This window comes from Scyliorhinus torazame, chromosome 15 (genome assembly GCF_047496885.1).
Source record: "Scyliorhinus torazame isolate Kashiwa2021f chromosome 15, sScyTor2.1, whole genome shotgun sequence".
In the NCBI taxonomy this organism is placed as follows: domain Eukaryota; kingdom Metazoa; phylum Chordata; class Chondrichthyes; order Carcharhiniformes; family Scyliorhinidae; genus Scyliorhinus; species Scyliorhinus torazame.
Window position 1 is genome coordinate 189075976 of NC_092721.1, and position 72089 is coordinate 189148064.

Sequence of the window (72089 nt, forward strand, 5' to 3'; positions counted from 1 at the left end):
CAAGGAATATTGGTGATTATGGGTGATTTTAATCTCCACATAGTTTGGGCAAATCATTAGGCACAATGCCGTAGAGGAGGAATTCCTGGAGTGTATACAGGATGGTTTTCTTGACCAATATGTGAAGGAATCAACTGGAGAGCAGGCCATCTTAGACTGGGTACTGTGCAATGATAAGGGAATCATTGCCAATCTGGCGGTGCGAGACCCCTTGGGGATGAGTGATCATAACATGATAGAATTGTTTTATCAAGATGGAGAGTGAAGTAGTTGATTCGTAAACTACAAGTTGAATGTCAATAAAGGAAACTATGAAGATATGCGGCATGAGTTGGCCTTGATAGATTGGGGAGAGTTACTCAAAGGGATGACAGTGGATAGGCAATGGCAAACATTCAAGGAACGCAGGGGGAACTGCAGCAACTGTTCATTCCTGTCTGGTACAAAAGCAAAATAGATAAGAGGGCCAATCCATGGCTTACAAAGAAAATTAGAAACAGTATCTGATCCAAGGACGAAGCATACAGATTGACCAAGAAAAAGAATAGGTCTGAGGATTGGGAGCAGTTTAGAATTCAGCAAAGAAGGACCAAGGGATTGATTAAGAAGGGGAAAGTACAATACGAAAGGAAGCTTGCAGGGAACATAAAGACTGACACTGAGAGATTCTATAGATATGTGAAGCGAAAGAGATTGGTAAAGACAAATGTAGGCCTCTACAGACTGAAACAGGGGAATGCATAATAAGGGACAAAGAAAGGGCTGAGCAATTGAATACATACTTTGGTTCTGTTTTTACAAAAGAGGACACAAATCAGAACCCAGAAATGTTGGATAATGAAATGTTCAGTGAGAGGGAAGAACTGAGGAAGATCAATATTAGTAGATAAATGGTGCTGGGAAAATTGTTGGGATTGGAGGCGGATAAATCCCCAGGGCCTGATAATCTGCATCCCAGAGTGCTTAAGAGGTCGCTCTCGGAATAGTGGGTGCATTGGTGGTCATCTTCTGGGAATCTACAGACTCTGGAACAGTCCCTGCAGATTGGAGGGTAGCTAATGTCACTCCAATATTCAAAAAGGGAGATAGAGAAAAAACAGGGAATTATGGAGCAGTAAGCCTGACATCGGTAGTGGGCAAAATTCTTGAATCCATTATGTACATATTGGTGCTAATGACATAGGCAGGAAGGGGCATGAGGTCCTGCAGCAGGAGTTCAGGGAGCTAAGCAGAAAGTTAAAAGACAGGACATCTAGGGTTGTAATCTCGGGATTATTCCCTGTGCCACGTGCCACTGAGGCTAGAAATAGGAAGATAGAGCAGCTAAACACGTGGCTAAACAGCTGGTGTAGGAGGGAGGGTTTCCGTTATCTGGACCAGTGGAAGCTCTTCCGCGGCAGGTGTGACCTGTATATGAAGGATGGGTTGCATCTAAACTGGAGAGGCATAAATACCCTGGCCGCGAGGTTTGCTAGTGTCACACGGGAGGGTTTAAACTAGTATGGCAGGGGGGTGGGTACCGGAGCAATAGGTCAGAAGGTGTAAGCATTGAGGGAGAACTAGGAAATAGGGTCAGTATGGCTCTGAGGAAGAGCAGACAGGGAGATGTTGCTGAAAACAGCAGGTCTGGTGGCCTGAAGTGCATATGTTTTAATACAAGAAGTATTACAGCAGATGAATTTAGAGCTTGGATTAGTACTTGGAACTATGATGTTGCCATTACAGAGACCTGGTTGAGGGAAGGACAGGATTGGCAGCTAAACGTTCCAGGATTTAGATGTTTCAGGCGGGATAGAGGGGGATGTAAAAGGGGTGGTTAGGGAGAATATCACAGCTGTACTACGGGAGGACACCTCAGAGGGCAGCGAGGCTATATGGGTAGAGATCAGGAATAAGAAGGGTGCAGTCACAATGTTGGAAGTTTACTACAGGCCTCCCAACAGCCAGCGGGAGATAGAGGAGCAGATAGGTAGACAGATTTTGGAAACGAGTAAAAACAACAGGGTTGTTGTGATGGGAGACTTCAACTTCCCCAATATTGACTGGGACTCACTTAGTGCTAGAGGCCTGGACGGGGCAGAGTTTGTAAGGAGCATCCAGGAGGGCTTATTAAAACAATATGTGGACAGTCCAACTAAGGAAGGGGCTGCACTGGACCTGGTATTGGGGAATGAGCCCGGCCAGGTGGTAGAAGTTTCAATAGGGGAGCATTTCGGGAACAGTGACCACAATTCAGTAAGTTTCAAAGTGCTGGTGGAAAAGGATAAGAGTGGTCCTGGGGTGAATGTGCTAAATTGGGGGAAGGCTAATTATAACAATATTAAGCGGGAACTGAAGAACCTAGATTGGGGGATAGAATGTTTGAGGGTAAATCAACATCTGACATGTGGGAGGCTTTCAAATGTCAGTTGAAAGGAATTCAGGACCGGCATGTTCCTGTGTGGAAGAAGGATAAATACAGCAAATTTCAGGAACTTTGGATAATGAGAGATATTGCAGGCTCATCAAAAAGAAAAAGGAGGCATTTGTCAGGGCTAGAAGGCTGGGAACAGACGAAGCCTGTGTGGAATATAAGGAAAGTAGGAAGGAACTTAAGCAAGGAGTCAGGAGGGCTAGAAGAGGTCACGAAAAGTCATTGGCAAATAGGGTTAAGGAAATATCAAGGCTTTTTACACATACATAAAAAGCAAGAAGGAAGACACGGAAAGGGTTGGCCCACTGAAGGATAGGCAAGGGAATCTATGTGTGGAGCCAGAGGAAATGGGCGAGGTACTAAATGAATACTTTGCATCAGTATTCACCAAAGAGAAGGAATTGGTGGATGTTGAGTCTGGAGAAGGGTGTGCAGATAGCCTGGGTCACATTGAGATCCAAAAAGACGAGGTGTTGGGCGTCTTGAAAAATATTATGGTAGATAAGTCCCCAGGGCCGGATGGGGTCCACCCCAGAATACTGAAGGAGGCTAGAGAGGAAATTGCTGAGGCCTTGACAGAAATCGTTGGATCCTCACTGTCATTCAGATGATGTCCCGGAGGACTGGAGAATAGCCAATGTTGTTCCTCTGTTTAAGAAGGGTAGCAAGGATAATCCAGGGAACTACAGGCCGGTGAGCCTTACATCAGTGGTAGGGAAATTACTGGAGCGAATTCGTCGAGACAGGATCTACTCCCATTTGGAAGCAAATGGACGTATTAGTGAGAGGCAGCATGGTTTTGTGAAGGGGAGGTCGTGTCTCATTAACGTATAGACTAATAGAGTTTTTTGAATTGGTCACAAAGATGATTGATGCAGGTAGGGCAGTGGATGTTGTCGATACGGACTTGAGTAAGGCCTTTGACAAGGTCCCTCATCGTAGACTAGTACAAAAGGTGAAGTCACACGGGATCAGGGGTGAGCTGGCAAGGTGGATACAGAACTAGCTAGGTCATAGAAGGCAGAGAGTAGCAATGGAAGGGTGCTTTTCTAATTGGAGGGCTGTGACTAGTGGTGTTCCGCAGGGATCAGTGCTGGGACCTTTGCTGTTCGTAGTATATATAAATGATTTGGAGGCAAATGTAACTGTTCTGATTAGTAAGTTTGCAGACTGAGGCACGATCAATTGGACAAAAGACGATAGTTGAATCCAACTGAGGATTTATTGCTATCAGATGTGTGGCCTCCCACAGCAGCTGGCGAAATGGCTGCTGGCTGGAGGACACGCATATTTACACCCCGCCTCCTGGGCGGAGCCAGCAGGCAGGCACTACCAGCGAACCTGTAGTACAGGTCCTACCGTACATCACCTAATACAGGTGCAACAGTGGTTTACCACATTCACCCCTGTTAAAAATTCAGTCCGGTGGGGTGTTGGATAACTATATACAACAATGAGTTAATATTTACAAGATTTGAGCAAACAAATGTCCTTTGATGTCCGGTGGACCGGTCAGAGGTTTAGCCGGTTCGGGGCCTTGATGTTCCTCTGGGAGAGACGCAATGGTGTCGGCGATGTTGGTGCTGATCTGGTCGATGGTGACTCCAAGAGCGTGCCAAAATCCTCTTCATCAATGGGCGTAGGCAGGGGGGACATGGGTGGTCCTGGGGGGGCTGCTGTTGGGAGCAACGGGGGGGGGAGAGTGGTGCCGGGGGTGGGAGTGTGGGGGTGGGGGTGGAACCTACTGGTGCCATATCCCTGAGGGAGACAGTATCCTGGCGGCCGTCGGGGAATGCCACGTAGGCGTACTGGGGGTTTGCGTGGAGCAAGTGCACCCTCTCCACCAACGGGTCCGCCTTGTGGAGTCGGACGTGCTTACGGAGAAGCACGATTCCCAGAGCTGCGAGCCAAGTCGGGAGCGACACCCCGGATGTGGACTTCATGGGGAAGGCAAAAGACATTCATGTGGTGTATTGTTCATGGCAGTGCAGAGTAATGAGCAAATGGAGTGGAGTGCATCAGGGAGGACTTCCTGCCAGCGGGAGGCCGGGAGGTTTCTGGACCGTAGGGCCAGCTGGACGGCCCTCTATCCCGTCCCATTCTCCCTTTCTACCTGTCAGTTTCCCCGGGGGTTATAGCTTGTCATTCTGCTGGAGGCGATACCCCTGCTGAGCAGGAACTGACGCAGCTCATCACTCATGAATGAGGATCCCCTGTCACTGTGGATATAGGCGGGGAAACCGAACAGAGTGAAGATTGTATTGAGGGCTTTATGACGGTGGCAGACGTCATGTCGGGGCATGGGATGGCAAAGGGGAATCTGGAGTATTCGTCGATCCCACTGAAAAAATATGTGCGACAGTAGGTGGAGGGGGCCTTTGAAGACCACGCTGAGGCGTTCAAAGGGGCGGGAGGCCTTCACCAGGCACGCGCGGTCCGGCCGGTAGAAGTGCGGCTTGCACTCCGCACAGACCTGGCAGTCCCTGGTGATTGTCCTTACTTCCTCGAAGGAGTAGGGCAGATTTTGTGCCTTAATGAAGTGGTATAACCGTGTGACTCCTGGGTGACAAAGGCTGTCGTGCAAGGCCCGGAGTCGGTCTACCTGTGCGCTGGCACATGTACCTCGTGATAGGGAGTCTGGAGGTTCGTTGAGGAGTTTGCCGGGGCGATACATAATCTCGTAATTATAGGGGAGAGCTCGATTCTCCACCGCAAGATTTTATCATTTTTGATCTTGCCCCGCTGTGTGTTGTTGAACATGAAGGCTACCGACCGTTGGTCAGTGAGGAGAGTGAATCTCCTGCCGGCCAGGTAATGTCTCCAATGCCGCACAGCTTCAACGATAGCTTGTGCCCCTTTTTGACGGATGAGTGCCGAATTTCTGAGGCATGAAGGGTGCGGGGAAAGAATGCCACAGGCCTGCCTGCCTGATTGAGGGTGGCGGCAAGGGCGACATCTAATGTGTCGCTTTCTACTTGGAAGGGCAGTGTCTCATCTACAGCGTGCATTGTGGCCTTGGCAATATCAGCTCTGATCCGGGCGAAGGCCTGTTGGGCCTCGGCCGTCAGGGGAAACTGGGTGGACAGTATGAGTGGGTGGGCCTTGTCCGCATAGTTTGGGACCCACTGAGCATAGTACGAAAAGAACCCCAGGCAGCGTTTGAGGGTCTTGGGGCAGTGGGGGAGGGGTAGATCCATGAGGGGGCGCATGCAGTCGGGATCGGGCCCCAGAACTCCGTTCTGGACCACATAGCCGAGGATGGCTAAGCGGTTCGTGCTGAACACGCACTTCTCCTTGTTGTAAGTGAGGTTTAGGAGAGTAGCGGTGTGAAGAAATTTAGCAAGGTTGGCGTCGTGGTCCTGCTGATCATGGCCGCAGATGGTGACTTTGTTAGGTACGGAAAGGTGGCCCGCAACCCGTACCGGTTGACCATTCGGTCCATCTCCCTTTGGAAGATCGAGACCCCATTTGTGATGCCGAAGGGGACCCTAAGGAAGTGGTACAGGCGGCCGTCTGCCTCGAAGGCGGTGTATGGATGGTCCAATTTACGGATGGGGAGCTGGCGGTAGGCGGATTTCAGGTCTACCGTTGAGAAGACCCGGTACTGCACAATCTGGTTAACCATGTCAAATATGCGTGGGAGGGGCTACGCGTCGAGCTGCGTGTACCAGTTAATGGTCTGGCTGTAGTCCACGACCATTCGGTGTTTCTCTCCAGTTTTAACTACTACCACTTGAGCTCTCCAGGGGCTGTTGCTCGCCTCGATGATGCCTTCCCGAAGCAGCCGCTGGACTTTGGACCTGAGGAAGGTCTTGTCCTGGGTGCTGTACCTTCTGCTCCTGGTTTGCAATCTGGAGTTAGATTGGCAAAGAAGGAAGGTAGGTCGACCTTTAGGGTCGCGAGGCCGCACACAGTAAGGGGTGGTAAGGGCCCGCCGAATTTCAGAGTTAGGCTGTGGAGGTTGCACTGGAAGTTGAGGCCAAGGATTAGTGCAGTGCAGAGGTTAGGGAGGACGTAGAGGCGGAAGCCGCTGAATTCTACGCCCTGGACCGTGAGCGTGACCGTAGCGTACCCCCGGATCACTACGCAATGGGATCCGGAGGCCAGGGAGATTTTCTGGTTGGCAGGGTGTGTCGTGAGGGAGCAGCGTCTTACCGTATCCGCGTGTATGAAGCTTTTGGTGCTCCCGGAGTCCAGCAGGCAGGAGGTTACAAGTCCGTCGATTTTCACGCTGGTGGATGCTTTGGTCAGGTTATGCAGACGAGACTTGTAGATTGACATGGAGGCGAGTCTTGGTTGGTCGTCAGGTAATGGGGCGGCTGGTGAGCCAGGGTCCTGGAACGCTGGTGGTGCCCATGTGCTGAGGGGTGGACAAGATGGCGGCGCCCATGGAACGCACGTTGGGGGGTGGAACAAGATGGCGGCGCCCATGAAACGCACGTGTTGCATGGAGGGAAAGTTAGCGGCGCCCACTGGACTCACGTGGTCTGAGGGGGGGGGATGGCGGTGCCCATTTTCCGTGACCGAGGGGGGTGGGGGCGATAGCGGCTACTGAGCGGGCCTGGCACACCGCGGCGAAGTGGCCCTTCATCCCGCAGGCTTTACAAAGGGCAGCACAGGCCGGGCAGTGTTGGCGGGGATGCTTCTGTTGGCTACAAAAATAGCATCGGGGGCCCCCGGGATTCACTGGCTGGCGTGCAGCGCAGGCGTATTGGGTGGGCAGCGTCCCCGCTGGGGCGACTGTCTGTGGGGTCCACGAAGCGAAGGAGGGGTGGGCCGCGCGGTTGGAGGTGTAGGACTGGACATTCCGCAGGGCGACCATCATGGAGAGCGCTAACATTTTAGTCTCTGCGAGGTCGCGCGTGGATCTGACCCAATTCCAGTCACAAAAGCGTCCCGCATAAGGAGGTCTGAGTGTTCCATGGTCGTAACGGCCTGACAGTCACGGTCCCAGACGAGTGGGATTAGGGCCCGCCAGAAGTCTTCTATGGACTCACCAGGGAGTTGAGAGGGAGTGGCGAGTGCGTGCCTGGCGAAGAGCGTGTTAGTTTTCTGTGCGTAGTTGTCCTTGAGTAGAGTGTCCTGGGCGGAGCCAGCATGCAGGGACTACCGGCGAACCTGTAGTACAGGTCCGACCGTACATCACCAAATACAGGTGCAACAGTGGTTTACCACACAGACGACACAAAGGTTGGTGGAATTGCGGATAGCGATGAGGGCTGTCAGAGGATACAGCAGGATTTAGATCGTTTGGAGGCTTGGGCGGAGAGATGGCGGATGGAGTTTAATCCGGACAAATGTGAGGTAATGCATTTTGGAAGGTCTAATGCAGGTAGGGAATATACAGTGAATGGTAGAACCCTCAGGAGTATTGAATGTCAGAGAGATCTAGGTGCACAGGTCCACAGGTCACTGAAAGGGGCAACACAGGTGGAGAAGGTAGTCATACGGCATGCTTGCCTTCATTGGCCGGGGCATTGAGTATAAGAATTAGCAAGTCATGTTGCAGCTGTATAGAACCTTAGTTAGGCCACACTTGGAGTATAGTGTTCAATTCTGGTCGCCACACTACCAGAAGGATGTGGAGGCTTTAGAGAGGGTGCAGAAGAGATTTACCAGGATGTTGCCTGGTATGGAGGGCATTAGCTATGAGGAGTGGTTGAATAAACTTGGTTTGTTCTCACTGGAACGACGGAGGTTGAGGGGCAACCTGATAGAGATCTACAAAATTACGAGGGGCATAGACAGAGTGGATAGTCAGAGGCTTTTCCCCAGGGTAGATGGGTCAATTATTAGGGGGCATAGGTTTAAGGTGCAAGGGGCAAGGTTTAGAGGAGATGTACGAGGCAAGTTTTTAACACAGAGGGTAGTGGGTGCCTGGAACTCGCTGCCGGAGGATGTGGTGGAAGCAGGGACGATAGTGACATTTAAGGGGCATCTTGACAAATACATGAATAGGATGGGAATAGAGGGATACTGACCCAGGAAGTGTAGAAGATTTTAGTTTAGTCTGCAGCATGGTCGGCACGGGCTTGGAGGGCCGAAGGACCTGTTCCTGTGCTGTACTTTTCTTTGTTCTTTGTAGGACTTTATCATGAAACATTTAGAAAGCAGTGGCAGGATCAGTCAGAGTCAACATAGATTTTTGAGGGGGAAATCATGCTTGTTGGAATTCTTTGAAGATGTAACCAGTACAGATCACAAGGGAAAGCCAGTCGATGTGGTATATTTGGACTTTAAGGAGGCATTTGACAAAGTCCTGCATAAGAGATTATTGTGCAAGATTAAAGCCCATGGGATTGGGGGAAGTGTATTGAGGTGGATAGAAAACTGATTGGCAGAGTGAAAACCAAGAGTAGGAATTAATGGGTCCTTTTCAAATTGGCAGGCAGTAACTAATGGGGTGCCACAGGATTGGTGCTGGGACCCCCAGCTATTCACAATATATATAAATGATTTGGACAAGGGAACAAAATGTTACATCTCAAAGTTTGCAGATAATATCAAGTTGGGTGGGAGGGTGAACTGTGACGAGGATGTAGAGATGCTACAGCATGATCTGGACAGGCTGGGCGAATGGGCAAATCAATGGCAGATGCAGTATAATTTGGATAAGTGTGAGGTTATTCACTTTGGAAGCAAAACCGGGATGGCAGATTATCTGAACATTTGTAAAAATTGGGAGAGGGGAGTGTGCTGTGGGACCTGGGTGTCCTTGTGCATCAGTCGCTGAAGGTCAGAATGCAGGTGCAGCAAGCGGTAAAGAAGGTTAATGGTATGTTGCCCTTCATTGCGCGAGGTTTCGAGTACAGGAGCAGGGGTGTGTTGCTGTAATTATACAGGGCCTTGGTGAGGCCACACCTCAAATATTGTGTGCAGCGTTGATGAGCCTGTGACCTTAGAGGGGCAACATTTTAACCTAACCCCGTCCACGATAGTCAGCGTTACCGGTTTAATACCGCTGAGAGGACCCCAGGAGAATCCCTTGCAGAGTTTCTATCCAGTCTATGCAGGACTGCGGAGTACTGTGACTATGGCGAGACATTGTCAGAAATGTTACGCAACCTTTTGGTTTGCAGTATTAACAACGCGGCCACCCAGAGAAAGTTGTTAGCTGAGCCAACATTGACTTTTCAACAGGCCATTCAAATAGTATTGTCCCGAGAGAGTGCAGAACGGGAAGTGCAGGAGCTACAAGGAATGGAGGTGCACGCCTTGGGGCGCAACCCCTTCCGTCCAAAAGCGTCTCCCCGCAGCCCTGCCGTACCTTGGGCGAGGCGTCGTCGGGATCAACGCCAGTGGCCTCCATACGTTCCTCCCCGAAGGGAGCCTTCTCCAGAACCGATGACTGAGGAGCCATGTCAGTGTCGGACTTGTGGACCCTGACCCCATCGCAGACGCCAGTCCTGGGGGCGCCAGAGGCGCCGTCGTTCCGACAGAAACTGGGGCCAGCCCAGGGGCAGTACCTTCCATTTGGATGAACCTGCGGAGACTACTCCCGAGGACGTGGAGACGGAGGACGACTGCCTGCAGCTGCATTGTGTGGCAGCTCCCCGTGTGGCCCCCATTAAGGTGACAGTATGGGTCAATGGTCACCCGCTTGAGATGGAGTTGGACACTGGTGCAGCGGTCTCCGTGATCTCCGAGAGGACATTGGGCCCCATCAAGCAGGGTATACAGACCCTTACATTAACCGACACACAGGCCAGGCTGCCCACCTACAATGGCAACACATCCTCCAAACAGGTTCTGGAATGTTGACTGAGGTACTAGGACGGTACCCAGATGTCTACCAGCCCAGTTTGGGGAAAACAAAAGGGGCCGTAGCCCGTATCCAAGTCGAACCAGGAGCCACGCCGCGCTATTTCCGGGCGCGCCCGGTACCTTACGCCTTGCTCCAGAAGGCAGAAGGGGAGCTTACTCGTTTAGAGTCCTTGGGTATTGTCAGGTCCATCTGTTTCGCTGACTGGGCAGCGCCAATTGTACCTGCAATGAAGTCAGATGCCACAGTTCGTTTGTGCGGCGACTATAAACTTAGAGTGAATGCGGCTTCCCGGCTCGACCGATATCCAATGCCTCGCATGGAAGATCTCTACGCGAAGTTTGCAGGCGGACTCCCATTCACAAAATTAGATATGAGTCACGCCTACCTACAGTTGGAGCTGGACCCTGCCTCCCAGTCATATGTAACTATTAATACACACCGGGGCCTGTATGAATATACACGGTTGCCCTTTGGGGTATCCTCTGCCTGCGCTATCTTTCAACGCGTCATGGAGGGCATGTTGAGAGGTTTACCACATGTGGCTGTCTACTTAGCTGACGTTTTGATTACAGGGACATCGGAGCAGGAACATTTGGAAAATTTGGAGGTTGTCCTTAGACGCTTTTCAGAGGCTGGAGTCCGTTTACATCGTACAAAGTGCATCTTTCAGGCGAAGGAAGTAGTCTACCTGAATTATCGGTAGACCACAAAGGTTTGCACCCCGTCGCAGAGAAGGCGCGCGCAATTCAACAGGCCCCTGCCCCGACCGACACTTTGCATCCTCATTCTTTTCTCGGCCTCGGAAACTATTACGGGAAGTTCCTCCCCAATCTGGCAACTACGCTGGCCCCGTTGCACCTTCTGCTAAAGAAGAATCACACCTGGGTTTGGTGTCAGCTGCAAGAAACCGCTTTCCAGTGGGTAAAACAACAATTGTCGTCGTCTGGGTTACTAACCCACTATGATCCTGGAAAGTCTTTGCTCATCACCTGTGATGCATCCCCATATGGTATTGGGGCCGTCCTGTCCTACAAGATGGAGAACGGGGCCGAGCGGCCAATAGCTTTCGCCTCCCGCACATTGACTGCAGTGGAAAAGAAGTACATGCAGATCGAGAAGGAGGTCCTGGCGGTGGTCTTTGCGGTGAAACGCTTCCACCAGTATGTGTATGGCTGCCACTTCACTATTGTGCACAATGGGCATCCGGGTGTGACCAAAATGAAAATGTTGGCCCGGAGTTATGTCTGGTGGCCAGGCCTCGACACCAACATTGTGGAGGTGGCCCAAAATTGCTCCATTTGCCAGGAGCATCAGAAGCTTCCGCCGGCCGCGCCCCTACATCACTGGGAATGGCCAGGGTGAACTTGGGCACGCTTGCATGTGGATTTCGCCGGCCCTTTTCAAGGATCCATGTTCCTTCTATTAATCAATGCCCAGTCTAAATGGTTAGAGGTGCATAAGATGGTAGGCACAACATCCTGCGCAACAATCGAGAAGGTGTGTTTGTCTTTCAGTACGCATGGCCTCCCCGAGGTGCTGGTCCCGGACAATGGCACTCCGTTCACAAGTGAGGAGTTTGCGAGGTTCATGAAGATGAACGGCATGCGCCACATCCACACCGCTCCATACCACCCGGCTTCCAATGGGTTGGTGGAGTGCGTAATGGAGACATTCAAATGGGGCCTAAAGAAGCAGTCTTCCGGGTCAATGGACACGAGACTGGCTCATTTTTTGTTTTCATACAGGACCACTCCACATGCGGTGACTGGGGTAGCTCCCACGGAACTCCTAATGGGCCAGATACTTCACACCCGCCTTAGCATGGTTTTCCCGGACATTGACGCAAAAATACACCGCACTCAAGAACGGCAGGGTCATGGCCTTTCTCGGCATCGTCCGATTCGACAGTTTGTGCCCGGTGACCCAGTGTTCATCACGGAAGCGCCATTCTCCGTCTCATTACACACCACCCGATCCAGCGCCTGTGGCAAAACGAGTCCGACACCCTCCTTCGCCAGGGTCTTAGGTGGATTCCTTGGACTTAGGGGGGAGGGATGATTAGAGCTGGCCAGTATGGAACCAGCTAGAGAGGAGTGAGCAGCAAGGGAGTTACTGCTGCTGTTGTGTATATATATATATATGTAATTGTAAATAAATGCTATTTCTTTCTATTCTACAACGCGTGCTGGATTCTTCGTGGCCCTCACAAAACTATATGAATGAGTGTGTCCCCAGGCCATTCCCCTAGGTGCCCCCTGGCCCCAGCCGACCCATCAGCTGCATGGGTGCTCTGCAATGTGTGTGACGTAAAGCAAAAGAGTTTTGGATAGCCTCAAGTTGACAAAGGGTATAGTGCGTGTGAGGCCGGACATGAGTGCATTAACACTGTCAGGTCTGGATGTAATAGAGGCTTGGATGTCCTTTTTAGCAGCCGAGGAACTGAGGCAGGGGCAGAGATGAATGATGTTATGGAGGTGTAAAAGGATGCTCCTAGTGTTGGTTGCAAACTCACCCTGGGAACAATTGGTGTAAGGTGTAATTTTTTAACCCATGCCGGGCTACTCCGTGTTTTGAGAGTGAGAATTGCGAGTAATAAGGAGACAACACTAAAAATTCAAGCTAAACACAAATTCTTTACTAGATATTGCTGGGAATACTATTTAATAATACAATTCACCCATTACAATTTACCCATTACAACATATTCATTACAATACACCTGTTATAATACACCGATTACAATATACTTATATACCATTGTAATTCACCCATTACAATAGACACATTACAATATGCCAATTACAATATACTCATTACAATATACTCATTACAATTGACTCATTACAATATGCCTATTATAATACATCCAAGGGGCTGTTTAGCACAGGGCTAAATTGCTGGCTTTGAAAGCAGACTAAGGCAAGCCAGCAGCACGGTTCAATTCCCGTACCAGCCTCCCTGAACAGGCGCCGGAATGTGGCGACTAGTGTCTTTTCACAGTAACTTCATTTGAAGCCTACTTGTGACAAAAAGCGATTTTCATTTTCATTTCATTTTCATTACAATAGATTTGTTACAATATAGTCATTACAAACTTACCAATTATAATATACCCATTATACTATACCCATTACAATACATCAATTATAATACACTCATTACAATACACACATTACAGATGGGAGAGGATTAGACTGATGATCTAAAGGTCCCTGGTTCAATCCCGTGTTTTAGCATCAAGCTGCTTGCTAGCTTTGCTAGCTATCTGTCAAGGTGCCCTGCCTTTCGGGGGCGGCACGGTGGCACAGTGGATAGCACTGCTGTCTCACAGTGCCAGAGACCCGGGTTCGATTCTGACCTTCAGTGACTGTGTGGAATTTGCATTTTCTCCCCGTGTCTGCGTGGGTTTCCTCCGGGTGGTCCGGTTTCCTCCCACAGTTCAAAGATGTGCAGGGTAGTTGGATTGCTAAATTGTCCCTTGGAATTGTCGGAATAAGGCGGAGGATTGGGCCTAGGTAGGGCGGTCTTTCAAAGGGTCAGTGCAGACTCAAAAAGCCGAGTGGCCTCCTTCTGCACTGTAGGGATTCTATGATTCTATGAATACACACATTAAATACGCCCAATCGTCAGAAATGCGTTACAAGAAATCATGCATCTGATTAACAGATAAATCTCCTGACAATCAGTCTCTCCAGCAGTGGATCAAGTTACATTATCTAAGCACTGAACCACCTTTTTGCAATGATTATTACAACCATGTTTCCAAGATGGGCACGCAGTTCTTCATTGATAAACCTCACATTGCCCGATCAAAATCAGTCTTAACTTACGATTGTTCAATTCGATATAAAGGGCGGGATTCTGCGTTTTAGTGGCCGAGTGTCGACGCCGTCGTAAACATCGGAGCGTTTTACGACGGCGTCATCTGGCCGCTAGGAGCAGCGATCCCCCAACCCACAGGGGCCAGCACGCACTGGACCGCTTCATGCAGCTGTAGCTGCCGATAGTGGCGCCAGCACGGGCGGCACGGATCCGCACATGCGTGCCACGGCCGGCATGGGTCCGTGCATGCGCGTGCGTTGCCTTCTCCACGCCAGCCCCCGGGCAACATGGCGGAGCCCTACAGGGGCCCGGCACGGAGGAGCATAGCCCCCACCCCCGGAATTAGCTCACCCGCCGATCGGTTAACCCCGATCGCGGGCTTGGCCACCGTTGATACCCCCCACCAGGACGACCCCGCAGCCAGAAAGCCGAGGTCCCGCTGGGTAAGACCGAACTCGAACAACACCGTCGGGACTCGGCTGAACTTAGCGGGCATTCGGCCGAGAGTCACGCCATCGGCAGCCCAGCATCGGAGCGGCGTCGTGTTGTTCGCGCCCCCCCTGGCGATTCTCCGGCCCAACGCGGGATCAGAGAATCCCACCCAAAATGTTTTGTTCAGACCAGGATATTGGACACTCCTTGACAACGAGCAAGCATTCAAATCAAATCCTCCACCCCTGTGGCCCTTGCAAGGCATTTCATCAATCCTTCTTTCCAGGTCATAGGGCAATAAACCTATTCAGGCCTGAGGGGCGGGATTCCCTAATAATGGGGTTATGTCCCCACGCCGGCGTGAAAACGGGCGCCGACCACTCCGGCGTCAACAGTTCCCCAAAGTGAGGAATGCTCCCCTTCCTAGGGGGCTAGATTGGCGCCGGAATGGTCCCCGCAGCTCCAACCAGCGCGGAACGGCCCGCGTAAGTCTGCGCATGCGCGGAACGGCCGGCATATTTCCACGCATACCGCTATGGCCGCCGTATTTCTACGCATGTGTGGGGGTTCCCTTCTCCATGCCGGCCCCCGGGCAATATAGCGGAGCCCTACAGGGGCCCCACGCGGGGTAAAGTAGTCCCCCACGGAACCAGCCCACCCGCCGATCGGTAGGCCCTGATTGCGGGCCAGGCCACTGTGGGGGCCCCCCCTCCGGGTTGGATCCCCCCACCCCCCCCCTGCAGGACGGCCCCTGCATACTCACCTTCCAGGTCCCGCCATGCCGGACCTGAGTAACCCACGGCGGCGGGACTCGGCAAAACCCGTCGGCCACTCGACCATCGGGGCCCGGAGAATCGCCTGGGGGCGCTGCTATCAATGGCCCCCGACTGGCGCAGTGGGAATCCTGTGGGCGACCGAGAATCGGTGCCGGAGAATGGGGAAGCCGGCGTCGAGGCGGCAGGGCGCGATTCTCGCGTCCCCCCCCCCCCTCCTGGGGATTCTCCGACCCGGCGCCGCGTCGGAGAATCCCGGCCCATTTGGTCCTGACTGCTTAGAAACGGTCCTTGGAGAATTCCTGACAAAGCTTATAAATGGAACATTTCTGTACATTTCAAAAAGAGGTATCGTCGGTCAGTGTCAGCTTCTGCTCTCTTCCTCGCAGTTTTGAAAATACTTTTTTAAAGTATACCAATCTCTTAGCTTTGAATCCCAAATGTGATGGGTGGAAATTGAATGAGCGTGGCGACGACTCTGATGTCTGCCAGGAAAACTTGAGGTACCCCTGCCAATCCGATCTGTGGGAGCTCCCGAGGGAATTCCGTCACAGAATCGCAGAATTTTAACAGCTCAGAAAGAGGCCTCTTGGCCCATCATGTCTGTACTAGCTCTCCGAATGAGCAGTTCACTTGGTGTCATTCTCCTGCCTTTTCACTCTAGCCCTACACATTCCTCCTCTTCAAATTACAGTCCAGTTCCCTTTTGAATGTCCTGATTGAACCAGCCTCCACCACACCCTAAGGCATTCCAGACCTTAACCAGTCGCTGCGAGAAAAAGTGTTTCCTCATATCGCTTTTGCATTTTTGGCGAATTACTTTGAACCTGTAGCCTCTTGTTCGCAATCCTTTCACGAGCGGGAACGGTTTCTCCCTATATTCTCTGTCCAGAACCCTCATGATTTTGAATACCTCAATCCAATCTCCCCTTAGCCTTCGCTTCTTCAAAGAGAAATGTCCCAACTTTTCCAATTCATCTTCATCCCTGGGAACATTCTTGTGAATCCTTTCTGGACACTCTCCAATGCCTTGACTTCTCTCCTAACGTGGTGACCAGAACTGGATGGAATACCCGAGCTGAGACTGAACTAATGGGCGGCACTTTCCTCAAAAAATGACAAAGTGCCAGGTTCTAACTAAAAACTGATGTGTTTCTCCCAAGGAACTGAGCCAGATTTTCACTCCAGATCTGCAGACACTTTGTCAAAAAAAAGCAGTGGGGGTGCGTTTTGCGCTGTCATTCTGGCGAGGTAGCAAACCCAGCTCCACAGAGATCAGAGCGCCATTTTTAAAGGGCTTAGTGATTTTATAGTTAAAGTAAAGGCCCCCCCTCCTCCCACCGCCATGGACATTGGGACCCCTGGCAGAGAAAGAGAACACTCCCAACCCTTTAAGGCAGGGGGCTAACTCCCTCCCCCAGCAACTCAATGTTCAGGTCACCCATCGACCCACACCTTCCATCATTGCCCGCATCGGGGCATCATCCCTCCCCCCTCCCTCATCATCGCCAGCATTGGAGCATCATTCTCACCCCCTGTTGCCGCCGCCCCTTCCCCACATAATTCCTCCACCCCCCCCAATAGGGTTCCCTAGAGGCCCTGCCTCTGGACCTGCCCACTGGCACTTCCAACCTGGCACTGCCCCCTGACATTTGACACCCCCGGAAGCAGTGGCGTTAAGCAATTTAAGAATATTTAAATTCAGTTGATTTCAGCATAATCAGGTTCACACCCTCACTGGGCATAAACCTGACTACGTCGACGGCAGGGGTGCGGGGAAGATCACAAATGGAGATCTCGACATTCCCGTTATGGCACTCTCTCGGGAGTTGGCAGCCGTAATGAGATTTGCGCCTGCGGCAAATGAACCAGGAAAATCGTGGCCAATACCTTATACATGTCAAATGTAAGTTTCTTATTCTTGTACCCAATGCCCCTATTTGTAAATAAAAGCAGGAAATGCTGGATAAACTCAGCAGGTCTGGCATCATCTGTGGAGAGCGAAACAGAGAGGTAAATTTTCTGGTAGCACCCACCATGGGAACCGTCGTGGGCAGGACGGAAAATTTGACGGATCGATTCCTTGGGCAGGAATTTTCGGTCTCGGGGCGAGCCTGACTGGAACATTCCGTCCTGAATTCTCCCTCCGTGTGCCCGAACAGCCGCCGGAGTGTGGCGACTCGGGGATTTTCACAGTAACTTCATTGCAGTGTTAATGGAAGCCTACTTGTGACAATAAAGATTATTATTATTATCTATCGAGTCCGTCTGACTATTCGTCAAGAGCTCAGAGTCACTGTTTATGTAGCCTAGGACACTGTCTGATTTATTAACTGCGTTCCCGACCTGTCCTGTCACCTTCAATGACTTCTGCACACATACGCCCAGGTCCCTAATGGGCACCCTTAGCACAGAATCTCCAACATGGCTGCAAGACTACTTCGTGAAAGAGTGGCTGGGTTAGATTGGGCGTTCATTTTTTGTTGATCGGGAGATAAGAAGTCAGATTGGGCTCAGCTGTGAAGCAGAATCTTGATCAGGGGTCGGGTTGGTGACTGTGGTCGAAGATCTTGCTCAAAGACGAGTGAGGTTGCGAGCTGCAGATTTATTCACGATGAGGCAATGATTGTGGTCATAAAATGTTCTGCTCCCAGCACCAAACTACGTGTGCAATACCATTTGAATCTTGAGACCACTCACTCAGTTTAATACATTCGTGACAGAGAACAAAAGGGGGTCGCAAAATATATTTAAAATTAAAACATTAACGAATGCACAGTGGCAAACTACACTGGCCTTGAAATTCATGGTGGTTTGGATATCAGAAGTAGATGTGGGTTGGAGTGGAACTTCCAGATACCCTTGACTGGAAGATAGGTATCGGAGTAGTTTATTCAGCCTCTCAAATCTGTTCCTACATTTGAAATTCTGTTCAAAATTCCAGGCAGTGCCTTATTGTGGGATTACAGAAACTAGGGTTGTATCCCCTAAACATTAGAAGATTTAGAAGGATTTGTTTGACATTTTCCAGTATTAAGGAGAGCAGATAGGTTAGACTGAGGGAAACTGGGTGGAATTTAATGCCCTCCTCTGGAGCCACGCTTCTTGGCAGGGGAAACATTAAATCGGCCTGCCCACCTCTGTGGTGGGTATATTCATGGATGGCATTCCCACTCCGAAGCCCACCATGAGCGCCCACTTAAGCGTATCATCCTGCTGCTGCTAGTATTCACCTACCAGCGGGCAGACATTCGACTTGCTTGAAACTCAAAAAGCAAACCGTCAGGGTTACTTGTCGGCTTTTGGGGGGAGGGTCAGGGGGGATGGGGTGGGGTGGGGGCTGTCTCCCGTTGTCAGGTACTCACTGACTGATTGCGGACATAGCAACGGGAAGCGGGTGGGGGTGCACTCATGAAAGATTTCCATGCTCAGGATCCTCGATCCTGGGGAAGTACTGTTACTATCAGGACTGGGAGTATGTCATGAATGGCAGGCCACCAGGAAGCTGAGAGGAACAGATGGATCTTGTGGTACTTGTTCACAGATCCCTAAAGGCGGCAGAGCAGGTGGATAGGGTGGTTAAGAAGGCATATGGGGCACTTGCCTTTAACAGTGGTGGCATAGATTATAAGAGCTGGGAAGTTGTGTCGGAGCTGTACAGAACATTGGTTAGGCCACAGCTGGAGTACTGTGTGCAGTTCTGGCCGCCTTGCTATAGGAAGGAGGTGATTGTACTGGAGGGGGTACAGAGGAGATGTTGCCTGGGGTAGAGCATCTCAGCCATCAGGAGAGACTGGATAGGCTCTTTAGAGCAGAGAAGGCTGAGGGGGGATTTGATTGCGGTATATGGGGTTTGGAAAGGGTAACTAGGAAGCAGCTGTTTCCCTTGGTTGCAGGGTCAATCACAAGGGGGCATAGCTTGAGGGTCAGGGACAGGAGATTCCGAGGGGATTTGAGAAAACATAATTTACCCAGAGAGTGGTGAGAATCTGGAATGCACGGCCTGGGAAGGTAGTGGAGGCTGGAAACTTCACAACCTTCAAAAAGCCCTTGGATAAGCACTTGAAACATCGTCACATTCAAGGATATGGGACAAGTGCTGGCAAAGGGGATTAGCGCGAGGGGGTTGTTGTTGTCGGTGCAGACTCGATGGGCCCAATGGCCTTTTCTGCGCTGTACAACTCTATCACTACACTATTAAGTGTCTGATTTACACTTAGTTCAGCAAACTTTCTAAAAAAAAGGGTGATGCAGGGCTCTCCACAGCTCTCTCACCAGCAGACAACACCCCCGTGGCCTACATTGAATTCTGCTCCTCTATTTGTTTTTTTCTCTTCATTTTTTCACGGGGATTGGTCATCGCTGGGAATGCCAGCCTTTGTTGTCCTTGGAATGAATGGCTGCCTAGGCCATCTCAGTCAACCACATCATTGTGGGCTTGGAGTCACAGGTAGGCCAGAACAGGTAAGGGCGGTAGATTTCCTCCCCTAAAGGGGCATTAGTGAACCAGATGGGTCTGTGCGATGATTGATAGCTTGATAGTCACCGACTGGGTTTCTATTCCAGATTTATTCATTGACTTAAATTCAACCAGCAGTTGTACTGGGATTTGAATCCGTGTTCCCAGGGCATCAGCCCAGATCTCTGGATTACTTGTTCAGTAATATTACCACTGCACCACCATCTCCTCGTTTCTGCCGACTTGGAAGTCTGTGACTAGGAAGCACAGTCAAAAAATTACAGCTAGACATTTCAGGGGTGAAATGAGGAAAAGGTTACTCTTGGAAAAGATGGTAGAAGTTGGGGGCGGTAATTCATGCTGGGATCAATTGTTAATTTTAAAATTGAGATTGATAGATCATTAGCCAAAGGGATCAAAGGATATGGAGGAAACCTGATATAAAGTCTGGTCAAAGAGTAGCCAAGATCTCATTGAATGTCATGATGTGGAGATGCCACATTGGACTAGGGTGGGCACAGTAAGAAGTCTTAAAGTTCAACAGGTTTGTTTCGAGTCATTAGCTTTCAGAGCACACCTCCTTCCTCAGGTAAGTGAAGAGGTGGGTTCCAGAAACACATAGAGAGACAAAGTCAATGATGGAAGATGATACTTTGAATGCAAGTCTTTGCAGGTAATTAAGTCTTTACAGGTCCAGATGGTGCGACTGGAGAGAGGGATAATCACAGGTTAAAGAGGCGTGAATTGTCTCAAGCCAGGACATATGGTGGGATTTCGCAAGCCCAGGCCAGATAGTGGGGGGTGAATGTAGTGAGACATGAATCCAAGGTCCCATTTGAGGCCGTACTCATGCGTGCTGAACTTGGCTATCAGTTTCTGTTCGGTGATTCTGCGTTGTCGCGGCTCCTGAAGATCGCCTTGGAGCACAATTACCCGAAGATCAGAGGCTGAATGCCCTTGACTGCTGAAATGTTCCCCGACGGGAAGGGAACATTCCTGCCTGGTGATTGTCGCGCGATATCCGTTCATTCGTTGTCGCAGCGTCTGCATGGTCTCGCCAACGTACCACACCTCGAGACATCCTTTCCTGCAGCGTCTGAGATAGACAAGATTGGCCAAGTCTCATGAGTATGCACCGCGTACCTGGTGGGTGGTGTTCTCACGTGGAATGGTGGTATCCATGTCGGTGATCTAGCACAGTGTTCTTCAAAGTCGGGGGCGCGACCCGCGGGTGGGTCGTGGGCAGGTGTCGGGAGGGTCGCGGAGCTGTGGTCCGCGGCACTCCCGATCGTGCAAATCCCCGCGCAGCAGCCGGCTTTTCATAACGCCGGCTGCAAGCGGCCGCGAACATGTTTAAAAAAAAAAATTTGGCCGCATTGCGCGTGCGTGCACGATGATCAGGCAGGCGTGCGCAGTGCGGCCGCTATTCTTTTTTAACGGTTGCAGCTTTTTGTTTTACAAGTTCTGTAGTGGTTTTTATTCATTTATTCATTTAATTTTTATTTTTTTCATTTATTTTATTCATTTTATTTTTTTTTCCAAGTTCGGGGGGGGGTTTATTCATTTTTTTCATTTATTTTACTCATTTTTTCTTTACAAGTTCGGGGGGCTTTTATTTGATAAAATTTTACAGGAAAAAAATTCAGAACTTTGGACAGATGGAGACTCCATACTTTCCGACCCCGGAAGGCTTCACCTTCATCCAACAGGTTCCATTGGAGGAGCGTGTACGAGGGCCAAAGGGACCCAAAACCATTTCCTCCATTTTTGTCAGCAGCAAACAAGGTAAGAGAAAATGGTGGGTCGCGCAGGTCGGCCGGCGTGGGTCGCGAAGGTCGGCCGGCGTGGGTCACGAAGGTCGGCCAGGTTGGATCCCGAAGGTTGGCCAGTTGGTAAAAATGGGTCCCCAGAAAAAAAGTTTGAAGAACACTGATCTAGCAAGTCTTTCAGAGATTGCCATGGCAAGGTTGTGTGGTGTCGGGGTCACTGTTCTCCTGAAGGCTGGGTAGTTTGCTGCAAACAATGGTCTGTTTGAGGTTGCGCGGTTGTTTGAAGGCAAGTAGTGGGGGTGTGGGGATGACCTTGACAAGATGTTCGTCTTCATCGTTGACACTGAATATCGGGAGTCGCTGTCCTCCTCTTGCAATGTTCCAAGGTGTCTGCATTATTTTCAGCTAAGCCAGGCGGTGGGACTGTTGTAGCTCCATATTGCAGGGTGATTGAGACCACTGGGTATTCAGTGGCAGAACATTGGATTTGTTACCATGAGAATTTACAATTATCAACAGTTTCAGATTGGGATCAGTGGCTGGTTGAATTTTGAATCCTCCTGTCAGCTTTCACAAGGTCATTAGACAACAGAGCTTGGGCCAGATTCTCCGCCCCTCCTCGCCGGCAACGCGGATGTTGACCAGGCGGAGAATCTGGCTGAAATCGGGGTTCGCGCCGGGTGCCGAACCGAGAGCCTTGCTCCAGCCCTCCGCTGGTGGCGGGATCGGGGTTCGCACCCGCCACAAGGCCGGTGTCGCTCTGCAGAACCAGGAGCCAAGGTGGGTGGTCAGTGAGGTGTGCAGCAAGATGGCTGCCTTGCCGGCCGCGGTAATGGCGGTCCGTGCCTCGGCACCGCCCCAGACCTGTGTGGTGATCACCCCGACCACTCCGCCTGTTCCCCCCACCCCTGGCCCTGGAAGGCCCCCCTCACCCCCTGGTTGGGCCCGCTAATGATGTGAAAATGGTGTTAGTCAACAGTAATTCTTTCCATCGATTTTCCTGCCTCAGTCCATGCAGAGGTTGCCAGTTTTCTCTCCTGTTATATTTCTTTGTTGGCGCAAAGAGGACAGGTACGGAGGTGCCCACACTCTGGATTCTTGTAAAATATGAAGAGAGGTTTATTAAGAGATTCAATACAGTCAAGATGATCATCTGCCCAAAGCCCACTTATACTCTGCTGACGTTACTGCACATCACGTAATGCAGAACCAGCAAGAATGCATTTCCAGATAGAAAACACTTTATAACATAGAACTTCAAGGCAATGTCAGATTGTGTCACAGTCGCCTAAATATCATGGTGCACTAGTGCCACCCCCTGGTAAAGTGAAGCAAAAGAGAAGGACTTGGCTATGACAGTCCTCAGTGCTCAGGCAGGACTTTCTCAACATTCACCTTCTGTCATAAGGTCAGCAGCAAGGTTATTTACTGATGACTCTATAATGTTCAGTTTTACTCACAATCTCTCTGATAATGAAGTGGATAATTCCAGTTTACCTCAGGACCTCGATGACATCAAGTCTCGGGCTGGCTAATAGTTGGTTACCATTTGTGCCACAGAAATACCGAGTCGTGGTCACCTCTAACTGGAAGAGGACCGACCACCTCCCCTGACGTCCGCCGACAAGTCCTCAATCACCCACATGCTGCGGGCCAACACTGGCCAGAATCTTTACTTCAACAGCCACAAGAAGACATTGGCAAGAAGGCCAGGTATTCTCGAATGCAAAACGTATCCCCGAGCCCCTCCAAGCCTTGCAACCAGCCAGAAGGCCGAAAGTGAAGCCAAAGACTTGCCTCACCTGAATGAATGGAGCCACTGCAACAAGCAGAAGTTCACCCCAATCTGGGACAGAGCCATTACTCATACCATGGCCCTCAGTCTTTCTTCGTCCATCCATGAGAACATAGGCAACTTCGAAACTAGAGTAGGCCTTTTGACCCTTCAAGCCTGCACTCAACGAGGTCATGGTTGTGGTGTTAACTCCACTTTCCCGTCTGTCCCCACCAACCCCCCGCTCCTTCCCCACAGATCCTGGGATTCTCCTTTCCTGGGACTAAGTCCCCACGCCGGTGGGAAAACCAGCGCGAATCACTCTGGCGCCAACAGCCCCGAAATTGTGGAATTCTCTGCACCTCCAACCGCCCCAGCCGGCGCCGAAGGGACTGCGCGAGTTCGCGCATGCGCAGACCGGCCGGCGTATTCTGGCGCATGCGCAGGGAGTTGTCTTCTCCGCGCCAGCCATGGCGAGCCCTACAGGGGCCGACGTGGAAGGAAGGCGTGCCCCCACGGCACAGGCTCGCCCGCAGATCGGTGGGCCCCGATCGCGGGCCAGGCCACCGTGGGGGCCCCCTCCCGGGTCGGATCCCCCCATGCTCCCCCCAAGGACCGCCCCAGCTGACTTACCTGTCAGGTCCCGCAGGTGTGTGGGCCCATGTCTAACCCACGCCGGCGGGACTGGCCAAAAACGGACGGCCGCTCGGCCCATCGGGGCCTGAAGAATTGCCGGGGGAGGGGGGGGGGGGGTGTGGCGCTGCCAACGGCCCCCGACCAGCGTGGCGTAAACAGCGCCCCTGCACGAAACCCGGCGCCAGAGAATACGGCAGCCGGCGTCGTGGGGGCGGGGTGGGATTCGCGCCGCCCCCCGGGGATTCTCTGACACGGCGGGGGTCGGAGAATCCCGCTGCCTTTGTCACTTTTGTCCATCAAAAGTCTACCCGACTCAATCTTGAATGAATTCAAGGAAGGCCATGGAAACATCATCCCATCTCAGGAACAAATATGAAAGAAAAATGCCAATTTGATTGTTGGGAGACACAAGTGATACCTTCAAACTGGACGAAAGAGTCGAGCAGCTGATAATAGAATGAAAGTCATCACAATCCCCGAGGACCGCTGGCTGCTTTCCCCTGTGAGGGGGAGAGAGCTGACTGGTGGTGATTTAACCTGAGGGACAGCACACCTCAGGTGAGGCGCAAGGCTGAGAAGGCAGGGCCTTCATGGACAACCTCAGCTGGTACGGGATTTGAACCCACGCTGTTGGTCTCACTCCGCATCACAAACCAGCTGTCCAACCAATCGAGCTAACCGACCCCGATCGTGGAAGAATACCAAAGCAAAACATTGTGATGCCGGGAATTTAAAAACCAAAAAATGCTCGATCCACAGGTCTGGCAGCAACAGTGGTGTGAGGAACAGAGTTAACTCTCAGGTTTGTGACCTGTCATCGGAACCAGGGAAAGCTAGAAATGCAATAGGGTGGAGGTTAAGAAAGGTTAAATGCATGGTATCAGGCCAAAGGGAGTGGCAATGGGGCATGTAAAGAAACAAAACAGGTGCCAGGGGGAGGAGTGAATGGCAAGATCCTGAATAGCTACCACCTGAAAATAAGAAAGAAGCAAGGGGCGGAATTGTCCCATTTTGAGACTAAGTGCAGGGGCGGGTGGCTCCAGCAGTGCCTGCCCTGCCAACCAGAACGGCAGGACCCCGAGGCAGCTTCTGCACTTGGAACCTCAATTACGCAAAAGTGCATTCCACATGGAGTCACCTGGCGGGTTGACAGCTGATTCAACTGACGGGTTTGATGGTCCTGGCACCATGTTTAAGTACCAGTCCAGCACACCCATATCACTCTCTCTTGCCCACCTGTCTTCGGCAGACTGTGCAGGATGTCAGCAACCCAGAGGGAAAAGGCCAGCAGCCTCAAGAAGAAGCCTGTCCCTTGATTCAATCACCCTATCCCCGAGCCCATCACCTGCGAGGCTCCCATGCTCCACTTGGACATCTAATCCATTGCATCTGGAGTCTTCGTCCTTCCGCCCTTGCAAAGCCCACCTTCCACATTTTCCCTCTTGTCTTTATTAGCCCCCCCCCCCCACCCCCCATACCTTCCTCCAGCCTCACCTGGCGCTCCACACCCAGTGAAACTTCGGACCTTTGTTCCGCTGGTTGCATGGGTCCCGCAGCACAGTGCTGTCCAGAGAGACACTGGTATGTGGCACCAGGAGGCAAGGAGACCCCTGTACTCCCCAACCCCAGGATCAGGATTGATATGACTCGGTAACACAGGAGGGTCCATGTGCCCAGCAGCACGGTGCTGTCCATGAAGACCAGCTTGGCATGGAGATGGGGGCGGGAACCCATCTGCCCTGTGATATGCAATCAATACGCTTGAGTCCTCGAGGAGTCCTATCGATCTAGCTTTAATCAAATAGAACTGTACCCAGCAGTGATGCTACAGAAGTGAAGACTGCTGGGACGGCATCGGTTCTTATACTCCGCCTCGCAGGGCGGAGCTATATACATTAATGGTAGACCTCGCGGTCTAGCCAATGATCATCCACCTCTCAGGTACTGCAATACCTGGTATTACCACATTCACCCCCTGTTAAAAAAGGACCCAGCGGGGTGATGGCCAGTAATACTGTCGCCTTTGCATTGCATGGTAGGACCAGGTATTGCAGGTACCATGCTTGTCGGGGGCAATGGAGGAAGTTTGTGTGTTTGTTTATTAAAGTTCTTTTTTGTTATGGTGCCGCAATCAGACGATCGGGTGGCCTGGTCGTCCTTGTGGAGCGTCAAAGTTTCGGCGGCGATCCTGGTGAGGGCCCCGGCGGTTGTGACTCCGGGAACATGGTGACTTCCTCCCAGGCAGTTTCGTCTGGGGTTAGGAGCAGTGGCTCGGTCGCGCCCGGGGCTCCGGCGGGTGCCAGGTCCCGAAGAGAGACCATATCTTGACTTCCGTCGGGGAACGCTACGTAGGCGTACTGGGGGTTGGCATGCAGCAGGTGGATCCTTTCGACCAACGGGTCCGATTTGTGCGCCCTCGCATGTTTCCGCAGCAGGACGGGCCCGGGTGTCGCTAGCCAGGTTGGGAGCGAGGTCCCCGAGGAGGACTTCCTGGGGAAAACAAAGTGGCGTTCGTGAGGTGTCTGGTTTGTGGTAGTACACAGTAGTGACCGAATGGAGTGAAGGGCCACCGGGAGGACTTCTTGCCAGCGGGAGACTGGGAGATTCCTGGACCGAAGGGCCAGCAGGGCGGTCTTCCAGACCGTTCCATTCTCTCTTTCTACCTGCCCGTTCCCCCGGGGGTTGTAGCTGGTCGTCCTGCTTGAGGCGATGCCTTTGCTGAGCAGGAACTGGCGCAGCTCGGCGCTCATAAAAGAGGACCCCTTATCGCTGTGGATGTATGCGAGGAAACCGAACAGTGTAAAAATACTTTGGAGGGCCTTGATGACGGTGGTTGTGGTCATGTCTGGGCAGTGGATGGCGAATGGGAAACGGGAGCACTCGTCAATCACGTTGAGGAAGTACGTGTTGCGGTCGGTGGAGAGGAAGGGGCCTTTGAAGTCCATGCTGAGGCGTTCAAAGGGACGGGACGCCTTTATCAGATGCGCCCTTTCTGGTCGGTAGAAGTGCGGTTTGCACTACGCGCAGATTCAGCAGTCCCTGGTGACTGTCCTGACCTCCTCGATGGAGTAAGGGAGGTTTCGGGACTTGACGAAATGGAAGAACCAGGTGACTCCCGGGTGGCAGAGGTCCTCGTCGAGGGCTCGGAGGAGCTCTACCTGTGCGGTTGCACAAGTGCCGCGGGATAGGGCATCAGGAGGCTCGTTCAGCTTCCCGGGACGGTACAAGATCTCGTAATTATAGGTGGAGAGTTCTATCCTCCACCGCAAGATCTTGTCGTTCTTAATCTTGCCCCGCTGCGCATTATCGAACATGAAGGCAACCGACCGTTGGTCCGTGAGGAGAGTGAATCTCCTGCCGGCCAGGTAATGCCTCCAGTGTCGCACAGCTTCTACTATGGCCTGGGCCTCCTTTTCGACCGAGGAGTGGCGAATTTCGGAAGCATGGAGAGTGCGGGAGAAGAAAGCCACGGGCCTGCCCGCTTGGTTGAGGGTGGCGGCCAGAGCTACGTCAGACGCGTCGCTCTCGACCTGGAAGGGGAGGGACTCGTCAATGGCGCGCATCGTGGCTTTTGCGATGTCCGCTTTGATGCGGCAGAAGGCCTGGCGGGCCTCCGTCGACAGGGGGAAGGTTGTGGATTGGATCAGGGGTCGAGCCTTGTGGCCGTAATTAGGGACCCATTGTGCACAGTAGCTAAAGAAGCCGAGGCAGCGCTTTAGGGCCTAGGGGCAGTGAGGGAGGGGGAACTCCATGAGGGGGCGCATGCGTTCCGGGTCGGGCCCTATGACTCCATTCCGCACCACGTAGCCTAGGATGGCTAGGCGGTCTGTGCTAAACACGCACTTCTCCTTATTGTAGGTCAGATTTAGGAGGTGCGCGGTCTGGAGAAATTTACGGAGGTTGGTGTCGTGGTCCTGCAGGTCATGGCCGCAGATGGTGACATTGTCAAGATACGAGAACGTTGCGTGTAAGCCGTATCGGTCCACCATTCGGTCCATCTCACACTGGAAGACCGAGACCCCGTTTGTGACACCGAAGGGAACCCTTAAAAAGTGGTAGAGCCGCCCATCTGCTTCGAAGGCAGTGTACCTGTGGTCACTAGTACGGAGGGGTAGCTGGTGGTAGGCAGACTTGAGATCCACCGTGGAGAAGACCTTGTATTGCGCAATCCTGTTTTCCAGGTCGGCAATACGGGGGAGAGGGTACGCGTCCAGTTGCGTAAACCGGTTGATGGTCTGGCTATAGTCGATGACCATCCTATATTTCTCCCCGGTCTTTACCACCACGACTTGAGCCCTCCAGGGGCTGTTGCTTGCTTCGATGACCCCTTCCTTCAGCAGCCTTTGGACCTTGGACTTTGATGAATGTCCGATCCTGGGTGCTATACCGTCTGCTCCTGGTGGCGACGGGTTTGCAATCCGGGGTGAGGTTCGCAAACAAGGAAGGCGGGTCGACCTTAAGGGTCGCGAGGCCGCAAACAGTGAGGGGGGGTATAGGGCCGCCAAATTTAAAAGTCAGGCTTTGTAAGTGGCACTGGAAGTCCAGTCCCAGAAGGGTGGCTGCGCAGAGCTGTGGCAGCACGTATTGGCGGAAATCGCGGAATTCCCTGCCTTGGATGGTGAGGTTCGCGAGGCAGAACCCTTTGATCTGCACCGCGTGTGACCCGGAGGCCAGGGAGATCCTTTGGTGGATGGGATAGGTGACCAGGGAACAGCGCCTTACCGTGTCGGGATGGACGAAACTCTCTGTGCTCCCGGAGTCGATGAGGCACGACGTCACGTGGCCGTTGATGGCGATCGTAGTGGTGGCCTTTGCTAACGTTCAGGGCCGACTCTGGTCTAGGGTAACGGATGCCAGCTGCAGCAAGGAGTTTAGGTCGGGCGGCGCGTAGTCAGCCTTACTGGGGGCTTGAGGCCCCATCCAAGATGGCGCCGGCCATGGGTCACACATGGAGTCCGGGGGCGGGGACTCCGAAGATGGCTGCGGAGAAAAACAAAATGGTGGCGGGGAGGAACAAAATGGCGGCGCGCACTGCTCCAGCGTAGCGGAGGCCAGCTGCAACAAGGGGTTTTGGTCGGGCAGCGCATAGCCAGCCGTGCTGGGGGCTTGAGGCCCCATCCAAGATGGCACCGGCCATGGATCGCACGTGGGGTCCGGGGACAAGGACCCCGAGGATTGGTCCGGCGAGGGACAGAATGACGACGCGCACTCCTCCATCGTGGTTGCCGGGGGGCAATATGGCTGCGGCTGCAGAACGCACGCTGCCTGGTGGGACAAAGGCTGCGGCGCGCGTTGGGCCAGCTGGGCTGGGGAGAAAGACTGCGGTGGGCCTTGGGTAGGCGCGACCTGGAAGAACGGCTGCGGTTGGGCAGCAGGGACCTGAAAAATCGGCTGGGGGTACTCGCTGGATACCGCTGCCACAGCGCGGGCTAGGCACACCGCGGCATAGTGGCCTTTCTTGCCGCACCCTTTGCGAGTGACGGTGCGGGCCGGGCAGCGCGCGCGCGGGTGATTTGCCTGGCCACAGAAGAAGCAGCGTTGGCCGGCGGCGGTAGCGGGGCGCCTTGCCGTGCAGGCCTGCGGGGTTAGCGGGTAAGTCTGCGGGTGAAGCGAGTACATCTGCGGGTTAAGCGGGTAAGTCTGGGGGGGTGCCGTTGCGGGGTGCCACGCAGCCCAGGGGGGCGCGGTGCGCGCGGGGGATTAAGCAAGGGCGTTTTTGTACGCCACGACCATGGACCCTGCCAGGGCCCGCACCTCGGTGAGGCCCAGTGTGTCCATCTCTAGGAGTCTTCGGCAGATGTCGGGGGAAGCCATACCTGCTACAAAAGCGTCTCGAATCAAGAGTTCAGTATGCTCGTTCCCCGTCACTGGTGGGCAGCCGCAGTTTTGGCCCAGCATTATTAGTGCCCGGTAGAAGTCTTCAAGCATATCATCTGGGCTCTGTCGTCGCGTTGCCAGCAGGTGACGGGCGTAGACCTGGTTCAGTGGACGAATGTAATGTCCTTCCAGTAGTTCCATTGCTGTATTATAGTTCGCCGCCCCTTCGATCAGGGGGTAGATCGCCGGGCTGACCCGTAGGAGGTGTATCTTCTGTACCTCCATGGGGGTGTCGGCAGCAGTATCGAGGTAACCCTGAAAACACGCCAGCCAATGTTTAAAAATCGCGGCGGAATTTTCAGCGTGAGGGCTGAGCTGAAGGCACGTTGGCTTGATGCGAAGATCCATCCTTCAAGAGTCCTTATTTGATTAAATTGATATGCAATCAATACGCTTGAGTCCTCGAGGAGTCCTATCGATCTAGTTTTAATCAAATAGAACTGTACCCAGCAGTGATGTTACAGAAGTGAAGACTGCTGGGACGGCATCGGTTCTTATACTCCGCCTCGCAGGGCGGAGCTATATACATTAACCAATGGTAGACCTCGCGGTCTAGCCAATGATCATCCACCTCTCAGGTACTGCAATACCTGGTATTACCACACCCTGGCTGAGAAATGTATATCAGCAGCAGGGCAGCACTACAGCAGAAAGTTGTTGGGCTCATCCCAAAGTCTCTGGTGAACTGTGGACCATCTTGTCCAGGCTGCTCTTTAGCAATGGGGTTTGATGTCGATGTGATTTCCCGTTGGCATGACGCCAGATTGAAAGGCCTGATGGGATTCAGGCAGGCAGCTGCTTTAAAGAGCATTGAGATGCAAATGAATGCAAATGACGTTTGCGCCCCAGTGACCTGCAATTAACACACCATTGGGGAGAATTGCAACATGATTTAATACTGATGGGTTTTTCAACTTTGGGCAGGATTCTAAAGTCTCCCAGCCGCACGTTTTCCATCAGCGGGTGACGGCGCGCCGTTCGCTGGCACGCGGGATTCTCCGGTTCCGCTGCTGTCGATGGGATTTCCCATTGAAGTCCCCTCACACCGCTGAGAAACCAGTGGGAGGGGGTGCGCTGCCAATGGGACCAGAGAATTCCATCACCAGCAAACAGCCAGAGAATATCAGCCTTTGGCCTCTCCGGCTCTTCCCGTTGGCGGGATCTTCCAGTCCCGCTGACCTCTGGACTCAAAGCTGAATTCGACAATTCTTTTTTTCCATATAAATCTAGTGTACCCAATTAATTCTTTCCAATTTTAAGGGGCAATTTAGCGTGGCCAATCCACCTAACCTACACATCTTTTGGGTTGTGGGGGCGAAACCCACACAAACACGGGGAGAATATGCAAACCGCACACGGACAGTGACCCAGAGCCGGGATCGAACCTGGGACCTCGGCGCCCTGAGGCAGCAATGCAAACCACTGTTCCAGAATTCAACAATTCTTGATCATAATCTCTGCCTCTAGTTAGTTTTGTTTGTTTTGTTTGAGGTTTTTCTCTCTCTCGTTCCTCTCGTTTTACATTATTCTCCTGTATACATTTTTCCGCGATATAGCAGCTAATTTGAATTGTGAGCTTGAATGACCAGATTCGTGCAAGTCAAGCTTTACGAGTATCTTAATAACCTTTAGCACTTTAAAAATGAGTACTAATTTTTAAAACCCTGAACAGTTTTAAAGACCGTAATCATTTCAAAATGCAGATAATCTTGAAGAACCTTTGTCATTTTAAAGGCATTATCTGGAAAGGCCTGTATGTTAAAAAAAAATCATTTTTAAGGCCTGTAAAGGATAAAAAACCTGGATCATTTTAAATCTCGTATTAAAGACCTGGATCAGGTTAAAAATCTGTATCGCTTTAAACTCCCTCTGTTATTTTTAAAGTTCTGAATCATAACATCGCCCATTGCAAGATTGTACCCTCCACCATTTTGTTTACAATCGCACAGAAGAGCGAAAAGTGGAATTGAAAGCCCAAAGAGAGAACAAAACAGAGAAATGGCTGTCGGTACAGCTTCTGCAGGTTGCCACACCTTGGGTGCGATTCTCCCATGCCGCGCCGTAAGGGACAATCGCCGTTCACGCATTTTTTCCCGCGGTGCCAGTCTGACGCCGGCAGACAATTCTCCGAGGAGCGGAGAATCGACGCCATTTGTGCTGGCGCATTTGGCGTGGCGCCGGTCGTGGGCCGCTGTCCGCGGCCGGGCCGCCGAATTCTCCGGCCTCGGTGGGCCGAGCGGCCGCGCAGAAACGGCAGAGTTCCACCGGCGCCGTTCACCCCTGCTCACAGCCGGCGGGAACTCTGCGCGTAGGGTCAGGGGGCGATTCGGAGAATCGCGCCCCATGTGTGAAAATGAATCGCCTCGCTGATTTATTAGTGCAGAATGCCTGTGTAAGCTACCCCCCCCCCCTCCCCCACCCCCCACCCCCACCCCACCCCCCACCTCAGCCCAGCTGAGGCATATCCGGTGGAGGCCGTAGCTTGTCTCAGGTGAGTTACCGGACCCTCTCTGCTCAGGGCATTGTCACATGGCATAATTGCTCAGTGCAGGCCGATTGCTGCCATATATGGGCTCGTCGCTCTTTCATGAAAAGATGGCACAGCTGCGTCATTCAGGAAATTCAGTTCAACTTGAGACACCCGTGGGCCGATTGCACAATCCCTTTTGTAACAGGTACGGTGTGGAGGAAATTGAGCAAAATCCACATTCCACTGCTTCTCAGAATCAAAAAAAAACAAACCACAACTGATGAATTGCTATCGGTTTGGTACAAGAACATGATTTGGTGCGTAGCGTTTCAAATCTCAGCCGAGAAAGTGTGTTTTGTCGTCTCTGAAGCATGCCTGGGGAATTTTATGGTGAAAAATAACTGCAAGTTGTTGTTGTTTTTATTGTACCTGATTTTGAGTCAGATTACAAGAGGCTGGTCAGGGGAACTGGCCAGGGAGCACTCTCTGTTGGGTAGATTAGGCTTGTGTTCCCTTGAGTATTGGAAAGCAACGGGTGGTCAACTTGAGACCTTTAAAAATGTTTAAAGAAGCTGATAAAGTAGATAGAGAGAATCTATTTCCTCTCGGGGGGGAGTCCGGAACGAGATCATAAGATCATGAGAAATAGAAGCAAGAGTAGGACATTCGGCCCATCGAGCGTGCTCCACCATTCACTAGCTGCACGTTCTCCCCGTGTCTGCGTGGGTTTCCTCCGGGTGCTCCGGTTTCCTCCCACAAGTCCCAAAAAACGTGCTGTTAGGTAATTTGGACATTCTGAATTCTCCCTCTGTGTACCCGAACAGGCGCCGGAATGTGGCGACGAGGGGATTTTCACAGTAACTTCATTGCAGCGTTAATGTAAGCCTACTTGTGACAATAAAGATTATTATTACTGCGCACCTTTGGACTGTGGGAGGAAACCAGAGCACCCGGAGGAAACCCACGCACACACTGGGGGGGACGTGCAGACTATACACAGACAGTGACCCAAGCCAGGAATTGAACCTGGGACCCTGGGGCTGTGAAGCAACTATGCTAACCACTGTGCTACCGTGCTTCCCTTCTGGCCAAGTCCACTGTGAGGCAGTTCTCATTGGTCATTGGCTGTTAAGTTGACTACTCAAGGTTTACTCCGGCATGCTTTCACCTTGTACAACTCTGAATATAAGTCATGCTGTGGGAGTTGCCTTTGGCAGAATACTGAGAGGTCCAGATAAATTGGACATGGAGAGGATGTTTCCACTAGTAGGAGAAACTAGAACCCGAGGACACAACCTCAGATTGAAGGGACGATCCTTAAAAACTGCGATGAGGAGAAATTTCTCCAGCCAGGGGGTGGTGAATCTATAGAACTCTTTGTCGCAGAAGGTTGTGGAGGCCAAGTCACTGAGTGTCTTTAAGACAGAGACAGATAGGTTCTTGATTAATAAGGGGATTGGGGTTATGGGGAGATGGCAGGAGAATGGGGATGAGAAACAAATCAGCCATGATTGAATGGCGGAGCAGACTGGATGGGTCGAATGGCCTATTTCTGTTCCTATATCTCATGAACTTGAAGATCCCACCGGCACAAAGGACTGAAAAAGCTTATTTCTTTTACTGAGAAATCATTACTTGTCTCACAGTAAGGCCATAAAAAATTCAAGTCAAGCATTACACCTTATTTCTGCAGGAATTGAATTGGAAAGTAGAGATGTTATGCTAAACACATATCGGACCTCGATTAGGCCACACTTCGAGTGCTGCATGCAGTTCTGGCCTCCAAATTGTGGGCGTGTTTCACTGCGCTGGAGGTAGCCCACCATTGGCCAGCGATGGGACCTTCTGGTCCCGCCATTGCCAACTGGGTTTCCAGTTGAACGTCGGGAAGCCTTCGGCGGGCGGGCGCCGTCGGCACCCACCAGCATTAACTGCCAGAGAGTTCCGGCCCATAAGAGGGTGGAGAGAAGATTCACAAGGATGATACAAGAAATGCGTGGGGATCGATAGCAGGAAAGGATTGACCAGCTGGGTCACTCCTCGCCTGTAAAAAGGAAGGCTGACTGGTGGACTAACAGATGCCTTTGCAGAGCGGATACAGACTGTGGTGATATGCATCACTGTAAATACACAATCATGACATGCAGACATACAGCTAATGAACACATAGAATAGGATATGACCAATGGGCAGTCAAGACACCCAGAGGTGACACTACCACAAGTGGGCAACCCATATAAAAGGACAGGGCACACATGCTCTTTCTCTTTCCACAGGCGACACACACAGAGAAGTACAGGGGCAGATCGGAAGCATCACACCCACCACATGGATTAGAGCAGACTGGTTAGTTAGATTGAGTTACTATAGTAAGATCAGCAGGAGAGTCAAACTCAAGTAGGAGAATTGTTAACTGTTCAATAAATGTGTTAAACCTATCTCCAAGTCTGAACCTTCCTTTGTCAGAGCATACATCAAGGAAGCAGCTTATGCTACATGAAGAAGCATAACACAAGACAGACTGGCCGTGATTCTGAGGCCACGATGTTCCATGGCCAAAATCCCACCCAGAGGCCATTTTGTCACTTTTCGGGAGGAGAATAACTGGAGGTCAGCAACATAAGATGGTCACCCAGAAATCCAATCAGGAATTCAGAAGAAACTTCTTTAATCAGAGTGGCACAAAGGCAGAACTTGGTACCACAAGGAGTGGTTGAAGTGAATAATGTATTCAAGGGGAGACTAAACAGCAATTTGAGGGAGAAGGAATAGAGGCAACGATGATAAATGTAGATAAGGAAAAATGTGAGGAAGCTTGAGTGGAACGTTAACACTGGCATGAACTGGCTTGGCAGAATGACCTATTTCTGTGTCTTATACCCAATATAATATTACATGCATATAAAGCCTTGAATACCACCATGCTGATGTACTGTAAGACTTTCTGTGGTAGTACCAGGTATTGCGGTACCAAGAGGTGGATGACCATTGGTTAGACCCAGGAGTCTACCATTGGCTGTTGTACATAGCTCCGCCCTGAGAGGCGGAGTATAAGAACCGGTGCCATCCCAGCAGCCTTCACTTTCTGTATCGAAGCTGCTGGGGAAGAGTTCTAGCAGATTAAAGCCTTCAGTTATGAATCACTTCGTCTTGAGAGTAATTGATTGCGCATCAATTTAATCTGCTACAACTTCAGTTGGAAGGATGGATCTCCGTATCAAACCGGAGTGCCTTCAGCTCAGCCCCCACGCGGACAACTCTGTTGCTATTTTTAAACATTGGCTGGCGTGCTTTAAGGGCTACCTCGACACGGCCGCCGACACCCCCACGGAAGGACATGCATCTCCTACGCTCACAGGTCAGCCCTGGGATCTACCCTCTTATCGAGGAGGAGGAGAGTTATGCTGCTGCGATCGAGCTGCTAGAAGGACATTATATCCGCCCTGTGAACCAGGTCTACGCTCGTCACCTGCTGGCGACTAGGCGGCAAAGCCCCGAGGAAACGTTGGAAGACGTCTACCAGGCGCTGCTGGTGCTGGGCCGAAACTATGGCTGCCCGCAGTTTCGGGGAGCGAGCACACGGAACTTTTGATTAGGGATGCTTTCGTGGCAGGTATGACCTCCCCCGCTATCCGCCGAAGCCTCCTAGAAAGGGACACTCTGGGACTTACAAAGACACGGGCCCTGGCAGGGTCCATGGACTTTGCCTATAAAACGCGCTGTCCTTTGCACCCGATCGCACGGCGGCCCCCTGGGCTGCGTGGCACCCCGCAGCGGCAGCCCCTCAGACCTTCCCCCTGACCCCGCAAGCCTGCGCGGTGAGACGGCCCGCTAACGCCGCCGGACCCCACTGTTTCTTCTGTGGGCAGGCCAATCACCCCGCCCGCGCTGCCCGGCCCACACCGCCACCTGCAAAGGGTGCGGCAAGAAGGGCCACTATGTGGGGGTCTGCCAGGCCCGCGCCATGGCCGTGGTCTCCAGCGACTATCGGCAACCCCCCCTTCAGGCCCCGACCGCCCAGCGCCCACCGCCACCCCCCTATCCTAAGGCCACGTGCGACCCACGGGCGTGGCCATTTTGCCCCCCGGACACCACGCTGGACGGGTGGGCGCCGCCATTTTGTCCCTCGCCGTCGCCATCTTCTTCATCCCCGGACACCATGTGCGACCCATGGGTGATGCCATCTTGGATGGGGCCCCAGGCCCCCAGCACAGCCAACTACACGCTGCCCGACCAGAACCCTCAATTACTTCAGCTGGCCTCGGTGACTCTGGACTAGAGTTGGCCCCGGACGCTTGCAACAGCTACAACGACGATCTCTATCAACGGCCACGAGACGTCTTGCTTGATTGACTCTGGGAGCACGGAAAGCTTTGTTCACCCCGACACGGTAAGGCGCTGTTCTCTTGTCACCCATCCCGTAAATCAAAGGATCTCCTGGCCTCCGGGTCATACTCGGTGGAGATAAAGGGGTTCTGCCTCGCGAACCTCACTGTCCAAGGCAGGGAATTCAATAATTTCCGCCTGTACGTCCTGCCGCACCTCTGCGCAGCCACCCTCCTTGGGCTGGATTTCCAGTGCCATCTGCAAAGCCTGACCTTTAAATTCCTATACCCCCCCTTACTGTCTGCGGCCTCGCGACCCTTATGGTCGACCCGCCTTCCCTGTTTGCGAACCTCACCCCGGATTGCAAACCCGTCGCCACCAGGAGCAGACGGTACAGTGCCCAGGACCAGACCTTTATCAGGTCAGAGGTCCAAAGGCTGCTGAGGGAAGGGGACATCGAAGCGAGCACCAGTCCCTGGAGAGCTCAGGTAGTGGTGGTAAAGACCGGGGAGAAACATAGGATGGTCATTGACTACAGACAGACCATCAACAGGTTTACACAGCTGGATGCGTACCCTCTCCCCCGTATAGCCGAGCTGGTGAACAGGATCACGCAACACAAGGTTTTCTCCACGGTGGATCTCAAGTCTGCCTACCACCAGCTACCCCTCCATAATGGTGACCGCAAGTACACTGCCTTTGAAGCAGATGGGCAGCTCTATCACTTTTTAAGAATTCCCTTCGGTGTCACAAACGGGTCTCGGTCTTCCAGCGAGAGATGGACCGAATGGTTGACCGGTACGGCTTAGGTGCAACGTTCCCGTATCTGGATAACGTCACCATCTGCGGCCATGACCAGCAGGACCATGACACCAACCTCCGCAAATTTCTCCAGACCGCGAAAATCTTTAATTTGACATACAATAAGGATAAATGCGTGTTTAGCACCGACCGTCTAGCCATTCTAGGCTACGTAGTGCGAAGTGGAGTCATAGGCCCCGACCCTGAGCGCATGCGGCCCCTCATGGAGTTCCCCCTCCCTCACTGTCCCAAGGCCCTAAAGCGCTGCCTCGGGTTCTTCAGCTATTACGCACAGTGGGTCCCCAATTACGCAGACAAAGGCCGACCCCTGATTCAGTCCACAACCTTCCCCCTGTCGACGGAGGCCCGCCAGGCCTTCAGCCGCATCAAAGCAGACATCGCAAAAGCCACAATGCGCGCCATCGACGAGTCCCTCCCCTTCCAGGTCGAGAGCGACGCGTCTGACGTAGCTCTGGCGGCCACTCTCAACCAAGCGGGCAGGCCCGTGGCTTTCTTCTCCCGCACTCTCCATGCTTCCGAAATTCGCCACTCCTCGGTCGAAAAGGAGGCCCAGGCCATAGTAGAAGCTGTGCGACACTGGAGGCATTACCTGGCCGGCAGGAGATTCACTCTCCTCACGGACCAACGGTCGGTTGCCTTCATGTTCGATAATGCACAGCGGGGCAAGATTAAGAACGACAAGATCTTGCGGTGGAGGATAGAACTCTCCACCTACAACTACGAGATCTTGTACCGTCCGGGGAAGCTGAACGAGCCTCCTGATGCCCTGTCCCGCAGCACTTGTGCCACCGCACAAGTAGACCGCCTCCGAGCCCTCCACGAGGACCTCTGCCACCCGGGGGTCACTCGTTTTTTTCATTTTATCAAGACCCGCAACCTGCCCTACTCCATCGAGGAGGTCAGGACAGTCACCAGGGACTGCCAAATCTGGGCGGAGTGCAAACCACACTTCTACCGGCCAGAGAGGGCGCACCTGATAAAGGCTTCCCATCCCTTTGAACGCCTCAGCATGGATTTCAAAGGCTCCCTCCCCTCCACCGACCCCAACACGTACTTCCTGAACGTGACTGACGAGTACTCCCGGTTCCCATTCGCCATTCCCTGCCCAGACATGACCACAACCACCGTCATCAAGGCCCTCCAGGGTATCTTTACACTGTTCGGTTTCCCCACATACATTCACAGTGATAGGGGGTCCTCCTTTATGAGCGACGAACTGTGTCAATTCCTGCTCAGCAAGGGCATCGCCTCGAGCAGGACGACAAGTTACAACCCCCGGGGAAATGGGCAGGCAGAGAGGGAGAACGGAACGGTCTGGAAGACCGTCCTGCTGGCCCTACGGTCCAGGAATCTCCCTGTCTCCCGCTGGCAGGAAGTCCTCCCGGTGGCCCTCCACTCCATCCGGTCACTGCTCTGTACAACCACAAATCAGACACCTCATGAACGTCTCCTTGTTTTCCCCAGGAAGTCCTCCTCCGGGACCTTGCTCCCAACCTGGCTAGCGACACCCGGACCCATCCTGCTTCGGAAACATGTGAGGGCGCACAAGTCGAACCCGTTGGTCGAGAGGGTCCACCTGCTGCACGCCAACCCCCAGTACGCCTACGTAGCGTTCCCTGACGGCCGGCAGGACACAGTCTCCCTTCGGGACCTGGCGCCCGCTGGAGCCCCACGCACACCTGAACCATTGCCCCCACCCCCACCCTCCCCACAGCACCTGACTGGAGGGTCTGTACTCCCGCCGCTCTTGCCTAGGCCCGACCACACACCGACGCCCCCTACATGCGCTTTCCCCCCCCCGTCCACCTTTTGCCCCAACAGCGCCGACTAGGGGTGACAAAGCTGCCAGGGAGGACGACATCACGCTCCCGGAGTCGCAACCGCCAGGACCCTCATCAGAATCACCACCGAGGCCCAGACGCTCCAGAAGGACGACCAGGCCACCCGATTGACTGATTGCTGTACTATGAACACTTTGTAAATTCCCTCGACGTCATGGTACCTCCATACCTGGTCATACCATGCGAAGGGCGACTATTAACGCTGGCCACCACCCCCGCCGGGCTCTTTTTTCACAGGGGGTGAATGTGGTAGTACCAGGTATTGCGGTACCTAAGAGGTCGATGACCATTGGTTAGACCCAGGAGTCTACCATTGGCTGTTGTACATAGCTCCGCCCTGAGAGGCGGAGTATAAGAACCGGTGCAGTCCCAGCAGCCTTCACTTTCTGTATCAAAGCTGCTGGGGAAGAGTTCTAGCAGATTAAAGCCTTCAGTTATGTATCACTTCATCTTGAGAGTAATTGATTGCGCATCACTTTCTTCATCACACATTCCCTCTTGTACTCTACCCACCTCACTCAGACTTATAGGGCTGGATTTTCCCGCCCCGCATGCCGCAACAACGCCACGGGCGAGACGCCAACAATGGAAAAATCCATTGACCCTGGACGTGATTCTCTGGTCGTCGGGCGAACTAGGCCGGAGAATCCCGCCCATCGTAGTTATTGCCACTGGGTACTGTGAAAACACTGGCTTCGATACATTGACAAGAACATGCATCAAGGCCACCAGAAGGATCCTTAAATGCTTTGCCTTATCCTCAGGGACTGCAGTGGTTCAAGAAGGCAGCTCACCACCACCTTCTGAAGGGCAACTAGGGATGGGTAATAAATGCTGGCCTAACCAGCGACGCCCACATCCCGTAAATGAATTTTTAAAAACTGTCCAAGTTTTAACACCTGGCGTATGCCGAGGAACAAATGACACATATATTTGTAAAGAATGTACAACGGAAAAATAGACCAGTTGACCCAACTGTGCCAATATTTACACTCCACATGAGCCTTATTGCGCCACTCAGCATTTAACCCTGGTAACATTTCATTTGCAGAACAGCTCCATTCAGTCTGCAGGCCTGATGCTAAGCTGCTATTTTAATTTTCCACCTTGCTCTCTGACCTCTCTGACTCACCTTCTGGCACCGTTCCAATAAAACTCAACGCAAGCTTGAGAAACACAGGCCCAGCCTTTGACGAGGCAATTCACAGCCTTCCAGACTCAACATGGCTTCGAGCACTCTCTGCGCACATGTTGTTTCCTGCTCCCTGCCCGTTTCAGTCTTAATCTAGTTTCTCACCTGTTTTGGCTTTCGGGGTTAAGCTGCCTCAGTATCCTGCCCCTCCCACCCACTCTGGACACATCTTTTCTTTCTTTGCCCATCCCATCACCACTCCTTTTGGTTCTGCTCAACGAACTATTTCGGCATTCCCACCCTACCTCAGGCCTTCCCTAATTTTTTTAAAATTAAGGGGCAATTTAGCGTGGCCAATCGACCTATCCTTGCACATCTTTGTGTTGTGGGGGCAAAACCCATGCAAACACGGGGCGAATGTGCAAACTCCACACGGGCAGTGACCCAGAGCCGGGACCAAACCTGGGACCTCGGCACTGTGAGGCAACAGGGCTAACCCACTGCGCCATCGTGCTGCCCAGGCCTTCCCAGATTTCACCCGCTTTAAATGTATCCAATTTCTATCTTTTCCCCGTTGTGATGAAAGGTCATCAACTTAAAATGTTAGCTCAGTTTTTCTCTCCACGAAAGCTGGCCTGATGTGTTGAATGATTCCAGTACCTTCTGTGTTTTTTGGTGATATATTTTCACGAGATCACTGGCCGGGCTGGTATTTATTCACCACCCCCCAATTACCCTTGAGAAGGGGGTGGTGAGCCATCTTCTTGAACTGCTGCGGACCATGTGGTGTAGGTTCACTGCTGTTACTTCAGAGATGCTTCTGTCCCTTCATTATTTACCTCGCTTCCCCTGAACTGTACCAATGGTATTTGACCCAGCCAAGCCTTGTGGTGGCCAGTTCTACTTTCGATGCACTTTCTGAGTACCTCCTGAGTTCCTATTGGCTGTCTAGACTATGTTAAACCAACCAGTTTGGGCCGTGTTCACACTTTGATCACCATCTCCCATCAGGATTTGTGAATGAATGGAGCCATTCGTACTAATTCTTGAAGAAGGCAGACAGCAAAGTCATGAATCGCCAACGGTTTATTAACAATAGAATTCCCCGCCCTTAAATTTCTCAAACATTGAATGTGCAAGCGATCAATGGGTTGGGGTGAATTGGTAAAATAAGTAGAGGTTGCAGTGATTCAACATTAATTACTGACTGAGCAAAAGTTTAAAATTGAGATGAGTATCAGAAATGTAAGCTGTAAACGTTGGTCGCCAACAACAACTTGCATTTTTCATTAAATGTCCAGGAGACTTCACAGGAGCTTTCTAGAACATATCTTAACATCCGGTCGTAAAGGAGATATTAGGGCAGATCAGCAAAAGCTTGCTCAAAGAGCACGTTTTAAGGTGTGTGCTAAAGGAGGAAAGAGAGGTAGAGAGGCTTAGAGGTTTGGGAACAAATTCTGGAGCTTAGATCCTTGGCAGCTGAAGACATTGCTGTAAGTGCTGGAATCAGGAATGCTCAAAGGGCCAGAACTGGAGAAGCGTAGACATCTCAAAGGGTTACGGGGCTGGAGGTGACGACAAAGATAGGGGGGAAGGGGGTGGTGAGGTGTCATAGAATCTCATATAATCCCTACAGTGCAGAAGGAGGCCATTTGGCCCATTGACTCTGCACTGATCTACTCCACCTTATACCTGTTAACTTAGCCTATACATCCCTGGACACAAGGGGGCAATTGAGCATGGCCAATCCACCTAATCTGCACATCTTTGGACTGTGGGAGGAAACTGGAGCACCCGGAGGAAACCCGTGCAAACATGGGGAGAACATACAAACTCCACTCAGTCACCCAAGGTCGGGATTGAACCTGGATCCCTGGCACTGTGAGGCAGCAGTGCTAACCATTGTGCCACCGTGCAGCCCTTTGTGGAGGGATTTGAAAACAAAGATGAGAAATTTAAAATTGAGGCATTGCTTAACTGGAAGAACATGTCATTCAGCAAGCACAGCGTTGGCCGGTAAATGGCACTTGGGGCAAGTTAAAATGTGGGCAGCAGAGTTTTAATGCCCTCAAGCTTACAGAGGGTAAGGTAAGTAAGTCGCCACAGTCCCAGATGACCATAGGTTGCTTTCCCGTTTGAGGAGGAGAGCTGACTGGTGGAGGTTTAACCTGAAGATCACCAACCCTCAGGCAAGGGGGCAAGGTTGAGAAGGCGGGGCCTTCATGAATAACCTCAGCCAGTACGGGAATGGGCACATACTGCTGGCCTCGCTCCGCATCATAAACCAGCTTTCTAGCCAACTGAACTGAGCCAGAGAGTAAGATAAGGTAGACCAAAGATGTGCCGGTCAGGTGGATTGGGCACGCTAAATTGCCCCTTAGTGGCTGATGCGCGATCAATTACACTCAAGACAAAGTGATTTCATAACTGAAGGCTTTAATCGACTAGAACTTGTTCCCCAGCAGCTTCGGTACAGAAAGTGAAGGCTGCTGGGACGGCACTGTTTCTTATACTCCGCCTGTCAGGGCGGAGCTACGTAACAACAGCCAATGGTCGACTCCTGGGTCTAACCAATGGTCATCAGCCTCTTAGGTTCCGCAATACCTGGTACTACCACAGTGTCCTAAAGGTTAGGTGGCGTTCTTGGGTTACAGGGCTAAGTTGGAGGCCTGAGCCTAAGCAGGGTGCTCTTTCCAAGGCCTGGTGCAGACTCGATGGGCCAAATGGCCTCCTTCTGCATTGTAAATTCTCTGATTCCATGAGTCCAGCCTGGAGTACATTGAAATAGTCAAATCGAGAGGTAACAAAAGCACGAATGAGGGTTTCATCAGCAGACGAGTTGAGGCAGAGACTGGTTTTAGCAATGTTAGGGTCTCAGTGACAGTGCGAACATGTGGTCAGAAAAATGTGACAGCAACAGTGTGGACATGAAAAGTAATCTGCACTTTGTTACACTGGATCTTGTGAATCTACTTACGTCGAAGACAGACCGGCTCCACCTTCTTCCTTTGCCAGATCCCATGCATTCACAGTCTCCACAGAACAAACTGTTTGTTCATTGTGACCTTGATATTAATCTGATGCTGTGGTGGGGCAGGTGGGGGGTGGCGGGGGAGGGGGGGGGGGGGGAGTCCTGGAAGTCAGTTCAGCGATCGGAATCTGATTTCACAAGCGAACTAACGCAATAATTATTTACTCCTGGGTTTCAAGTCGCCAAGCTGTACATTGGCGGTGATGCAAACCCACATGACGCAATCTCAACTCTACTTAAAGGGACAGCATAAAAATGGAAACAGAAGGAGCAAAGCGCAACACCTAGATTCAATGATACGTCACTGGGCCGACTGGAGTGCAGTGCAGTGGGAAGGATAATGGGCGACTCGGTGGCCTGCTGCCTAACAATGCCAGGGACTTGGGTTTGATTCCAACCTTGGGTGATTGTCTGTGTGGAGTTTGCATATCCGCCCCCGTGTCCGCGTGGGTTTGCTCTGGGTGCTCCAGCTTCCTCCCACAGTCCAAATATAAGTTCATAAAATGTAGAGACAGAATTAGGCCATTCGGCCCAACGAGTCTGCTTCGCCATTCTATCATTGCTGATTATGTTTCTCGTCTGTGACCTTTAATGTTACAGGTCAAGAGCTAGATTGCGAAATGTAGGTGGATTGGTCATGATAAATTGCCCCTTAGTGTCTAAAGGCGGGGGAGTGGGCCTAGGTATGGTGCCCCTTTCAAAGTATTGGTGCAGACTCAATGGGCTGAATGGCCTCCTTCTGCACTGTAGGGTTTCTATGATACGCTTTGCCCCAGCAATGGGAGGAGGAAACCTGCTCACCAAAAATGGTTGGATGTAGTTGAGGAGGTGAGCTGGAGGAATGTCGAGCTCTCGATATTGATGCAATATCGGAAGAACTTCCATGACCTAATGAGGTTAGAAAAGGTGAGTGCATTCACTGCTTCTCTTACATCCTGCATTTCAGTTCCATGGGTGCATAACTCCACCTTTCTCACTGACTTGCTCTCTTTCACGTCACTCCTCAACTTTCAACCGTTCAACTTTTCGCATTATTTAACCTACAGTTACCATGCACGCCATCATTTCCTCATGAGTCCATTGTACAAACTCAAAGCAATGTGTTGCATCTGCCACATGGTCAGCCTCACTAAATGCACCACCTTCACAGAATCACAGCATAGTTACGGTGCAGAAGGAGGCCATTTGGCCCATCGTGGCTGCACCAGCTCTCCAAATGAGCATCCTGACTTATGCCTTTTCTCTGAAGCCCTGCACATTGTTTCTGTTCAAATAATCATCTAATGCCCTCTTGAATGCCTCGGTTGAACCTACCACCACTACACTTCCAGGCTGTGCATTCCGGACCCCAACCTCTCAAAGTGTGAAAAAGTTTTTCTCACATCACATTTGCTCCTTTTGCAAATCTCTATAAATCTGTGTCCTCTCGTTCTCGAATGGGAACTATCTCTCCCTAACTATGTCCAGTCACCTCATGATTTTGAACATCTCTATCAGATATCCTCTTAGCCTTCTTCTCTCTAAGGAGAACAGTCGCAACCTCTCCAATCTAGCCTCATAACTGAAGTTTCTCATCCTGTTGCTAACTTTTGGTTAGCTCTTAAATCGCAATTTGCTCTGTTTGTTTAACCTTTGCTCTAGAGTTGCCAGGTATCTTTATGATACCGTCACGAGGTTCAAGTTCAAGTAATGATCAATAACTCAACACACCAGTTAGTAATATTCAAATCAAAACACATTTATTATACACAGTAAATCACTACTCATGCATAAACTCTACTTTCTAGGCTATTCCTATCACTAAAAGGCCTATACTTAGCTTCGGACTGGCCCACCAGGTCAGGCGAACAAATGGCCTTTCGTTCAGGTCCTGAGTCTGCAGGATTCAAAAGCTGGTATGGACTTGTAGCTAGGCGCCTATCTCATAGCGAGTGTTGACTGGAGACTTTCTTGGTTGATGTGGCAGCTTAGACAGGTCACTCTCACGGGTTGATTCAAGTTGCTGAGTGATCCTGGCAAAGAAGGACGATTTGAACTTGGAGGCTTTACTTTATAGTCCCCAGGGGCTTCCCTCCCTTTGGGACGGACCCCGTACCTGGTTCCAAGTGATTGGACTGCTTTCCGATCACTTGGATCGATTTCTCCAATGCTAGAGCGGTTCCCTGATCACTGGGCGGTCCCTAAATGTCCGTTGGCCTTCCTCTGTCTTGGCTCCTGCTGGCGCCAAGGAGTCTGGCTTGGCTTTGTTTACCTTAGCTGTTGCCATTGTGCCTTGGAATCGCACATTACTATGTAGATGGCTGCTGCATTACTATGCAAATGGCTGCTGGTTTCAGTGCTGTCTAATTGTTTTGCAGGTTCCAATATACATGATTTCTGTATTTGCTAGTCTTTGCCTGTGCTGGCTGAATTTCCCTTCAGCCTTTGCGGTTCTCCATTTTAAGTCGGGAAGTGGCCAACCCAGGTGGCTACACACCCTCCTTGTGATCCTAACGCGAAGCGTGAAGGATCACATAACTGCATTGTCTTCATTCCCTGACCCAGCGAGCACTCTTCTATGGCCTCTACACTGACCATAACTATGCAAGAATTTTTTTTAAACTAACATTCTAACTGCCGCTATGTCAAAACAGGGACATGCATTACAAAATTTTTAAAAAAGTACCTCTAACTGTCCTCAATACACTACACTCACTAAAACATTCAATTATACTAACGTATAAAAAACACAAAAGTAATAGCAGCATTTACATTTTTCCTGGCTTGGCAGTCAAGCACAGGGTTGTACAATCTTTCCATTTCTTTATTTACAGAAGAACGCAAACGAATGTCCTTTATTATAGATCGAGGGGTTCGGGGTCCTGGGGATAACTGAACATAGGGGATCTTATTCTGTATACCGGGGTGCGAGCGCGGTAGGCTCTCCTTCGCCATTTCCTCATGCGGATAGTCTGCACGATGCTGCAGAGTATCGCCAACACTAATAGGGATTCGACTACGTAGGAAAGGGAGTACCACGTTATGAGCTTATCACACCATGATGGTGTATCGGAGACTATCTCGGGGTTCTGTGTGCTATGGGGAGGTGAATCATTAATGGCTGGGGGGGGTTGGGGTCAGGGGGTTCGCGTTCGCGCGCAACCGAGTACAAATTGCAATATCGAAAAACACGTATGCCGTCTTCATTGCTGTTTTCTTCTTTCTCTACTCTTCTCTTCCTTTCCGTTTCGTCTCTTTTCCTGGAGCTTCTGGGGTTCTGTGAGATCAAGCATAGTGTCTGTTACTATCTTGGTTTAATATCTCGTCTGTTAGTATGTCTGTCCTTCAGTGCCAATTCTCCCTTTACAATTTGTCACCATGTGTGACTCCCTCATTTTTTTTTTTAAACCGAATATTCAGGACAAGACACACTTAAAAATACTGAAACAGTGCGAGACGCACTCTTGAACCAAGAGTGCCGAAATGAGGTGCGTATGGGCCGCGACGGGTAAGAATTGGATGGAATCCACAGGTAGGACGGCGACAAATGCTGTGTGTGCTGTATCCGAGCGTAGCTGACCAGAGGGGGGTCCTCAGGCAGGGCGGAGACCAATGCCGTTTCTCCATTGCCTGAGCAACCGGCAAGAACGGGCAAAAAATGTAGTCATCGTGGGGGGGGGTTGCCGTATTGGTTCTATCTTCAAACCTGAAGAGCAGCTATGAACGGGGGTCTGGCAAGCTCTCAGCGGTTTCTGCCGATGAGCGTGCGGGCAAGTTCTCATAGGTTTCAACCGAAAAATAAGGCGTGGGGCCATAGAAAAAATGTCCGATCTTACAAACAACATTTAACACTAACAGTAACAAACAACATTAAACAACATGCTGCAGGTTCCATCAGAAAGGACACCGTTTCTCCCAAGTGGTTCCTTTTTAAAACATCATCTGGACACCTCAGCTATCAGTTGTGAACAGGGTCGCATAGGGGTTCTCGCTTTGGGAGTCAGACTCAAAGTCGTCATCTTCTCCCGGATGCCATACTCTCGAATGTATAAGGGCTGATAGGGCTGCATGGTGCGATTTGGGGTCCATCTCGTCGTTCCGGGCGAGCCTGTATGAATTGTCTCGGTGCCAAAAGGTGGTGTCTAGTTCTGTGGGGATGGAATTGTCATCGTAGGGCGGTGGTCTGTGGTGGGGTTTGTTGAGGAATGTGATGAGGAAGGGATCACTCGAATCGTAGTCAGATTCGCTGGGTGTGGCTCCTGTTGCCTGGGGATAGTAGGGAGGCGTGCTGTGGCTATTGTCTGAGTCACAGTCGCTGTCGCTGCTGCTGCTGTATGTGGGCGTTCCGGAGCGGAGTCTAGAAGTCGGAGGTGGAGTCGAGGGCGAGTCCGTGGATGTGATGGGTGTGTTGGGGGAGGGTAGGGATACGTTGGCTGTGGGTGGGGTGTGGTCTGCTGTGTCGAGCATGACGTGATGTGTGTGGTTGGACTGTGGGCCATATGTCTTAAGCTGGTTAATATGGAACCACGTAGTCTTTCCGTTGGGGTACTTGATTTTGTAGACGGAGGGGCTTACTTTGTCCGCAATGGAGTACGGACCCGAATACTTTGGTGACAGGAATGTACTGGGGTTGTAAATTGAGAGCATGACCTGCTGTCCTACCTCAAACTCAGTCGCATGCACTGTCTTGTCGAAACAGGCCTTGCTCTGTTTCTTCCTGGTGCCTAATTTTACTGCGGCTGCTAGCTGAGCCGTTTTCACATTTTCGATTAATTGCTTGACTGCGTTCTCGTGTGTGAGGTCCGTCACTTCGGGGCTGGTCAAGTCCAATCCTAATAAAAATTCTGTGCCTTTCATGGGGCGTCCGGTCATGAGAGTGTGTGGGGTGTAACCTGTGGAAGTTGAGATAGTATTTCTCAAAAACATCAGCGCAAAAGGGAGTACAGAATCCCAAGTGGTGTTTTGTTGGACCATTTTTCTGAGGGTTGATTTTAGGGTCCGATTCATGCGCTCCACGATACCACTTGCCTGGGGGTGGTATGCGATGTGGAATTTTTGGGTAATGCCAAATATCGTGGGGACGTTCTTCATGACACGTCCCGTAAAATGGGAACCTTGGTCGGATTCAATGCTGCGGGGGAGTCCCCATCTCGTAAAGATGTGGTGGGTTAGAATCTTGGCTGTGGTCTTTGCCGTGTTCGTTCTGGATGGCAATGCCTCTACCCATTTCATAAAAGTGTCCATGAAGACTAATACGTATTTTTAACCATTCCTGCAAGAGGGCAATGGTCCTATAAAATCGATCTGGAGATTAGTCCAGGGGCCATTAACGGGGCGGGTGTGGCTAAATTGAGCTTTCTTCGCGTATCTGTCCGGATTGTTCTGGGCACAGATAAGACAATTCTCAACGTAGTGCGTTACGTCTTCCTTTAAACTTGGCCACCAACAGAGTTGCCTGAGGTGGGCTGTAGTGGGATCAATTCCTTGATGTCCATGACTGTCATGGAATAAACAAATCAGTTGATTCCTGTCCTGTTCAGGAACCACATAAAGGGTGTCTTTTAACACCACACCGTCATGTCTGGTCAGTGCATTTTAAAATCTGTCTTAGGGTGCTGTAAATTTTCCTTTTGAAATCTCCCTGAGATTGTTATCCTGCTTCTGGGCCTGCACTAAATCCTCGACATTAGTCTGCGAGACCTGAACTGCAATCACGAGTGCGCTTTCACGGGGTGTCCAAAAATATCCATGCCTGGAACCTGCTTTTGCCAGTACATCGGCCTTTACATTTCCAGAGGGGGAGGAACGGTGGTGACTTCGAACTTTAACAATTCTGAATGTCTTGTTCTGTGCTTTTTCTAAAATGTGGCGGAGCAATGGGGCTGAAGGGAGGGGTTTTCCGTCTGCGGAAACAAATCCTGTTGCTTTCCACAGGGGTAGGAATTCTGTAAGGCTATTGCAGGCATAGAGGCTGGGGAAGGAATCTGGGTGATCCACAATGTACGCCATGGCTGCTAGTTCTGCCGCCTGTGCGCCTAAGTGTCCTGGTAGTTTTAGTGAGATTTCTCCTAGGGCGCATCCCTGCGCGTCCTCGACATATATGCCGCATCCTGTAATGCACTTCCCGTCTAATACTATGGAAGAACCATCCACATATATCCTTAAAGGTTCGCACGTGTCTGTGGGCTCGGGGCTCTGGGGTGAACTACCTATCTTTCTGGGGGGTGTTTTCGCAATAAAAAAACACCCTGTGTTGTGGTGCGGTGAGATGATTTCACATTTTGGGGGATGCCTGGGTACTGAAGGTTATCGGCTAAGAAAGTGTGGGTCTTGGTCCTTTTAACGGTGATGTCCCGTCCCTGCAAAAGAAGGGTCCATCTCGCTGCTCTAATTTGACTAACTGTACCGTCCTTGAGTCGTCCGTCAAGTAAAAGTTGGGTGGGGGTGTGTTCCGTGAGGATTGTGATGGGGTTTAGTCCGGTTATGTAGGAAAAATAGTGAACTGCCCAGAAAACTGCGAGCAGGTGCCTTTCACAGGCCGAAAATCCCTGCTCCACAGCATCTAAAAGTCTGGAGGCGTAAGCCACGGGTCTTAATTGTTCGTGCCGTTCCTGGAGGAGCACGGCCGAAAGGGTGCGGTCTGTGCTAGCTATCTCTACTATAGTATAGGGGGCAAGTGGGTCTGGAACTTGTAGTGCAATGAGGGCACTTTTCAAAGCATTCACAGCATCCGTATGCTGCGCAACCCATTACCAATGGGCTCCTTTCTTTAGGAGTTCCGAGAGGGGTGCTGCCTTGCTGGCGAACCCGTCAATGTGGTTTCGGCAGTAGCCAACCAGTCCTAAAAACGACCGGAGGGCTGAAACATTCTGGGGAAGGGGCAATGTGGCAATCGAGTCAATCCTTTTGTGCTCGATTTCGCGTTTACCCTGCGTGATAATCGTACCCAAATATATCACTTTGTTTTCTAAAACCTGGGCCTTTTTTGGGTATACTTTACAACCAATTTGCTGTAGGAGTTCCAGGAGTTCGGCCAGAAGCTCGATGTGCTCTGCCTTGGTGTCTGTCTGCAGTAATAGGTCGTCCACATACTGGACCAGACATTCAGTGCGAGAACATTTTGACAAACCATTTGCCAGCTGTCGGTGGAAAATAGAGGGGAAGTTGTGGAATCCTTGTGGAAGGCATGTCCACGTGTACTGCTGATTTTTAAAAGTGAAGGCAAATTTGTGGAATAGACCAGAATCCATTACTGACGTCCAAAACCGTAAAGTATTGTGAGTTGAGTCCCTGTTTGAGCATGGTCTCGGGACTTGTGGCTACCGTGGGGGCTGCTGCGGGGATGACTTTGTTGAGTTCCTGGTAACCGATGGTCAGTTGCCATGATCCATCGGGCTTTCTCACTGGCCAAATTGGGGCATTATTAGTGGAGGCTACTGATCTGAGTACGCCCTGCTCTAATAAGCTGTCGATAACTTTTGCGATTTCTCCCTCTGCCTCTACGGGAAATCCGTATTGCTTTTGGGGTCTAGGGTCAGGTCCTGTGATTTGAACAGAACCAGTCATCCGGCCACAGTCGTGTTTGTGGGTCGCGATTGCTGTCCTGTGCTTCTGCAGAACTGCTTGTCTGTGCTAATTGTTGATGGGTCAAACCAGAATTCGCCGACTGCGCTAATCTTGTTTGCATATTCTCCTATTGTGAGCGTTGCGGGGGCTCTTGCGGATTTTGCCATTTTCCAAACACATTGGTTGACTGGATCAAAGGACAGGTTGTGGGAATTCATAAAATCGATGCCCAAAATGTGTTCTGCTGTGTGGGGTAGATCGACTAAAACTATGGGGTGCTTTGTCGTTATGTTGCCAATCTGAATGGGTACAGGGGCTGTGATGTGTCCTTGCTGTGAGTGGCCTGTAAAGCCGCTGAGGGTGATGGTGGCTGTAGTGGGCCACGTGTCTTTCTGGAATATGGTGGAGGAATTGATTGTGGTGCGGGACCCTCCTGTGTCCCAGAGAAATTCGATGGGCTGTCCCCGTATCTTTGCTGCAACTACTGGTCGGCCGGACCTATCCCAAAGGGTGTCGCAGACCCAACTGGGGGAGCCCGAACACCATCAGTCCGTTCCGTTCAGGTCCGTCTGGTCTGAACAGCTGCTCACACTATGTATGGGCTCTGTCCTATTCTTATTCAGAGTGCCTGCCTGCTGGGCTCTCTGTGGCTTTTGTGGGGCGTTGCATTCTCGTGAAAAGTGTTCTAACTGTCCACAGTTGTAACACTCCTGTGGCTTTTGTGGGGGGCTGTTCCTGCCTTCGTTCACCCATGCGGGGTTCTGGTGCGTTTTCACCGCTTGGATGTCTGCTTCTGCCTGCTGTTCCTCGGGTTTCCTAACTGTGGGTTTGTTTTGTACAGACTGCTCCCAGGTGCAGGACAATCTTTTTAAAACCCATTTCTCATTGTGGGCTTCCTCTGAGGGGTCATCATTCGTACAGGCTTTTTGTCCCTCCTCTGTGGCATGGGAGATAAGGGTGCCGGTCCATTTGGCCATACCGTCTTGGGACAAATGGGCACGTTCTAAATTACCGAAAACTGCTGTGAAATGGATCCACAGGCGTCCAGCAAATGCTGTGGGGTGTTCTGTCTTTTTCTGCCTGCACTTATTCAGGCTTTCTTCGGGGTCACCTTTGTTGTAGCCGATCGTATCTAGGATCGCTGCATGCATTTCTGCAAGGGTGCCTCCTCCTACATTCTGTGGGTCGGGAAGGGCTGCTACGACTGAAGGGTCTAAACTCAAAACTGTGAGCTTCATGTGCTCTCGCTCATCCAGGCCGTACATGGTCGCCTGCTGCTTTACTCTGGCAAAGAAGTGGTGGGGGTCTAAGGTGGGGAGGAACGGTGTGATTTTCTCGCGCACGTCCCGTAATTGGGTCACGGTTAAGGGGGTCATGTACAGGAATCCCGTGTCTCCGTCCAATGTAACGGTGCGGTGGGTGGTTACTGGGTTCATTGGTGCCTGAACAATGTGCTCTGTGGGGGGTTGGGGCGCTTTTCTCTTCTGGGGCTTTCCTTGCGCACATGTTCCCTGAACATATCTATGTGTGGTCTCATTTAATTGTCCCCAATCCGGGCCGTATTCTGCATCTAACTGGGATCCAAAGGTGCTCTGGAACCCATTCTGAACTGAAAGTAAAGACTGCAGTTCTGCACTTTGGGTGATCTAGTGAGCTCTGACTCTGCTCCCTGGTGGTAGTATGGAGTGCTCTTAATGCTGCTTTCAGGTCGCTACACTGCCTTTGCAATGCCTCTACCTGTTTCTCTGTTTCCTCTCTTACCAGGACTGCACGTTGCGTGTCCTGATAGGCCTTTTCGTACTGTGTCTGGAAGCTGCTTAAATGCGCCAGACAAGACTGGTGTGCCCACTTGGCATCATCCACCTCTCCGTTCATTGCTGCAAACTTCCTTCTTAATTCTTGGTTCTCTTTCTCTATCTCGCCCACATCGACCTTGTTCATTCGATGTGTCTCCTCAATCTCTTTACGGAGCGTCCGAACGACCTCCTCTGTGCCTCGCAATTGTGCCAAACAGGACACGATTGCCATCGGCATGCGGGCTTTTCCCAAGCTTTTCTTATGGATTTCGCTCAGGTTCTCCCACCAAGTATGTCCTATACTCCCGGGACCTGTTTCCTCATTTTCACAGAATTCGCTCCAAAGGGGCCATCCTTTCCCTTTGAGGTACTTTCTGATTTCCTCTTCCCAAACGGGACACTGTCCTACTCTACTGCCGGTCGCTGCGACCACAAATATTTCGGGGTTCATGAGGCGTTGCATTGCCTGCATTGCCATCTTTCTTATCTGAATGTTTCTCTTAAAATTTAGAACAAGGAATATTAAGGCAGCGCAGTAATTACGGGTACGGCTTTCGCTATTTTCCGGAATACAAACTCCCGACAGTTTTGTCGCTACAAAAATCTATCACTTTACCTTATAGCCCTGTTAGTTAATCATGCATTAACACACTTCCGAATTATGAGGATTGATCAGAACTGCTTGAACACTTGTGGTTTTTCTGTTCCCAATTGGATTTCTAATTCAAATGTTCGGTTTTCCCGGAGTGGTTAAGCCACTTCTAGATCGGGCCCTGTCAGGATGTCGCCAGTAATATGTTGCTAACTTTTGGTTGGCTTTTAAATCATAATTTGCTCTGTTTGTTTCACCTTTGCTCTAGAGTCGCCAGGTATCTTTATGATACCGCCACAAGGTTCAAGTTCAAGTAATGATCAATAACTCAACACACCAATTAGTAAGATTCAAATCAAAACAAATTATTATACACAGTAAATCACTACTCATGCATAAACTCTACTTTCTAGGCTATTCTTATCACTAAAAGGCCTATACATAGCTTCGGACTGGCCCACCGGGTCAGGGGAACAAATGGCCTTTCGTTCAGGTCCTGAGTCTGCAGGATTCAAAAGCTGGTATGGACTTGTAGCTAGGAGCGCCTATCTCGTAGCGAGCATTGACTGGAGACTTATTTGGTTGATGCGGCAGCTTAGACAGGTCACTCTCACGAGTTGATTCAAGTTGCTGAGTGACCCTGCCAAAGAAGGATGATTTGGACTTGGGGGCTTTACTTTATAGTCCCCAGGGGCTTCCCGCCCTTTGGGGCGGACCCCGTACCTGGTTCCAAGTGATTGGACTGCTTTCCGATCACTTGGATCGATTTCTCCAATGCTGGAGCGGTTCCCTGATCACTGGGCGGTCCCTAAATGCCCGTTGGCCTTCGTTTGTCTTGGCTCCTGCTGGCGCCGTGGAGTCTCGCTTGGCTTTGTTTACCTTAACTGTTGCCATTGTGCCTTGGAATCGCACATTACTGTGCAGATGGCTGCTACATTACTGTGCAGATGGCTGCTACATTACTGTGCAGATGGCTGCTGGTTTCAGTGCTGTCTGGTTGTTTTGCAGGTTCCAATATACATGATTTCTGTATTTGCTAGTCTTTGCCTGTATTGGCTGAATTTCCCTTCAACCTTTGCGGTTCTCCATTTTAAGTCGCGAAGTGGCCAACCCAGGAAGCTACAATCCTTAGAACTATTCTTGTAAATCTCTTCTGCACTCTCTCCAATGTCCTGGAGATGCGTGGCACTCCTGCGTCAATTTCACATATTCTTCTTCTGTTGTTTGGCTTTAGGAGCAGAAGCGGGCACAGTGGCAGAGTGGTTGGCACTGCTGCCTCACAGCGCCAGGGACCCGGGTTTGATTCTGACCTCGGGTGACTGTCTGTGAGGAGTCTGCACGTTCTCCGCGTGTCTGCGTGGGATTCCTCCGGGTGTTCCGGTTTCCTCCCACAGTCCAGAGATGTGAAGGTTAGGTGAGGTTACGGGGCTAGGTTGGTGGATTGTGCACAGGTAGGATGCTCTTTGAGAGGGTCGGTGCAGACTCGATGGGTCGACTGACCTCCTTCTGCACTGTAGAGATGCTATGGACTTGTTATATTGTGTTCTGTGCCTGTTACTTCACTGTGGAGATGCCGGCGTTGGACTGGGGTGAGCACAGTAAGAAGTTTTACAACACCAAGTTAAAGTCCAACAGGTTTGTTTCGATGTCACTAGCTTTCGGAGCGCTGCTCACCTGAGGAAGGAACAGCGCTCCGAAAGCTAGTGTCATCGAAACAAACCTGTTGGACTTTAACCTGGTGTCGTAAAACTTCTTACTGTTACTTTACTGCCTTTGCCTTTCATTAATAAACCCCTTTTTGTTAACTGCTGAAAGCTTCCAGTGTATGTCTCAAACTACCACAGCTGTCATCACAGTTTTAATGTCAAGTTTCCTGATGAGTCCAATGCATTGCTGGGGAACAAGTGTAACTCCAGGATGTCAGCCTCAATCTTGACCAAGGCCAAAGATGTTGGGCGGGATTCTCCCTTGCCTGACACCGATATCATAATCGTCGATCGGGCAGAGAATCGACTCCGACGCCCAAATCGGGGCTTGTGCCGCTTTGACGCCAGTCAGCCAGGCTACGCCCACTCAGAAATGGCATAATCGCGTCTCGCGCTGTGCGCAGTTGCAACGTCATTGGCAGGCCCTCCCACGATGCACTGCCCCCAATGGGCCGAGTTCCCGTCGGCGCGGGACACGTGTGGCCTCAGTGGTTGGGAACCCGGCGTGGGGGCTGAGGACTGTGTCCGGCACTGCCACAGTCGGACGGGATCTGTGTCACTGGCTGGGGGGGGCTTCCACGGGGGCTGAGGACACTGGTGGGAGGTGGCCAGGAGTGGCCTGTGGGATCGCGGATGGCAGGTCGGGTCCACGCACGGACGACGCCATGTTGTACGGCGCGACCATTGCAGATCGCCCCCCTGTGCGCATGTGACGTGCCAGGGACCCGGAGGCGGGAGTTCACCCCGGCGCTGCTGCTCGTCCCTCACTGGTCCCGGAATCGGAGAAGGGTCGGCGGCGATTGTTCGGTCGTAGAACTCCGCAAATTCTTTGTTCGTGCCGGCGCTTAGCCGCTGAAACAGAGAATCCAGCCCATTATTTTATGCCTCATGGTTTGGTCAGGGTTTCCTCTATTGTAGCCAGGCAAGGTTTTGAGGTGTGCATTAGGTGGCCACATCAACTATGTCCGGTCCATATTCTACTGATGGGTGTCCATATATTGCATGAGAGACTGAAGCCTGGTTGTGGAGATGTTAGGCGACATTCTCCGACCCCCCGCGTGAATCCCGCCTCCGCCGGTTGCCGAAGTCTCCGGCACAGGAGATTCGGTGGGGGCGGGAATCGCGCCGCGCCGGTTGGCGGGCCCCCCCGCTCGATTCTCCGGCTCGGATGGGCCGAAGTCCCGCCGATAAATTGCCTGTCCCGCCGACGTAAATTAAATCACCTACCTTACCGGCGGGACAAGGCGGCGTGGGCGGGCTCCGGGGTCCTGGGGCGGGTGCCCCCACGGTGGGCTGGCCCGCGTTCGGGGCCCACCGATCCGCGGGCGGGCCTGTGCCGTGGGGGCACTCTTTCCCTTCCGCCTCCGCCACGGTCTCCACCATGGCAGAGGTGGAAGAGACTCCCTCCACTGCGCATGCGTGGGAAACTGTCAGCGGCTTCTGACGCTCCCGCGCATGCGCCGCCCGGAGATGTCATTTCCGTGCCAGCTGGCAGGGCACCAAAGGCCATTTCCGCCAGCTGGCGGGGCGGAAATTCCTCCAACGTCGCGCCGTTTCCGGAGAATTTCGCCCGTTGAATCGGCGACAGTGGGCCGATTACCACTGAACCGAGATGATTTACGAGCCCTTTAGAAATGGTGTGCAGGTCCCAATTCCGGGGTTCCTGACCCCATTCCTGCACTGTCTGATTTTCAGGAGCACCTTTAAAGAGTGTCATCTGGTTCAGGTTAAAAGCTCACACACAACCTGGCTAACCCCATTGTGGAGATCGGCATATCCTACTTCCCTTTAATTTTTAGGGGGTCAGGACAGTTTCTTAAGTTGTGGTTCATGATCCTCAGAGGAATCGTGAGCCCTTGTCAAAATGAGGGAATCATTTTAAAAGTTAAGATAAAAAGGTCTACCTCATACCCCCCATGTGAAGATAAGGGGCGAAATTCTCCGGAAACGGCGCGATGTCCGCCGACTGGCGCCCAAAACGGCGCCAATCAGACGGGCATCGCGCCACCCCAAAGGTGCAGAATGCTCCGCATCTTTGGGGGCCGAACCCCAACATTGAGGGGCTAGGCTGACGCCGGAGGAATTTCCGCCCCGCCAGCTGGCGGAAACGGCCTTTGTTGCCCCGCCAGCTGGCGCGGAAATGACATCTCCGGGCGGCGCATGCCGCTGACAGTTTCCCACGCATGCGCAGTGGAGGGAGTCTCTTCCACCTCCGCCATGGTGGAGACCGTGGCGGAGGCGGAAGGGAAAGAGTGCCCCCACGGCACAGGCCCGCCCGCGGATCGGTGGGCCCCGATCGCGGGCCAGGCCACCGTGGGGGCACCCCCCGGGTCAGATTGCCCTGCGCCCCCCCAAGGCCCCGGAGCCCGCCCACGCCACCTTGTCCCGCCGGTAAGGTAGGTGATTTAATTTCCGCCGGCGGGACAGGCAATTTATCGGCGGGACATCCGGGCCAGAGAATCGAGCGGGGGGGGGGCCCGCCAACAGGCGCGGTGCGATTCCCGCCCCCACCGAATCTCCGGTGCCGGAGACTTCAGCAACCGGCGGGCGCAGGATTCACGCCAGCCCCCGGCAATTCTCCGACCCAGCGGGGGGTCAGAGAATGTCGCCCCCGGTCCCAACCAACTCATGCACCCAATGCCAATCTATGGCACCTCCATGCTCATTGACCCAATATACATGGTATACAACCAATAAACCCTACAGTGACAGTAGGATTTGTATAAAAATAAGCTTTGAAAAACAGTCATTCATTCATTATTTTCCATTAAGTTCAAATACTTCATATTTTCACTACAGGGTAATAAAAGTGCCAATCTTCCAGAAATTTTAAATGCCAATAACAGAAACCACAAACCCTTGACACAAATTAACCATATGCAAATAAAATGTGTGCAATTGACAGCAGAAATCAGAGAACCAGTGTGTCAATTGTGATGAATGTAAGAAATTGTTATATTTTGTATGTGTTGCAATGAAGTTATTAAATAAGAGGGGTTTAAAAGGCATGCAGCCAGTATGTCTGCAAACGCTGTGATTAAAGTGTGGTGAAGGAGAGGAAATCCTTGATTTTGTAATGGGAGTGTTCTGCTAATAGATTTGAGACGCATTTACTTGTTTACAAATAGCTGATTAATGGAATATTTTGATTTGGAGATCCCTGGAGTGTATATAATTTATGCTTTGGGTACAGATGATGTAATTAAGGGGAGGAACCAATTCTGTCTGTAGTTTCAGTTTACCCTAAACTTTTGTTTTTCACTTTGCTCCTGAGAGGTTTTCTCAAAGGTCTCCACACAGAGAAAAACAAGTAAAACCTGATTGTTAACTTTATTTATCAGTGGTATTTGGACTACATTAGTTTGCTTAATTGGAATTTTTAGTGGCAGGTTTAGGACTCAAGTTAGAGTTCCTTCTTTGATTTAAGAACTGTTAACTGTAAAGTTTGCTGCTAATGTGGTCAATTCCGTGTTTAAATTGAAGTTTATTTTAATATAAAAGATGCCAATTGGTCATATTGGTGGGATTCTCCTCTACCCGGCGGGGCGGGCCGTACCGGCGCCGAGGAGTGGCGTGAACCTCTCCGGCGTCGGGGCTCCCGGAAGGTGAGGAATCCTCCGCACCTTCAAGGCGAGGCTGGCGGCAGCGGGGCTGGTGCCGTGCCAGCCGGCGCAGAATGGACTCCGCGAGTTGGCGCATGCGCGGGAGCGCCAGCGTGTTCTGGCGTCATCCCAGCACATGCGTAGGGGGGTTCTTCTCCGCGCCGGCCATGGGGGAGGTTGACAGCAGCCGTCGCGGAGAGAAAGTGTGCCCCCACGGCACAGGCCCACCCACGTTTCGGTGGGCTCCAATCGCGGGCCAGGCCACTGTGGGGGCACCCCTCTGGGCCAGATCCCCCCACGCCCCCCCGAGGACTCTGCAGGCTGCCCGCAGAGCCAGGTCCTGCCAGTACGGACCTGGTTTGATTTACGGCGGCAGGACTGGCCAAAAATGGGCGGCCGCTCGGCCCATCGCGGGGCGGAGAATGGCCGGGGGCCCACTGCCAACTGCCCCCGACCGGCGCAACGCAACACGATTCCCGACCCTGCCGAAAAACCGGCGACAGTGAATTCGGGAGCCGCCGTTGGAGCGGCAGGGCGGGATTCACGCAACCCCCCGGCGATTCTCCAGCTCAGCAGGGGGTGCCGAATTCTCCAGCGCTGGGTTTTCGGCGGGGACCGGAATCGCGCGCGCCGGTCAGGGGTCGTTGGCAGTGGCCCCCCGGCGATTCTCTGCCCCACAATGGGCCGAGCAGCCGCCCATTTTCGGCTGATCCCGCTGGCGTAAATCAAACCAGGTCCGTACCGACAGGACCTGGCTCTGCGGGCGGCCTGCAGAGTCCTCGGGGGGGGGGGGGGGGGGGGGGGCTGGGGGGGGAGCTGGCCCTGAGGGGTGCCCCACGGTGGCCTTGCCCGCGATCAGGGCCCACCGATCTGCTGGCGGGCCTGTGACGTGGGGGCACTCTTTCCCTCCGCGCCGGCCTCTGTAAGGCTCTGCCATGGCCGGGGCGGAGAAGAAACCACCTGCGCATGCGCCAACTCGCGCCAGCTCACAGCAGCCCTTCGGCGCCGGTTGGCACGGTGCCAACCCTGCCGGCACCAGCCTAGCCCCCGGAAGTGCGGAGGATTCCGCAACTCCCGGGTGGCCCGATGCTGGAGTGATTCGCGCCGGTCTTGGCGCCGGCGTCGGGCCGTCCCACCATTTGTGGGAGAATCCCGGCCACTATATCTGGGCTCACAGCCAAGTGAGGGTAATGAGGAATGGCTGGGAAAAATAATCCTCTTGTTTAAGCACCCGCCCCACAGGGGTTCGATTGACAATTCTGCCTCTCTGATCGCTGCTTCCAATTTCCCAATCCTGCTTTCCAGAATGTTCAGTGGCTTTTAAGGGCTTGTGGTTTCTGTTATTGATACTTTAAAGGGTCTGGATGATTGTTACTTTTATTGCCCTGCAGTAACTTTTTAAATAACATAGTGAAACGTAATGAATGAATAGGTGACTTTTTAAAGCCTTTTTAACCATATTCAGTCGTCACTCTCGGATTCATTGTTTCTATACAGAATATAATGGATCAATGGGTATGGACATGTCACAACTTGGCATCGGATGCATAAGGGACCATATAGTTGGACAGCTGGTCAGAGCGTGGGAAACTTCAAAAGAGCAACACAGTGAAAGCCGGAGACAGAGATCACCAGAGACTGGAGAGAGAGTGGACCTGGTGAAGAAATAGCTGGTCACAGAGGCAGGAAACTTCAAATGAGCAGCGCAGCGTCCCCTTCGAGTAAGGGAGCAGTTGAGATGGTGTTAGGATTCAGAAAGTGACGCTGGGCAAAGGAAGCAGCTGATTGACCAATCAAAGCAGCAGCACGAGCAGGGGGGAGATCTTTTGCTGCTCCTCTCTCCCCGCTGCTGCTCCCCTCTCCCCCCGCTGCTCCTCTCCCCCCCCCCCCCCGCTGCTGCTCCCCTCTCCCCCCCGCTGCTCCTCTCTCCCCCCCCCCCGCTGCTGCTCCTCTCTCCCCCCGCTGCTGCTCCCCTCTCCCCCCGCTGCTCCTCCTCTCTCCCCCCCCCCCACTGCTCCTCCTCTCTCCCCCCACTGCTCCTCCTCTCTCCCCCCACTGCTCCTCCTCTCTCCCCCCACTGCTCCTCCTCTCTCCCCCCGCTGCTCCTCCTCTCTCCCCCCACTGCTCCCCTCTCCCCCCCGCTGCTCCTCTCTCCCCCCCCCCCCGCTGCTGCTCCTCTCTCCCCCCGCTGCTCCTCCTCTCTCCCCCCACTGCTCCTCCTCTCTCCCCCCGCTGCTCCTCTCTCCCCACTGCTGCTCCCTTCTCCCCCCGCTGCTCCTCTCCCCCCCCCCCCCCCGCTGCTGCTCCCCTCTCCCCCCGCTGCTCCTCTCTCCCCCTCCTCTCTCCCCCCGCTGCTCCTCTCTCCCCCGCTGCTGCCCCTCTCCCCCGCTGCTGCCCCTCTCCCCCCGCTGCTGCCCCTCTCCCCCCGCTGCTGCCCCTCTCTCCCCGCTGCTGCTCCGAAGGATTGGACGGGTTTGATGTGTTCCCATTGGAGTTAAGAAGAGTGAGGGTGACTTGATTGAAGCATACAACATGTTGAAGGGTACTGGCAAGGTGGATGTGGAAAGGATGTTACCTCTATTGGCTGAGTCCAGAGCTAGGAGGCGCTGTTTTAAAATGGGGGTGGGGGGTGGTATGGGGGTGGTGCTCTTTTAGGGCAGAGATTAGGAGAATTATTTTCTCCCTGAGCGTTGTGCAATTGGAACTCTCTGTCTCAGAGGGCGGTGGAGGTGGGGACATTGAGTATTTTTATCGCAGAGTAGATAGATTCTTCTTTGGCAAGGGAATCAAAGGATATCGTGAATAGGTTGGACTGTGTAACTCAAAATACAAATGGATCAGCTCTGATCGTATTGAATGGCAGAGCAGGTTCAAGGAGTCGAATTGCCCACTTTTGCTCCTTTTACGATGTATCTATCTTTAGAACATAGAACGATACAGCGCAGTACAGGCCCTTCGGCCCACGATGTTGCACCGAAACAAAAGCCATCTAACCTACACTATGCCATTATCATCCATATGCTTATCCAATAAACTTTTAAATGCCCTCAATGTTGGCGAGTTCACTACTGTTGCCGGTAGGGCATTCCACGGCCTCACCACTCTTTGCGTAAAAAACCTACCTCTGACCTCTGTCCTATATCTATTACCCCTCAGTTTAAAGCTATGTCCCCTCGTGCCAGCCATTTCCATCCGCGGGAGAAGGCTCTCACTGTCCACCCTATCCAACCCCCTGATCATTTTGTATGCCTCTATTAAGTCTCCTCTTAACCTTCTTCTCTCCAACGAAAACAACCTCAAGTCCGTCAGCCTTTCCTCATAAGATTTTCCCTCCATACCAGGCAACATCCTGGTAAATCTCCTCTGCACCCGCTCCAAAGCCTCCACGTCCTTCCTATAATGCGGTGACCAGAACTGTACGCAATACTCCAAATGCGGCCGTACCAGAGTTTTGTACAGCTGCAACATGACCTCCTGACTCCGGAACTCAATCCCTCTACCAATAAAGGCCAACACTCCATAGGCCTTCTTCACAACCCTATCAACCTGGGTGGCAACTTTCAGGGATCTATGTACATGGACACCTAGATCCCTCTGCTCATCCACACTTCCAAGAACTTTACCACTAGCCAAATATTCCGCATTCCTGTTATTCCTTCCAAAGTGAATCACCTCACACTTCTCTACATTAAACTCCATTTGCCACCTCTCAGCCCAGCTCTGCAGCTTATCTATGTCCCTCTGTAACCTGCTACAACCTTCCTCACTGTCGACAACACCACCGACTTTAGTGTCGTCTGCAAATTTACTCACCCACCCTTCTGCGCCTTCCTCTAGATCATTGATAAAAATGACAAACAGCAACGGCCCCAGAACAGATCCTTGTGGTACGCCACTTGTAACTGAACTCCATTCTGAACATTTCCCATCAACCACCACCCTCTGTCTTCTTTCAGCTAGCCAATTTCTGATCCACATCTCTAAATCACCCTCAATCCCCAGCCTCCGTATTTTCTGCAATAGTCTACTGTGGGGAACCTTATCAAACGCTTTACTGAAATCCATATACACCACATCAACTGCTCTACCCTCGTCTACCTGTTCAGTCACCTTCTCAAAGAACTCAATAAGGTTTGTGAGGCATGACCTACCCTTCACAAAGCCATGCTGACTATCCCTGATCATATTATTCCTATCTAGATGATTATAAATCTTGTCTCTTATAATCCCCTCCAAGACTTTACCCACAACAGACGTGAGGCTCACCGGTCTATAGTTGCCGGGGTTGTCTCTGCTCCCCTTTTTGAACAAAGGGACCACATTTGCTATCCTCCAGTCCTCTGGCACTATTCCTGTAGCCAATGATGACATAAAAATCAAAGCCAAAGGTCCAGCAATCTCTTCCCTGGCCACCCAGAGAATCCTAGGATAAATCCCATCAGGCCCCGGGGACTTATCTATTTTCAGCCTGTCCAGAATTGCCAACACCTCTTCCCTACGTACCTCAATGCCATCTGTTCTAATAGCCTGGGTCTCAGCATTCTCCTCCACAACATTATCTTTTTCCTGACTGAATACGGACGAAAAATATTCATTTAGTATCTCGCCTATCTCTTCAGACTCCACACACAACTTCCCATCCCTGTCCTTGACTGGTCCTACTCTTACCCTAGTCATTCGCTTATTCCTGACATACCTATAGAAAGCTTTTGGGTTTTCCTTGATCCTACCTGCCAAATACTTCTCATGTCCCCTCCTTGCTTGTCTTAGCTCTCTCTTTAGATCCTTCCTCGCTACCTTGTAACTATCCATCGCCCCAACTGAAACTTCACACCTCATCTTCACATAGGCCTCCTTCTTCCTCTTAACAAGAGATTTTATGAACTCAAGTTCAATCTTTGTACGTAAGTGTGTTCAGCAACCACCAGTTTTCGTGACTGCCCTGTCTAGGCAGGCACTTTCTCCTAAGGTGGGTGGACCAAGCCGGAAGTGTTACTAACTAGGGGCAGCACGGTAGCATAGTGGTTAGCACAGTTGCTTCGCAGCTCCAGGGTCCCAGATTCGATTCCCGGCTTGGGTCACTGTCTGTGTGGAGTCTGCACGTTTCTCCCCGTGTCTGCGTGGTTTCCAACGGGTGCTCCGGTTTCCTCCCACAGCCCAAAGATGTGCAGGTCAGGTGGATTGGCCATGATAAATTGCCCTTAGTGTCCAAAAAAATTAAGTGGGGGTTATTGGGTTACGGGGATAGGGTACATACGTGGGCTTCAGTCGGATGCTCTTTGTAAGGGCTGTGCAGACTCGATGGGCCGAATGGCATCCTTCTGCACTGTAAACTCTATGATTCTCTGAACTCCTGCTGCCCAACTCGATGATGAAAATCCAGCCTATTGTGTTTATTTGGGAGTGTTTTTTCTGCCCAAGCTCTCCTCTGTTTCATTGGTGTTATGGATTTGGAGATGTGGCTGGCACGGTAGCACAGTGGTTAACACCATGGTTTCACAGCGCCAGGGTCCCAGGTTTGATTCCCGGCTTGGCTCACTGCCTGTGTGGAGTCTGCACGTTCTCCCCGTATCTGCGTGGATTTCCTCCGGGTGCTCCGGTTTCCTCCCACAAGTCCCGAAAGATGTGCTGTTAGGTGAATTGGACATTCTGAATTCTCCCTCAGTGTACCCGAACAGGCGCCGGAATGTGGCGACTAGGGGCTTTTCACAGTAACTTCATTGCAGTGTTAATGTAAGCCGACTTGTGACAATAAAGACTATTATTATTATTATACCCGATTCATATCCAGAGGGATTTTGTGGAGCTGGGGGTTCTTGAAGGTGGTTGGGGAGCTCCACGTTGTCACTCACACAGGTTATTCCACTGTGTGTTATTGGGTCTGGGGAGGGATGATAGTTGAGAGTTCTGGGGCGGGATTCTCCGACCCCCCCACCGGGTCGGAGAATCGCCAGGGGGCGGCGTGAATCCCGCCCCTGCCGGCTGTCAAATTCTCCGGTGACGGAGGTCACCCCAGTCAATCAAACACCTTTATCCTTTTATTTTTATTAATATTCTCTCTCCCTTTCCCCCACCCTGTGTGGTTTGTCTGTATGTGTGTGTGTGTAGAGAGAGTGGGGTGAGTTAGGGAAGGGGGGTTTGAAAGGGGTGGTAGATAGTCGGTTACATTTTCTGTCCGTCTAATTTTTATTATCTTTTTGTAAATTTAGAGTACCCAATTCATTTTTCCAATTAAGGGGCAATTTAGAGTGGCCAATCCACCTACCCTGCACATCTTTTTGGTTGTGGGGGCAAAACCCACTCAAATACGGGGAGAATGTGTAAACTCCACACGGACAGTGACCCAGAGCCGAGATCGAACCCGGGACCTCGGCGCCATGAGGTTGCAGTGCTAACCACTGCGCCACCGCGCTGCCCTACTATCCGTCTAATTATAATACTGTACAATAAAAGGTTACTTTTGTTTTAAAGCGACAAACCTGGTGACTGTAGATTATTGGGTTCAGCCAAGGACCTCAGGTGTTTGAAATAAAATCTAATTTCGCTTGTGTTGCGACTTCGGGTCAAGTGGGGCTGGAACTGACTGCGCAGTAGCCCAAGGTGTTGTGACAGTATTCAGCTGTCTAGAAGTCCAGAGCTATGGTAGAAGTGGGGAGGACTTTCAGAGTTATTTCAGCATTGTAGGAAGAAAGAGTACGTGGAAATTAATTTGAACTAATATGGCAGGGAGATGGGATACAATGCAGGACGTGGGAGGGAGGTAAGACAGGGCCAGAAACAAAAAGCAGTGAGGGGGAAAGTGTAAGGCAGAGAAGCCATAGTCAAAAATTAAAAAGAGCCACAGTACAGGGTACAGTGACTGAGGAGAGTGTGAAAAAGGAGGCGGCCAATGCAGGATTGAGGGTGTTGTACCTAAATGTGCGCAGTATACGGAACAAGGTAATTAGCTTGTTGCGCACATTGAAATTGGCCGGTACGATGTTGTGGGCATCACAGAGACGTGGCTGCAAAGGGATCAGGGCTGGGATCTAAATATCCAAGGATATGTGTCCTATCGAAAGGACAGGCAGATGGGCAAAGGGGGCGGGGTTGCATTGTCAGTAAGGAATGAAGGTAAATCGATAGCAAGGAGCGATATAGGATCAGAAGGCATAGAATCTCTGTGGGTAGAGTTGAGGAATCCCTGATGGAAGTTATGTACAGGCCCCCTAGCATTAGTTGGGATGCGGGGCAGAAAATAAATCAGGAGATAGAAAAGGCATGTAAAAAAGGCAATATTCCAATACTCATGGGGGACTTCAATATGCAGATGGACTGGGAAAATCAGGTTGGCAGTGGATCCCACAAAATGGAATTTGTGGAATGTCTAAGAGATGTTTTTTTGGAGCAGCGTGTGACAGAGCCTACTAGGGAACAGGCAATTCTGGATTTGGTGATGTGTAATGAGGCAGACTTGATGAGGGAACTTAAGGTGAAGGAACCCTTAGGGAGCAGTGACCACAATATGATAGAATTTACCCTGCAGTTTGAGAGGTGTTATGGGCCAGGGTTTAGAGAACCCCAAAGTGTATCATGGAGTTCATCTGACCCACAACTTTTAATAGATTGTGGTATGGGGAGCACAGGGCCCACTCTACAGGTGTGGTACAGCAGAAATGGAAAAGTATTTTTTAAAGCGAAACAATGTTTATTTTATGAACTCAAGGTAACCTTTGTCATGTGAGGGTACATTTAAGACATGGATGTTTAAGCAATGTACCTTTAAGAAAACAGTGATGTCAGAGAGTGGGTGGAGCTGGGCTTTAGGTCAGCCATTTTGCAGGTTTTTAGTTTCAGTTTTGAAAAGAGCTGGGTGTGTGTCTGTGTTTTGCAGTGAGCTGGATCTCTGCCATGAAAGACTATCTCTGGATCATTTGGGTGATTTAAACTTATAATAGTGAAGCTTTTAACTTGATGTGATTTTGTTTAAAGGTGTTAAGTCTCTTGGAAGTTTGAAGGAACATTTTAAGGAATTATTTACGGTTGCAATATTTTCGGAGTTATCTTTGAAGTAAGGGGTGTTAAGAGAGCCAATGTTTATTTAAGATGTTAAGTTGAGTTCATGGAATAAACAGTGTTTTGTGTTTAAAAACCCACGTGTCCATAATTGATATAGCACACATAGGGAAAAACCCGTGTGCTCGGAAAAGCAACAAATCCATTAAAGGGAGAGGTTGGGTGAACTCCATGATACAAATGCCTCGCCCATGACACCTTTTTAAAACATACAGTGACCATCTTAGCAACCATTAATTCAAATACAACCCCTAAAGAATACAACACTAAGTAATCCTTAATAACTTCCCAAACAACATCCAGAAGACAGAAGAAACACATTTTAACAGAAGCACATCAGGTTTACATTCACTACTGAAAACATTTATAATTCTGAATTCACCAAATGATCAAGAGATAGTTGTTTGATGGCAGAGAGAACAGCAGTACACCTGCTTGGTCTGGCTTCAGCTCCAACATGGAAAACAAAACTAAAACACACCTTGCAGCAAACAGCCTAAAACAAAAGTAAAAAGATGACAGACAGCCCAGCTCCACCCACTCTCTGACATCACTGCAGTAATAAACACCCATTTCTTAAAGGTACTCTCACTACAGATATTTATATACAAACCCATTTATAAACACCCATTTCTTAAAGATACTCTCACATGACAGAGGGAGAAGCTGCAATCAGATGTAACGGTATTACAATTAAATAAGGGTAACTACAAAGACATGAGGGAGGAGCTGGCCAGCGCTGATTGGAAAAGGATCCGAGCAGGAATGACAGTTGAATGAAATGAAATAAAAATAAAATGAAATGAAAATGAAAATCACTTATTGTCACAAGTAGGCTTCAAATGAAGTTACTGTGAAAAGTCCCTAGTCGCCACATTCCAGCGCCTGTTCGGGGAGGCTGGTACGGGAATAGAACCGTGCTGCTGGCCTGCCTTGGTCTGCTTTAAAAGCCACCGATTTAGCCCAGTGAGCTAAACCAGCCCAGTAGAACAGCAATGTCAGGGGTTTGGGGAGGTTATTAGGGAGGCACAACAGAAATTCATCCCAAGGAGGAGGAAACATGCTCAGGGGAAGACGAGGCATCCATGGCTGATGAGGGATGTCAAGGACAGCATAAAGGCTAAGGAAAAAGCATACAAAGTGACGAGGATTAGTGGGAGACCAGAGGATTGGGAAGCCTTTAAAAGCGAGCAGAGGACAACTACAAAAGCAATAATGGGGGAGAAGATGAAGTACAAGTGCAAGCTAGCTAGTAATATAAAGGAAGATAGGAAGAGATTTTTTCAATATATAAAAGGTAAGAGAGAGGTAAAAATAGACATTGGACCACTAGAAAATGTGGCTGGAGAAGTAATAATAGGAAACAAAGAAATGGCAGACAAACTGAATAGTTACTTTGCATCAGTCTTCACGTGGAAGACACCAGTGGGATGCCAGAGCTCCAGGAGAACCAAAGGGAAGAGGTGAGTGCAGTGACTATTACTAAGCAGAAGGTTCTTGGGAAACTGAAAGGTCTGAAGGTGGATAAGTCACCTGGACCGGATGGACTACACCCCAGGGTTCTAAAACAGATAGCTGAAGAAATTGTGGAGGCATTAGTGATGATCATTCAGGAATCACTGGAGGCAGGAAGGGTCCCAGAGGACTGGAAGGTGGCTAATGTAGCACCACTGTTTAAGAAGGGAGGGAGGCAGAAGATGGGAAATTATAGGCCGGTTAACCTGACTTCGGTCATTGGTAAGATTTTCGAGTCTGTTATTAAAGATGAGATCGCGAAGCACTTGGAAGTGCACGGTAAAATAGGACTGAGTCAGCACGGCTTTGTCAAAGGGAGGTCATGTCTGACAAATCTGTTAGCGTTCTTTGAGGAGGTAACAAGCAAGGTAGACAAAGGAGAATCAGTGGACGTGATTTATTTAGATTTCCAGAAGGCCTTTGACAAGGTGCCACATAGGAGACTGTTAAATAAGTTAAAAGTCCATGGTGTTAATGGTAAGATCCTGGCATGGATAGAGGATTGGCTGACTGGCAGAAGGCAGAGTGGGTATAAAGGGGTCTTTTTCAGGATGGCAGCCGGTGACTAGTGGTGTGCCTCAGGGGTCTGTGCTGGGACCACAACTTTTTACAATATACATTAATGATCTGGAAGAAAGTACTGAAGGCACTGTTGCTAAGTTTGCAGATGATACAAAGATCTTTAGAGGGACAGATAGTAATGAGGAAGCTTGGGGCTGCAGAAGGACTTGGACAAGTTAGGAGAGTGGGCAATGAAGTGGCAAATGAAATACAATGTGGAAAAGTGTGAGATTATGCACATTGGAAGGAACAATCTAGGCATAGGCTATTTTCTAAATGGGGAAATGCTTTGGAATGCAGAAGCACAAAGGGACTTGGGAGTCCTTGTTCACGATTCTCTTAAAGTTAATGTGCAGTTTCAGTCAGCAGTTAAGAAGCATTCATGTCAAGAGGGCTAGAATACAAGAACACGGATGTACTTCTGAGGCTGTATATGGTTCTGGTCAGACCCCCATTTGGAGTATTGTGAGCAGTTTTGGGCCCCATATCCAAGGAAGGATGTGCTGGCCTTGGAAAGGGTCCAGAGGAGGTTCACAAGAATGATCCCTGGAATGAAGAACTTGGCACATGAGGAATGTTTGAGGGCTCTGGGTCTGTACTCGTTGGAGTTTAGAAGGATGAGAGGGGATCTTATTGAAACGTACAAGATACTGCGAGGCCTGGATAGAGTGGACGTAGAGAGGATGTTTCCACTTGGAGGAAAACCTAGAACCAGTGGACACCATCTCAGATTAAAGGGATGATTCTTTAAAACAGAGATGAGGAGGAATTTCTTCAGCCAGAGGGTGGTGAATCTGTGGAACTCTTTGCCGCAGAAGGCTGTGGAGGCCAATTCACTGAGTGTTTTTAAGACAGAGATAGATAGGTTCTTGATTAATAAGGGATTCAGGGGTTATAGGGAGAAGGCAGGAGAATGGGGATGAGAAAATATCAGCCATGATTGAATGGCAGAGCAGACTCGATGGGCCGAGTGGCCTAATTCTGCTCCTATGTCTTATGGTCTTATGGAATTTCAAGATTGTGACTTAGCCACGCTAATTCATATCCATTCTTCTGTCTTCCAGGGCTCTGGAAATGCATAAGGATGATTCAACAGAGGATCTCATTCCTTCTGGGGGGAGCATTGTCACAGGATGCACTAGGTAAAGGCAAAGACAAAGTCGCCATAGGGGTCGGTTTGCAGGAGTGAAGGAGCTGGAAGCGAAGTATTGGCTGGAGCAGGGGAAAATGTTTAGATACATGCAGGTTCGAGATTTTGCCAGGAAGGAGATACAGAGCTTCCCGGTGGAGCCAGCCTCCACATTGCTGGAGGAGGTGCTGACGACAGGGGGACTGGAGAAGGGGGTAGCGTCGGTGGTTTACGGAGCTATTTTGGAAGAGGAGAAGGCACCACTGGAAGGGATCAAAGCAAAGTGGGAGGAAGAGTTGGGAGACGATATGGAGGAGGGGTTCTGGCGTGAGGTGCTCCGGAGACTGAATGCCTCCACCTCGTGCGTGAGGTTGGGGGTGATACAGCTGAAGGTGGTATACAGAGCACACCTCACGAGGGCGAGGATGGGACGATTCTTTGAAGGAGTAGAAGATGTGTGTGAACGTTGCGGGGGGGGGCGCTAATCACGTTCATATGTTTTGGTCCTGTCCAAAGCTGGGGGATTACTGAAAGGAGGTTTTTAGGGTAATCTCTAAAATGGTGCACGTGAAACTGGACCCGGCCCTCGGGAGGCCATATTCGGGGTGTCGGACCAGCCAGGGTTGGAAACGGGTGCGGAGGCAGATGTTGTAGCCTTCGCCTCATTGATCGCCCGAAGGCGGATCCTGATGGGTTGGAGAGCAACCTCCCCACCCAGTACCCTGGCGTGGCGGGGGACCTGTTGGAATTCTTGACCCTTGAGAAGGTTACGTTTGAACTGAGGGGAAGGATGGAGGGGTTCTACAATTCATGGGCATTATTCATTATGCACTTTCAAGAACTGGATAACATTGAACATTAGTTGGGGCGTGTGGGTGGGAGGGTTGGGGGCTGGGAGGGACTGTGTGTGTTAATGGTGACTATGGGTGATCCCTGATTCCTTTTTGTCATTTGTTTACGTGAACATGCGGGCTAATGTTTGGGGTTTGGTGGGAGGATGGGATCGTTGTTATTGATACGGGGATTGACATATTTGTTACTGATTATTGTTTATTGTTGGTGGGTGTAAATTTGGGAAAAAATGTGAAAAAGGAGGAGAATAAAAATATTTAAACAAAAAAGACAAAGTCGGCATAGTCCCAGATGACTACAGGCTGCTTTCGCCTTGAGGGGGAGAGCTGCTTGGTGGCGATTTCACCTGAGGATCACCACACCTCAGGCGAGTGGCAGGGTTGAGGAGGCAGGAGGGCCTTCATGGATAAGCTCATTCAGGATGTACTACCATACACCTGCATACTTGCATTGCAGTGGCTCCACTTAGGCAGCACAGTAATTCACAACTTATGACCGAGCATGATTTATGCATGTTAGTGGCAGGGGCAGCTCTGGTTAGGCTATGCCAGGGCTGCAATCCTCAGCTGGACAAAGATGATGAACCCCAGTCACTATCATTGCGAAGTATAATATAAAGGTTTTAAAGAAGGGTTACACTAATGTATGGTGCAGATGATGATGTATCTCTGAGATCAGTCAGTTATGTGTTAGACGTTTGAGAGGGAAAGAGATGTCAGACCACCTTGCTCAATCGTAATGTGCCCACTCTGTAACCTGTTTAGTGCTATTGGAAAAGTGTTATTCATTCATGGAATGCGGAAATAGCTGGCTGGGACAGCATTTATTGCCAATCCCGAATTGCCCTTGAACTGAGAGGTCTGCTACGATATTTCAGAGGGCATTGAAGGGTCAACCACATTGCTGTGGATCTGGGGCGGGATTCTCCGACCCCCCGCCGAGTCGGAGAGTCGCCGGGGGCTGGCGTGAATCCCACCCCCGCCGGTTTCCGACTTCTCCGGCACTGGATATTCGGCGGGGCGGGAATCGCGCCGCGCCGGTCGTCGGGCTCCCCCTGGCGATTCTCCGGCCCACGGTGGGCCGAATTCCCGCTGCTGGAATGCCTGTCCCGCCGGCGAGCATCAAACCACCTCTTTTCCCGGCGGGACTAGGCGGCGCGGGCGGGCTCCGGGGTCCTGGGGGGGGGCGTGGGGCGATCTGGCCACGGGGGGGGTGCCGCCACGGTGGCCTGGCTCGCAATTGGGTACCCACTGATCCACGGGCGGGCCTGTGCCGTGGGGGCACTCTTTTCCCTCCGCCTCGGCCACAGTCTTCACCATGGCCGACGCGAAAGAGACACCCCCCCCCCCGAGCATGCGCGGGGATGACGTCAGCAGCCGCTGACTCTCCCGCGC